Below are 72,089 nucleotides of genomic sequence, written 5' to 3'. Positions count from 1 at the left end.
ATCTATATCAGCAGCAGCAGCAGCAGCAGCAGCAGCAGCAGCATAAGCAGCAGCAGCAGCATCATTATCATCTTCATCATCATCTATATCAGCAGCAGCAGACGCAGCAGCACCACCACCATCACCACCACCACCACCATCTTCATCAGCACCAGTGCAGAAGCATTCTTCTTGTTTTTTATCCTCATCTCCATCCGTATCCTCACCCGCTTCCTCATCATCATTCTCCGAATGCAAGACAATAATCCCCATCCATTTTATATTTAACCCTTGAACTCTCACTAACTGTACGCATTTTACTCATCACTATTATCATTATCATTTTTACCAATATACATATATGAATAAGGTTTCAATACCTATTCTTACCTCATCCAGTCCCGCTATGAGCCATCGCCTCATTGGTGTGTTGTCATCAGTAGCCAACTTCACTGCAAGGGACATCTCTTCGGGTGGATGGTTGGACCCTTCCGGTACAGTGGACGCTGAAACATTTGAATAGAAGCAGCACCACATGTTCCCATATAAAGTCTATATATAATTAAATCAAGTACAATTATAATAATACAAACAACAAATATTAAACAAATGAATAAAAGTGCTTATAAACTAGAATTATCCAAAAGAATAAAAAAAAATCAGGTTTTCTTAAGCCTTTCCATGTGATGAATATATCATTAATAACATTCAATCTAAAAAAAACGAAGACTCATCCAATATACAATACTATACTTATTGAAATACACGGAAACTAAATAAACATTTTCTACTACACGGGTTCGGTTTAAGAGATCTTGGGAACAATGCTGGTGCCTTTTAACATGTTCACTGTAAGATTTCAAAAACCAACAGAAAATGCCTATTCATTTATGTGTATTTCTTTAAAAAAGATCATTTGACTTATTGATTGAAACAGATTTTCGGACTTTTAACAAATTCTAAAAAAGCGAGCAAAATGAAACATAACTTTGTTGATGGTGTTGTCCACAGCAGCAGTGGAAGCGAGCTCCAGTGCCACTAAAGCCGCATCCCGCCAACCTGAGTAAATTAGATTAATTAACTTTGAATGGGCAAAACTTGAAAAGTATGAACGAATCGATTCATCAACCTGTTTTGAAATGTGAATATCTTGAATGCCAAAGTTAGCAATAATCTTCTTCTTCTTCTTCTTCTTCTTCTTCTTCTTCTTCTTCTTCTTCTTCTTCTTCTTCTTCCCTTTATCTGTCAATATTTCCATCTGTCATAATCATCTTCTGTCATAATCATCCTCATCATCATCCTCATCATCATCATCATCAGCAGCAGCAGCAGCAGCAGCAGCAGCAGCAGCAGCAGCAGCAGCATAAGCAGCAGCAGCAGCATCATTATCATCTTCATCATCATCTATATCAGCAGCAGCAGACGCAGCAGCACCACCACCATCACCACCACCACCACCATCTTCATCAGCACCAGTGCAGAAGCATTCTTCTTGTTTTTTATCCTCATCTCCATCCGTATCCTCACCCGCTTCCTCATCATCATTCTCCGAATGCAAGACAATAATCCCCATCCATTTTATATTTAACCCTTGAACTCTCACTAACTGTACGCATTTTACTCATCACTATTATCATTATCATTTTTACCAATATACATATATGAATAAGGTTTCAATACCTATTCTTACCTCATCCAGTCCCGCTATGAGCCATCGCCTCATTGGTGTGTTGTCATCAGTAGCCAACTTCACTGCAAGGGACATCTCTTCGGGTGGATGGTTGGACCCTTCCGGTACAGTGGACGCTGAAACATTTGAATAGAAGCAGCACCACATGTTCCCATATAAAGTCTATATATAATTAAATCAAGTACAATTATAATAATACAAACAACAAATATTAAACAAATGAATAAAAGTGCTTAAAAACTAGAATTATCCAAAAGAATAAAAAAAATCATGTTTTCTTAAGCCTTTCCATATCATTAATAACATTCAATCTAAAAAAAAAACGAAGACCCATCCAATATACAATACTATACTTATTGAAATACACGGAAACTAAATAAACATTTTCTACTAAACGGGTTCGGTTTAAGAGATCTTGGGAACAATGCTGGTGCCTTTTAACATGTTCACTGTAAGATTTCAAAAACCAACAGAAAATGCCTATTCATTTATGTGTATTTCTTTAAAAAAGATCATTTGACTTATTGATTGAAACAGATTTTCGGACTTTTAACAAATTCTAAAAAAGCGAGCAAAATGAAACATAACTTTGTTGATGGTGTTGTCCACAGCAGCAGAGGAAGCGAGCTCCAGTGCCACTAAAGCCGCATCCCGCCAACCTGAGTAAATTAGATTAATTAACTTTGAATGGGCAAAACTTGAAAAGTATGAACGAATCGATTCATCAACCTGTTTTGAAATGTGAATATCTTGAATGCCAAAGTTAGCAATAATCTTCTTCTTCTTCTTCTTCTTCTTCTTCTTCTTCTTCTTCTTCTTCTTCTTCTTCTTCTTCTTCCCTTTATCTGTCAATATTTCCATCTGTCATAATCATCTTCTGTCATAATCATCCTCATCATCATCCTCATCATCATCATCATCATCATCAGCAGCAGCAGCAGCAGCAGCAGCAGCAGCAGCAGCAGCATCATTATCATCTTCATCATCATCTTCATCAGCAGCAGCAGAAGCAGCAGCACCACCACCATCACCACCACCACCACCATCTTCATCAGCACCAGCAGTACCAGTGCAGAAGCATTCTTGTTTTTTATCCTCATCTCCATCCGTATCCTCACCCGCTTCCTCATCATCATTCTCCGAATGCAAGACAATAATCCCCATCCATTTTATATTTAACCCTTGAACTCTCACTAACTGTACGCATTTCACTCATCACTATTATCATTATCATTTTTACCAATATACATATATGAATAAGGTTTCAATACCTATTCTTACCTCATCCAGTCCCGCTATGAGCCATCGCCTCATTGGTGTGTTGTCATCAGTAGCCAACTTCACTGCAAGGGACATCTCTTCGGGTGGATGGTTGGACCCTTCCGGTACAGTGGACGCTGAAACATTTGAATAGAAGCAGCACCACATGTTCCCATATAAAGTCTATATATAATTAAATCAAGTACAATTATAATAATACAAACAACAAATATTAAACAAATGAATAAAAGTGCTTAAAAACTAGAATTATCCAAAAGAATAAAAAAAATCAGGTTTTTATAAGCCTTTCCATGTGATGAATATATCATTAATAACATTCGATCTAAAAAAAAAAACGAAGACCCATCCAATATACAATACTATACTTATTGAAATACACGGAAACTAAATAAACATTTTCTACTACACGGGTTCGGTTTAAGAGATCTTGGGAACAATGCTGGTGCCTTTTAACATGTTCACTGTAAGATTTCAAAAACCAACAGAAAATGCCTATTCATTTATGTGTATTTCTTTAAAAAAGATCATTTGACTTATTGATTGAAACAGATTTTCGGACTTTTAACAAATTCTAAAAAAGCGAGCAAAATGAAACATAACTTTGTTGATGGTGTTGTCCACAGCAGCAGAGGAAGCGAGCTCCAGTGCCACTAAAGCCGCATCCCGCCAACCTGAGTAAATTAGATTAATTAACTTTGAATGGGCAAAACTTGAAAAGTATGAACGAATCGATTCATCAACCTGTTTTGAAATGTGAATATCTTGAATGCCAAAGTTAGCAATAATCTTCTTCTTCTTCTTCTTCTTCTTCTTCTTCTTCTTCTTCTTCTTCTTCTTCTTCTTCTTCTTCTTCCCTTTATCTGTCACTATTTCCATCTGTCATAATCATCCTCATCATCATCCTCCTCAGCATCATCATCAGCAGCAGCAGCAGCAGCAGCAGCAGCAGCAGCAGCAGCAGCAGCAGCAGCAGCAGCAGCAGCAGCAGCAGCATAGGCAGCAGCAGCAGCAGCAGCATTATCATCTTCATCATCATCTTCATCAGCAGCAGCAGACGCAGCAGCACCACCACCATCACCACCACCACCACCATCTTCATCAGCACCAGTGCAGAAGCATTCTTCTTGTTTTTTATCCTCATCTCCATCCGTATCCTCACCCGCCTACTCATCATCATTCTCCGAATGCAAGACAATAATCCCCATCCATTTTATATTTAACCCTTGAACTCTCACTAACTGTACGCATTTTACTCATCACTATTATCATTATCATTTTTACCAATATACATATATGAATAAGGTTTCAATACCTATTCTTACATCATCCAGTCCCGCTATGAGCCATCGCCTCATTGGTGTGTTGTCATCAGTAGCCAACTCCACTGCAAGGGGCATCTCTTCGGGTGGATGGTTGGACCCTTCCGGTACAGTGGACGCTGAAACATTTGAATAGAAGCAGCACCACATGTTCCCATATAAAGTCTATATATAATTAAATCAAGTACAATTATAATAATACAAACAACAAATATTAAACAAATGAATAAAAGTGCTTATAAACTAGAATTATTCAAAAGAATAAAAAAAATCATGTTTTCTTAAGCCTTTCCATGTGATGAATATATCATTAATAACATTCAATCTAAAAAAAAACGAAGACCCATCCAATATACAATACTATACTTATTGAAATACACGGAAACTAAATAAACATTTTCTACTACACGGGTTCGGTTTAAGAGATCTTGGGAACAATGCTGGTGCCTTTTAACATGTTCACTGTAAGATTTCAAAAACCAACAGAAAATGCCTATTCATTTATGTGTATTTCTTTAAAAAAGATCATTTGACTTATTGATTGAAACAGATTTTCGGACTTTTAACAAATTCTAAAAAAAGCGAGCAAAATGAAACATAACTTTGTTGATGGTGTTGTCCACAGCAGCAGAGGAAGCGAGCTCCAGTGCCACTAAAGCCGCATCCCGCCAACCTGAGTAAATTAGCTTAATTAACTTTGAATGGGCAAAACTTGAAAAGTATGAACGAATCGATTCATCAACCTGTTTTGAAATGTGAATATCTTGAATGCCAAAGTTAGCAATAATCTTCTTCTTCTTCTTTTTCTTCTTCTTCCTTCTTCTTCTTCTTCTTTTTCCATCTGTCATAATCATCTTCTGTCATAATCATCCTCATCATCATCCTCCTCCTCCTCATCATCATCATCATCATCAGCAGCAGCAGCAGCAGCATAAGCAGCAGCAGCATCAGTATCATCTTCATCATCATCTTCATCATCATCAGCAGCAGCAGCAGCAGCACCACCATCACCACCACCACCACCATCTTCATCAGCACCAGCAGCACCAGTGCAGAAGCATTCTTCTTGTTTTTTTATCCTCATCTCCATCCGTATCCTCACCCGCTTCCTCATCATCATTCTCCGAATGCAAGACAATAATCCCCATCCATTTTATATTTAACCCTTGAACTCTCACTAACTGTACGCATTTTACTCATCACTATTATCATGATCATGTTTACCAATATACATATATGAATAAGGTTTCAATACCTATTCTTACCTCATCCAGTCCCGCTATGAGCCATCGCCTCATTGGTGTGTTGTCATCAGTAGCCAACTTCACTGCAAGGGACATCTCTTCGGGTGGATGGTTGGACCCTTCCGGTACAGTGGACGCTGAAACATTTGAATAGAAGCAGCACCACATATTCCCATATAAAGTCTATATATAATTAAATCAAGTACAATTATAATAATACAAACAACAAATATTAAACAAATGAATAAAAGTGCTTAAAAACTAGAATTATCCAAAAGAATAAAAAAAATCATGTTTTCTTAAGCCTTTCCATGTGATGAATATATCATTAATAACATTCAATCTAAAAAAAAAACGAAGACCCATCCAATATACAATACTATACTTATTGAAATACACGGAAACTAAATAAACATTTTCTACTACACGGGTTCGGTTTAAGAGATCTTGGGAACAATGCTAGTGCCTTTTAACATGTTCACTGTAAGATTTCAAAAACCAACAGAAAATGCCTATTCATTTATGTGTATTTCTTTAAAAAAGATCATTTGACTTATTGATTGAAACAGATTTTCGGACTTTTAACAAATTCTAAAAAAGCGAGCAAAATGAAACATAACTTTGTTGATGGTGTTGTCCACAGCAGCAGAGGAAGCGAGCTCCAGTGCCACTAAAGCCGCATCCCGCCAACCTGAGTAAATTAGATTAATTAACTTTGAATGGGCAAAACTTGAAAAGTATGAACGAATCGATTCATCAACCTGTTTTGAAATGTGAATATCTTGAATGCCAAAGTTAGCAATAATCTTCTTCTTCTTCTTCTTCTTCTTCTTCTTCTTCTTCTTCTTCTTCTTCTTCTTCTTCTGTCAATATTTCCATCTGTCATAATCATCTTCTGTCATAATCATCCTCATCATCATCCTCATCCTCATCATCATCATCATCATCAGCAGCAGCAGCAGCAGCATAAGCAGCAGCAGCAGCATTATCATCTTCATCATCATCTTCATCATCAGCAGCAGCAGAAGCAGCAGCAGCACCACCATCACCACCACCACCACTATCTTCATCAGCACCAGCAGCACCAGTGCAGAAGCATTCTTCTTGTTTTTTATCCTCATCTCCATCCGTATCCTCACCCGCTTCCTCATCATCATTCTCCGAATGCAAGACAATAATCCCCATCCATTTTATATTTAACCCTTGAACTCTCACTAACTGTACGCATTTTACTCATCACTATTATCATTATCATTTTTACCAATATACATATATGAATAAGGTTTCAATACCTATTCTTACCTCATCCAGTCCCGCTATGAGCCATCGCCTCATTGGTGTGTTGTCATCAGTAGCCAACTTCACTGCAAGGGACATCTCTTCGGGTGGATGGTTGGACCCTTCCGGTACAGTGGACGCTGAAACATTTGAATAGAAGCAGCACCACATGTTCCCATATAAAGTCTATATATAATTAAATCAAGTACAATTATAATAATACAAACAACAAATATTAAACAAATGAATAAAAGTGCTTAAAAACTAGAATTATCCAAAAGAATAAAAAAAATCATGTTTTCTTAAGCCTTTCCATATCATTAATAACATTCAATCTAAAAAAAAACGAAGACCCATCCAATATACAATACTATACTTATTGAAATACACGGAAACTAAATAAACATTTTCTACTACACGGGTTCGGTTTAAGAGATCTTGGGAACAATGCTGGTGCCTTTTAACATGTTCACTGTAAGATTTCAAAAACCAACAGAAAATGCCTATTCATTTATGTGTATTTCTTTAAAAAAGATCATTTGACTTATTGATTGAAACAGATTTTCGGACTTTTAACAAATTCTAAAAAAGCGAGCAAAATGAAACATAACTTTGTTGATGGTGTTGTCCACAGCAGCAGAGGAAGCGAGCTCCAGTGCCACTAAAGCCGCATCCCGCCAACCTGAGTAAATTAGATTAATTAACTTTGAATGGGCAAAACTTGAAAAGTATGAACGAATCGATTCATCAACCTGTTTTGAAATGTGAATATCTTGAATGCCAAAGTTAGCAATAATCTTCTTCTTCTTCTTCTTCTTCTTCTTCTTCTTCTTCTTCTTCTTCTTCTTCTTCTTCTTCTTCTTCTTCTTCTTCCCTTTATCTGTCAATATTTCCATCTGTCATAATCATCTTCTGTCATAATCATCCTCATCATCATCCTCCTCAGCATCATCATCATCAGCAGCAGCAGCAGCAGCAGCAGCAGCAGCATAGGCAGCAGCAGCAGCAGCAGCATTATCAACTTCATCATCATCTTCATCAGCAGCAGCAGACGCAGCAGCACCACCACCATCACCACCACCACCACCATCTTCATCAGCACCAGTGCAGAAGCATTCTTCTTGTTTTTTATCCTCATCTCCATCCGTATCCTCACCCGCCTACTCATCATCATTCTCCGAATGCAAGACAATAATCCCCATCCATTTTATATTTAACCCTTGAACTCTCACTAACTGTACGCATTTTACTCATCACTATTATCATTATCATTTTTACCAATATACATATATGAATAAGGTTTCAATACCTATTCTTACCTCATCCAGTCCCGCTATGAGCCATCGCCTCATTGGTGTGTTGTCATCAGTAGCCAACTCCACTGCAAGGGGCATCTCTTCGGGTGGATGGTTGGACCCTTCCGGTACAGTGGACGCTGAAACATTTGAATAGAAGCAGCACCACATGTTCCCATATAAAGTCTATATATAATTAAATCAAGTACAATTATAATAATACAAACAACAAATATTAAACAAATGAATAAAAGTGCTTATAAACTAGAATTATTCAAAAGAATAAAAAAAATCATGTTTTCTTAAGCCTTTCCATGTGATGAATATATCATTAATAACATTCAATCTAAAAAAAAACGAAGACCCATCCAATATACAATACTATACTTATTGAAATACACGGAAACTAAATAAACATTTTCTACTACACGGGTTCGGTTTAAGAGATCTTGGGAACAATGCTGGTGCCTTTTAACATGTTCACTGTAAGATTTCAAAAACCAACAGAAAATGCCTATTCATTTATGTGTATTTCTTTAAAAAAGATCATTTGACTTATTGATTGAAACAGATTTTCGGACTTTTAACAAATTCTAAAAAAGCGAGCAAAATGAAACATAACTTTGTTGATGGTGTTGTCCACAGCAGCAGAGGAAGCGAGCTCCAGTGCCACTAAAGCCGCATCCCGCCAACCTGAGTAAATTAGATTAATTAACTTTGAATGGGCAAAACTTGAAAAGTATGAACGAATCGATTCATCAACCTGTTTTGAAATGTGAATATCTTGAATGCCAAAGTTAGCAATAATCTTCTTCTTCTTCTTCTCTGTCATAATCATCTTCTGTCATAATCATCTTCATCATCATCCTCATCATCATCATCATCATCAGCAGCAGCAGCAGCAGCAGCATAAGCAGCAGCAGCAGCATTATCATCTTCATCATCATCTTCATCAGCAGCAGCAGAAGCAGCAGCACCACCACCATCACCACCACCACCACCATCTTCATCAGCACCAGTGCAGAAGCATTCTTCTTGTTTTTTATCCTCATCTCCATCCGTATCCTCACCCGCCTACTCATCATCATTCTCCGAATGCAAGACAATAATCCCCATCCATTTTATATTTAACCCTTGAACTCTCACTAACTGTACGCATTTTACTCATCACTATTATCATTATCATTTTTACCAATATACATATATGAATAAGGTTTCAATACCTATTCTTACCTCATCCAGTCCCGCTATGAGCCATCGCCTCATTGGTGTGTTGTCATCAGTAGCCAACTCCACTGCAAGGGGCATCTCTTCGGGTGGATGGTTGGACCCTTCCGGTACAGTGGACGCTGAAACATTTGAATAGAAGCAGCACCACATGTTCCCATATAAAGTCTATATATAATTAAATCAAGTACAATTATAATAATATAAACAACAAATATTAAACAAATGAATAAAAGTGCTTATAAACTAGAATTATCCAAAAGAATAAAAAAAATCAGGTTTTCTTAAGCCTTTCCATGTGATGAATATATCATTAATAACATTCAATCTAAAAAAAACGAAGACCCATCCAATATACAATACTATACTTATTGAAATACACGGAAACTAAATAAACATTTTCTACTACACGGGTTCGGTTTAAGAGATCTTGGGAACAATGCTGGTGCCTTTTAACATGTTCACTGTAAGATTTCAAAAACCAACAGAAAATGCCTATTCATTTATGTGTATTTCTTTAAAAAAGATCATTTGACTTATTGATTGAAACAGATTTTCGGACTTTTAACAAATTCTAAAAAAGCGAGCAAAATGAAACATAACTTTGTTGATGGTGTTGTCCACAGCAGCAGAGGAAGCGAGCTCCAGTGCCACTAAAGCCGCATCCCGCCAACCTGAGTAAATTAGATTAATTAACTTTGAATGGGCAAAACTTGAAAAGTATGAACGAATCGATTCATCAACCTGTTTTGAAATGTGAATATCTTGAATGCCAAAGTTAGCAATAATCTTCTTCTTCTTCTTCTTCTTCTTCTTCTTCTTCTTCTTCTTCTTCTTCTTCTTCTTCTTCTTCTTCTTCTTCTTCCCTTTATCTGTCAATATTTCCATCTGTCATAATCATCTTCTGTCATAATCATCCTCATCATCATCCTCATCATCATCATCATCATCAGCAGCAGCAGCAGCAGCAGCAGCAGCAGCAGCAGCATAAGCAGCAGCAGCAGCATCATTATCATCTTCATCATCATCTTCATCAGCAGCAGCAGACGCAGCAGCACCACCACCATCACCACCACCACCACCATCTTCATCAGCACCAGTGCAGAAGCATTCTTCTTGTTTTTTATCCTCATCTCCATCCGTATCCTCACCCGCTTCCTCATCATCATTCTCCGAATGCAAGACAATAATCCCCATCCATTTTATATTTAACCCTTGAACTCTCACTAACTGTACGCATTTTACTCATCACTATTATCATTATCATTTTTACCAATATACATATATGAATAAGGTTTCAATACCTATTCTTACCTCATCCAGTCCCGCTATGAGCCATCGCCTCATTGGTGTGTTGTCATCAGTAGCCAACTTCACTGCAAGGGACATCTCTTCGGGTGGATGGTTGGACCCTTCCGGTACAGTGGACGCTGAAACATTTGAATAGAAGCAGCACCACATGTTCCCATATAAAGTCTATATATAATTAAATCAAGTACAATTATAATAATACAAACAACAAATATTAAACAAATGAATAAAAGTGCTTAAAAACTAGAATTATCCAAAAGAATAAAAAAAATCATGTTTTCTTAAGCCTTTCCATATCATTAATAACATTCAATCTAAAAAAAAAACGAAGACCCATCCAATATACAATACTATACTTATTGAAATACACGGAAACTAAATAAACATTTTCTACTAAACGGGTTCGGTTTAAGAGATCTTGGGAACAATGCTGGTGCCTTTTAACATGTTCACTGTAAGATTTCAAAAACCAACAGAAAATGCCTATTCATTTATGTGTATTTCTTTAAAAAAGATCATTTGACTTATTGATTGAAACAGATTTTCGGACTTTTAACAAATTCTAAAAAAGCGAGCAAAATGAAACATAACTTTGTTGATGGTGTTGTCCACAGCAGCAGAGGAAGCGAGCTCCAGTGCCACTAAAGCCGCATCCCGCCAACCTGAGTAAATTAGATTAATTAACTTTGAATGGGCAAAACTTGAAAAGTATGAACGAATCGATTCATCAACCTGTTTTGAAATGTGAATATCTTGAATGCCAAAGTTAGCAATAATCTTCTTCTTCTTCTTCTTCTTCTTCTTCTTCTTCTTCTTCTTCTTCTTCTTCTTCTTCTTCCCTTTATCTGTCAATATTTCCATCTGTCATAATCATCTTCTGTCATAATCATCCTCATCATCATCCTCATCATCATCATCATCATCAGCAGCAGCAGCAGCAGCAGCAGCAGCAGCATAAGCAGCAGCAGCATCATTATCATCTTCATCATCATCTTCATCAGCAGCAGCAAAAGCAGCAGCAGCACCACCATCACCACCACCACCACCATCTTCATCAGCACCAGCAGTACCAGTGCAGAAGCATTCTTGTTTTTTATCCTCATCTCCATCCGTATCCTCACCCGCTTCCTCATCATCATTCTCCGAATGCAAGACAATAATCCCCATCCATTTTATATTTAACCCTTGAACTCTCACTAACTGTACGCATTTCACTCATCACTATTATCATTATCATTTTTACCAATATACATATATGAATAAGGTTTCAATACCTATTCTTACCTCATCCAGTCCCGCTATGAGCCATCGCCTCATTGGTGTGTTGTCATCAGTAGCCAACTTCACTGCAAGGGACATCTCTTCGGGTGGATGGTTGGACCCTTCCGGTACAGTGGACGCTGAAACATTTGAATAGAAGCAGCACCACATGTTCCCATATAAAGTCTATATATAATTAAATCAAGTACAATTATAATAATACAAACAACAAATATTAAACAAATGAATAAAAGTGCTTAAAAACTAGAATTATCCAAAAGAATAAAAAAAATCAGGTTTTTATAAGCCTTTCCATGTGATGAATATATCATTAATAACATTCGATCTAAAAAAAAAACGAAGACCCATCCAATATACAATACTATACTTATTGAAATACACGGAAACTAAATAAACATTTTCTACTACACGGGTTCGGTTTAAGAGATCTTGGGAACAATGCTGGTGCCTTTTAACATGTTCACTGTAAGATTTCAAAAACCAACAGAAAATGCCTATTCATTTATGTGTATTTCTTTAAAAAAGATCATTTGACTTATTGATTGAAACAGATTTTCGGACTTTTAACAAATTCTAAAAAAGCGAGCAAAATGAAACATAACTTTGTTGATGGTGTTGTCCACAGCAGCAGAGGAAGCGAGCTCCAGTGCCACTAAAGCCGCATCCCGCCAACCTGAGTAAATTAGATTAATTAACTTTGAATGGGCAAAACTTGAAAAGTATGAACGAATCGATTCATCAACCTGTTTTGAAATGTGAATATCTTGAATGCCAAAGTTAGCAATAATCTTCTTCTTCTTCTTCTTCTTCTTCTTCTTCTTCTTCTTCTTCTTCTTCTTCTTCTTCTTCTTCTTCTTCTTCCCTTTATCTGTCACTATTTCCATCTGTCATAATCATCCTCATCATCATCCTCCTCAGCATCATCATCAGCAGCAGCAGCAGCAGCAGCAGCAGCAGCAGCAGCAGCAGCAGCAGCAGCATAGGCAGCAGCAGCAGCAGCAGCATTATCATCTTCATCATCATCTTCATCAGCAGCAGCAGACGCAGCAGCACCACCACCATCACCACCACCACCACCATCTTCATCAGCACCAGTGCAGAAGCATTCTTCTTGTTTTTTATCCTCATCTCCATCCGTATCCTCACCCGCCTACTCATCATCATTCTCCGAATGCAAGACAATAATCCCCATCCATTTTATATTTAACCCTTGAACTCTCACTAACTGTACGCATTTTACTCATCACTATTATCATTATCATTTTTACCAATATACATATATGAATAAGGTTTCAATACCTATTCTTACATCATCCAGTCCCGCTATGAGCCATCGCCTCATTGGTGTGTTGTCATCAGTAGCCAACTCCACTGCAAGGGGCATCTCTTCGGGTGGATGGTTGGACCCTTCCGGTACAGTGGACGCTGAAACATTTGAATAGAAGCAGCACCACATGTTCCCATATAAAGTCTATATATAATTAAATCAAGTACAATTATAATAATACAAACAACAAATATTAAACAAATGAATAAAAGTGCTTATAAACTAGAATTATTCAAAAGAATAAAAAAAATCATGTTTTCTTAAGCCTTTCCATGTGATGAATATATCATTAATAACATTCAATCTAAAAAAAAAACGAAGACCCATCCAATATACAATACTATACTTATTGAAATACACGGAAACTAAATAAACATTTTCTACTACACGGGTTCGGTTTAAGAGATCTTGGGAACAATGCTGGTGCCTTTTAACATGTTCACTGTAAGATTTCAAAAACCAACAGAAAATGCCTATTCATTTATGTGTATTTCTTTAAAAAAGATCATTTGACTTATTGATTGAAACAGATTTTCGGACTTTTAACAAATTCTAAAAAAAGCGAGCAAAATGAAACATAACTTTGTTGATGGTGTTGTCCACAGCAGCAGAGGAAGCGAGCTCCAGTGCCACTAAAGCCGCATCCCGCCAACCTGAGTAAATTAGCTTAATTAACTTTGAATGGGCAAAACTTGAAAAGTATGAACGAATCGATTCATCAACCTGTTTTGAAATGTGAATATCTTGAATGCCAAAGTTAGCAATAATCTTCTTCTTCTTCTTTTTCTTCTTCTTCCTTCTTCTTCTTCTTCTTTTTCCATCTGTCATAATCATCTTCTGTCATAATCATCCTCATCATCATCCTCCTCCTCCTCATCATCATCATCATCATCAGCAGCAGCAGCAGCAGCATAAGCAGCAGCAGCATCAGTATCATCTTCATCATCATCTTCATCATCATCAGCAGCAGCAGCAGCAGCACCACCATCACCACCACCACCACCATCTTCATCAGCACCAGCAGCACCAGTGCAGAAGCATTCTTCTTGTTTTTTTATCCTCATCTCCATCCGTATCCTCACCCGCTTCCTCATCATCATTCTCCGAATGCAAGACAATAATCCCCATCCATTTTATATTTAACCCTTGAACTCTCACTAACTGTACGCATTTTACTCATCACTATTATCATGATCATGTTTACCAATATACATATATGAATAAGGTTTCAATACCTATTCTTACCTCATCCAGTCCCGCTATGAGCCATCGCCTCATTGGTGTGTTGTCATCAGTAGCCAACTTCACTGCAAGGGACATCTCTTCGGGTGGATGGTTGGACCCTTCCGGTACAGTGGACGCTGAAACATTTGAATAGAAGCAGCACCACATATTCCCATATAAAGTCTATATATAATTAAATCAAGTACAATTATAATAATACAAACAACAAATATTAAACAAATGAATAAAAGTGCTTAAAAACTAGAATTATCCAAAAGAATAAAAAAAATCATGTTTTCTTAAGCCTTTCCATGTGATGAATATATCATTAATAACATTCAATCTAAAAAAAAAACGAAGACCCATCCAATATACAATACTATACTTATTGAAATACACGGAAACTAAATAAACATTTTCTACTACACGGGTTCGGTTTAAGAGATCTTGGGAACAATGCTAGTGCCTTTTAACATGTTCACTGTAAGATTTCAAAAACCAACAGAAAATGCCTATTCATTTATGTGTATTTCTTTAAAAAAGATCATTTGACTTATTGATTGAAACAGATTTTCGGACTTTTAACAAATTCTAAAAAAGCGAGCAAAATGAAACATAACTTTGTTGATGGTGTTGTCCACAGCAGCAGAGGAAGCGAGCTCCAGTGCCACTAAAGCCGCATCCCGCCAACCTGAGTAAATTAGATTAATTAACTTTGAATGGGCAAAACTTGAAAAGTATGAACGAATCGATTCATCAACCTGTTTTGAAATGTGAATATCTTGAATGCCAAAGTTAGCAATAATCTTCTTCTTCTTCTTCTTCTTCTTCTTCTTCTTCTTCTTCTTCTTCTTCTTCTTCTTCTGTCAATATTTCCATCTGTCATAATCATCTTCTGTCATAATCATCCTCATCATCATCCTCATCCTCATCATCATCATCATCATCAGCAGCAGCAGCAGCAGCATAAGCAGCAGCAGCAGCATTATCATCTTCATCATCATCTTCATCATCAGCAGCAGCAGAAGCAGCAGCAGCACCACCATCACCACCACCACCACTATCTTCATCAGCACCAGCAGCACCAGTGCAGAAGCATTCTTCTTGTTTTTTATCCTCATCTCCATCCGTATCCTCACCCGCTTCCTCATCATCATTCTCCGAATGCAAGACAATAATCCCCATCCATTTTATATTTAACCCTTGAACTCTCACTAACTGTACGCATTTTACTCATCACTATTATCATTATCATTTTTACCAATATACATATATGAATAAGGTTTCAATACCTATTCTTACCTCATCCAGTCCCGCTATGAGCCATCGCCTCATTGGTGTGTTGTCATCAGTAGCCAACTTCACTGCAAGGGACATCTCTTCGGGTGGATGGTTGGACCCTTCCGGTACAGTGGACGCTGAAACATTTGAATAGAAGCAGCACCACATGTTCCCATATAAAGTCTATATATAATTAAATCAAGTACAATTATAATAATACAAACAACAAATATTAAACAAATGAATAAAAGTGCTTAAAAACTAGAATTATCCAAAAGAATAAAAAAAATCATGTTTTCTTAAGCCTTTCCATATCATTAATAACATTCAATCTAAAAAAAAACGAAGACCCATCCAATATACAATACTATACTTATTGAAATACACGGAAACTAAATAAACATTTTCTACTAAACGGGTTCGGTTTAAGAGATCTTGGGAACAATGCTGGTGCCTTTTAACATGTTCACTGTAAGATTTCAAAAACCAACAGAAAATGCCTATTCATTTATGTGTATTTCTTTAAAAAAGATCATTTGACTTATTGATTGAAACAGATTTTCGGACTTTTAACAAATTCTAAAAAAGCGAGCAAAATGAAACATAACTTTGTTGATGGTGTTGTCCACAGCAGCAGAGGAAGCGAGCTCCAGTGCCACTAAAGCCGCATCCCGCCAACCTGAGTAAATTAGATTAATTAACTTTGAATGGGCAAAACTTGAAAAGTATGAACGAATCGATTCATCAACCTGTTTTGAAATGTGAATATCTTGAATGCCAAAGTTAGCAATAATCTTCTTCTTCTTCTTCTTCTTCTTCTTCTTCTTCTTCTTCTTCTTCTTCTTCTTCTTCTTCTTCTTCTTCCCTTTATTTGTCAATATTTCCATCTGTCATAATCATCCTCATCATCATCCTAATCATCATCATCATCAGCAGCAGCTGCAGCATAAGCAGCAGCAGCAGCATCATTATCATATTCATCAGCAGCAGCAGCAGCAGAAGCAGCAGCAGCACCACCATCACCACCACCACCACCATCTTCATCAGCACCAGCAGCACCAGTGCAGAAGCATTCTTCTTGTTTTTTATCCTCATCTCCATCCGTATCCTCACCCGCTTCCTCACCACCATTCTCCGAATGCAAGACAATAATCCCCATCCATTTTATATTTAACCCTTGAACTCTCACTAACTGTACGCATTTTACTCATCACTATTATCATTATCATTTTTACCAATATACATATATGAATAAGGTTTCAATACCTATTCTTACCTCATCCAGTCCCGCTATGAGCCATCGCCTCATTGGTGTGTTGTCATCAGTAGCCAACTCCACTGCAAGGGGCATCTCTTCGGGTGGATGGTTGGACCCTTCCGGTACAGTGGACGCTGAAACATTTGAATAGAAGCAGCACCACATGTTCCCATATAAAGTCTATATATAATTAAATCAAGTACAATTATAATAATACAAACAACAAATATTAAACAAATGAATAAAAGTGCTTAAAAACTAGAATTATCCAAAAGAATAAAAAAAATCAGGTTTTCTTAAGCCTTTCCATGTGATGAATATATCATTAATAACATTCAATCTAAAAAAAAAACGAAGACCCATCCAATATACAATACTATACTTATTGAAATACACGGAAACTAAATAAACATTTTCTACTACACGGGTTCGGTTTAAGAGATCTTGGGAACAATGCTGGTGCCTTTTAACATGTTCACTGTAAGATTTCAAAAACCAACAGAAAATGCCTATTCATTTATGTGTATTTCTTTAAAAAAGATCATTTGACTTATTGATTGAAACAGATTTTCGGACTTTTAACAAATTCTAAAAAAGCGAGCAAAATGAAACATAACTTTGTTGATGGTGTTGTCCACAGCAGCAGAGGAAGCGAGCTCCAGTGCCACTAAAGCCGCATCCCGCCAACCTGAGTAAATTAGATTAATTAACTTTGAATGGGCAAAACTTGAAAAGTATGAACGAATCGATTCATCAACCTGTTTTGAAATGTGAATATCTTGAATGCCAAAGTTAGCAATAATCTTCTTCTTCTTCTTCTTCTTCTTCTTCTTCTTCTTCTTCTTCTTCTTCTTCTTCTTCTTCTTCCCTTTATCTGTCAATATTTCCATCTGTCATAATCATCTTCTGTCATAATCATCCTCATCATCATCCTCATCATCAGCAGCAGCAACAGCAGCAGCAGTAGCAGCAGCAGCATAAGCAGCAGCATCATCATTATCATCTTCATCATCATCTTCATCAGCAGCAGCAGAAGCAGCAGCAGCACCACCATCACCACCACCACCACCATCTTCATCAGCACCAGCAGCACCAGTGCAGAAGCATTCTTCTTGTTTTTTTTATCCTCATCTCCATCCGTATCCTCACCCGCTTCCTCATCATCATTCTCCGAATGCAAGACAATAATCCCCATCCATTTTATATTTAACCCTAAAACTCTCACTAACTGTACGCACTTTACTCATCACTATTATCATTATCATTTTTACTAATATATATATATATGAATAAGGTTTCAATACCTATTCTTACCTCACTGAACTAATGATTTGCAGGTGGTAATAAACTAATTTCTATTATTTACAATACAAACTCTCTTTTTTCAATACAGAGTCAAGTTATGTTCAGTTCTAAGCAAATAGAGCATCCGTTTCTTCGCTTTCATTCAACTTTAATAAACTATTGATATTTGAAAACAAGCACTCTTTTTTCTGTATGAACATCTGGATCTTGGTCAATGGAGGGGCGGAGAGATAACTGTGGTATTGAGCCATATAGAGTGTGCATCTTAGACCACATACGGGTACTTGACATTTTGTTATGACGTACCTTTACTGTATAACTTTTTATAACAATTATTTTCATTTTTTATTTCATTGAAACGAAGTCAACTTCGGAAAATGTATCCACCAATATGCAATATCATATTTAAGACAACATGTATATACGGAAATTAAATCAAATATTTTCTGACACTCGGGTTAGAGGTCCTTGGAAAGACGCTAAGATGTCTAAGACCAAAAGAAAATGCAGTTTATTTCTCGTGTATTTCTTAAATTCAAGCTCATGAAATATAAAATGGCCTAATTAGTGAAACATGCGTTTTGAATTATTTTTATCCTAATTGTGAAAAACGTTTTAATTGTAATACTTTCGCCGTGAATTGAAATGCAAAATGATTTGGCTTTCAACAAATTCTAATTGTAGTAAACCTGGAAACACTAGCACGACGGTCTGGTTCTTACCCACACTACATAATACTTAAAGGTGAGCAAAATTAGAATTACCTGTAAACCATTGTGACGTTATAAAGCAGTACAGTGCTTGGGTGCGGGGGTAGTTTTGTGCCAGCACGATCATGCGATGTTTTCTTACGATGGTGACGCAATGAACGTTCGTAAGTTCCACTTTGGATAACAATTCATTTATTTTCATTCCCACCAATCGTAATATCAGGAAGCAAAATGCATTTAAAATACACTCAAATACCTATGACAGCCATTACAAGGCATCCGTCTTGTATCGCTCCTGCCTTCACCTGACCAATATACATGCAATGCTGACCACATGACACTTCATTCACTCAAACCTAAATATGCACATGTCCAGGGGCTAGAAGTCATTGTTCAAGTACAATATAATATCATAACACGTTCTATTGTGTTGTTATAAAGAGTGTGCGCTGCAAAGGCACGGATTACTTGAGATATATACTGCTTTAGTAGGTAATGTCCTGGTGGGGCGTTGTTAAAATTTGATATATGATAGTATGCATATAAAAATATTGTATTTGTATTCTAGTGGATGCTGCCAGGTGGGGCGTTGTTAAAGTATGTATATATTATATTTGTATGCTAGTAGGTGCTAACTTGTTGGAGCGTTGTTAAAGTATGTATATATTATATTTGTATTCTACTAGGTGTTGTCCGTGTGGGGGGTTGTTAAAGTATGCATTTCTTGTTTTTGTATTTACTGGATGCTGTCCTGGTGCGGCGTTGTTAAAGTCTGTATAAATTATATTTGTATTCTAGTGAGTGCTGTCCTGGTGCGGCGTTGTTAAAGTCTGTATAAATTATATTTGTATTCTAGTGAGTGCTGTCCTGGTGCGGCGTTGTTAAAGTTTGTATACATTATATTTGTATTCAAGTGAGTGCTGTCCTGGTGGGGCGTAGTTAAAGTATGCATGCACCATTTTTGTATTTAAGAAGGTGCCGTCTTGTCGAGGCGTATTTAAATATGCATGCATTATATTTGTATTCAAGTTGGTACTGTACTGGTGGGACTAAGTTAAAGTATGCATACGTTATATTTGTATTCTAGTGGTTGCTGTCCTGGTGGGGGCGTAGTTCAAGTATGCATATATTAAATTTGTATTCTAGAGGGTGCTTATCTGGTAGGGCGTATTAAAGTATGAATACATTATATTTGTATTATAGTGGATGCTGTCCTGGTTGGGCGTAGTTCAAGTATGCATACATTATATTTGTATTATAGTGGATGCTGTCCTGGTTGGGCGTAGTTCAAGTATGCATACATTATATTTGTATTATAGTGGATGCTGTCCTGGTTGGGCGTAGGTAAAGTATGCATACATTATATGTGTAGTATAGTGGTTGCTGTCCTGGTGGGGCGTAGGTAAAGTATGCATACATTTTATTTGTATTCTAGTGGGTGCTGTCCTGGTAGAGCGTTGTTAACGTATGTATACATTATATTTGTATTTTAGTGGTTGCTGTCCTGGTGGGGCGTAGGTAAAGTATGCATACATTTTATTTGTATTCTAGTGGGTGCTGTCCTGGTAGAGCGTTGTTAACGTATACATGTATACATTATGTTTTGTTATAGTGGGTGCTGTCCTGGTGGGTGTAGGTAACGTATGCATACATTATATGTGTAGTATAGTGGCTGCTGTCCTGGTGGGTGTAGGTAAAGTATGCATACATCGTATGTGTAGTATAGTGGCTGCTGTCCTGGTGGGTGTAGGTAAAGTATGCATACATTGTATGTGTAGTATAGTGGCTGCTGTCCTGGTGGGTGTAGGTAAAGTATGCATACATTATATGTGTAGTATAGTAGGTGCTGTCCTGGTGGGGCGTAGGTAAAGTATGCATACATTGTATGTGTAGTATAGTGGCTGCTGTCCTGGTGGGTGTAGGTAACGTATGCATACATTATATTTGTAGTATAGTGGGTGCTGTCCTGGTGGGTGTAGGTAAAGTATGCATACATTGTATGTGTAGTATAGTGGCTGCTGTCCTGGTGGGTGTAGGTAAAGTATGCATACATTATATGTGTAGTATAGTGGCTGCTGTCCTGGTGGGGCGTAGGTAAAGTATGCATACATTATATGTGTAGTATAGTGGCTGCTGTCCTGGTGGGGCGTAGGTAAAGTATGCATACATTATATTTGTAGTATAGTGGGTGCTGTCCTGGTGGGTGTAGGTAACGTATGCATACATTATATGTGTAGTATAGTGGCTGCTGTCCTGGTGGGGCGTAGGTAAAGTATGCATACATTATATTTGTAGTATAGTGGGTGCTGTCCTGGTGGGTGTAGGTAACGTATGCATACATTATATGTGTAGTATAGTGGGTGCTGTCCTGGTGGGTGTAGGTAACGTATGCATACATTATATGTGTAGTATAGTGGCTGCTGTCCTGGTGGGGCGTAGGTAACGTATGCATACATTATATTTGTAGTATAGTGGGTGCTGTCCTGGTGGGTGTAGGTAACGTATGCATACATTATATGTGTAGTATAGTGGGTGCTGTCCTGGTGGGTGTAGGTAACGTATGCATACATTATATGTGTAGTATAGTGGCTGCTGTCCTGGTGGGTGTAGGTAACGTATGCATACATTATATGTGTAGTATAGTGGGTGCTGTCCTGGTGGGTGTAGGTAACGTATGCATACATTATATTTGTAGTATAGTGGGTGCTGTCCTGGTGGGTGTAGGTAAAGTATGCATACATTATATGTGTAGTATAGTGGCTGCTGTCCTGGTGGGTGTAGGTAACGTATGCATACATTATATTTGTAGTATAGTGGGTGCTGTCCTGGTGGGTGTAGGTAAAGTATGCATACATTATATGTGTAGTATAGTGGGTGCTGTCCTGGTGGGTGTTGGTAACGTATGCATACATTATATGTGTAGTATAGTGGCTGCTGTCCTGGTGGGTGTAGGTAACGTATGCATACATTATATTTGTATTATAGTGGCTGCTGTCCTGGTGGGTGTAGGTAACGTATGCATACATTATATGTGTAGTATAGTGGGTGCTGTCCTGGTGGGTGTAGGTAACGTATGCATACATTATATGTGTAGTATAGTGGCTGCTGTCCTGGTGGGTGTAGGTAAAGTATGCATACATTATATGTGTAGTATAGTGGGTGCTGTCCTGGTGGGTGTAGGTAACGTATGCATACATTATATTTGTAGTATAGTGGGTGCTGTCCTGGTGGGGCGTAGGTAAAGTATGCATACATTATATGTGTAGTATAGTGGCTGCTGTCCTGGTGGGGCGTAGGTAAAGTATGCATACATTATATGTGTAGTATAGTGGGTGCTGTCCTGGTGGGGCGTAGGTAAAGTATGCATACATTATATTTGTAGTATAGTGGGTGCTGTCCTGGTGGGGCGTAGGTAAAGTATGCATACATTATATTTGTATTATAGTTGGTGTTGTCGTGGGACGTAGTTAAAGTAGTTTAGACAGTGCTCCGTCAGACGGCCGTATTATGAAAAGGTTTGTCGAAATGTTTTAAGAAACTAAACTCTCAATCAAACTCTGGTAAACGACCGAAGGCGGGACTCCGTAAGAGGCGTAGACTGCGTTATATTTTATTCGAAACGGTGAAAAAATAGGAAAATTATTTTTGTTTAAAGTTTTCATTTGAAGCAAAATATTGCCTTCCGACATAGCAGTTACGACGCAATTTATCACGTGGTATACACACACTGTCGCTAATCATATAATATTTTTGCGTGTTTAGCTATTGTATAAACGGTTACAATATTGTTATCAGAATTAATATTTTCAATAAATGCATTATTTAGTAAGATGTTTTAAGTTTATCAGTCAAAATTTATGTTTGTTATACATGTGTATCTGTTGATTTTGAATAAGAGCGCAACTTTAAATGTACACTCGGACCGTGTTATAACATCTTTTTTCATAAAATAATTTAACACTTTTTTTTTTAATTCGCTCTCTGAGTCTGAGACCACTGCCAACATGAGCACTGGAGACATCAGTCTTGAGTCTGAGATCACTGCCAACATGGTCACTGGAGACATCAGTCTAGTATAGTAGTAGACGTTCTGAGAAAATTCAAAAATCTTAAGACGTCATTATATCTTTATTATTGTCTGCATAACCTTCAAGTACAATGATCTAAAATGATCTGATTATAGTGGAATAAAAATCATATTCCAGAAGCAAGCAAACACGAACACCACGTGTATTTCAATAGGCAGTGAATGTTTCATTCAAAAGAATCGATAAAGTACATGAACAAGTAGGTCATCGTGGACCACAATTAATACAATGCACCATTTTCTACAGTAACTACTAAACATATGCCACATATCTGTCCAGCAGACAACAATTTATAAACTAACGGCACCACCAGAGGATGCCAACTCTCGTCTGTTAAACTTGAGTCAATCAAGGGGCGAAACTCATCAGTAAATCAAGGGGCGTAACTCATCAGTCAATCAAGGGGCGTAACTCATCAGTCAATCAAGGGGCGTAACTCATCAGTAAATCAAGGGGCGTAACTCATCAGTAAATCAAGGGGCGTAACTCATCAGTCAATCAAAGGGCGTAACTCATCAGTCAATCAAGGGCGTAACTCATCAGTCAATCAAGGGGCGTAACTCATTAGTCAATCAAGGGGCGTAACTCATCAGTCAATCAAGGGGCGTATCGCATCAGGCAATCAAGGGGCGTATCGCATCAAGCAATCAATGGGTGTAACTCATCAGTCAATCAAGGGGCGTAACTCATCAGTCAATCAGGGGGCGTTAATTATTCTTGTTGGCACGATGTTGTGGGAGCGTGTGGATCTTATGTAGTAGGGAAACCGGAGAACCCGGAAAAACCCGTGAAGAAGATAACTTTAACACCAATCCTCTATGATGAAAATAATCTTCTTATATAAACCAAATAAAAAAATAGCCTACGTACCCTATCTATTTTTGAAAAGGATGTTACCCTAACCAAACTTTTTTTCAGGCCTAATTTGTATAAAAGTGCAGAAACACGTTATTTCCACCTTGTGAGGCGATGGATGATCCACCGGTGATTTAATGTAATTAATATGTTCCATATTAAAATGCGTAATTTAGCACGTAGTTAAAGGTTTATCAGTCAAAATCTATGTTTGTTATACATGTGTATGTGTTGATTTTAAATGCGAATGTCACTTTAAGATATAAATAAATTATTTGTGTTTACCAAATTAAAACATGGTTTATCATGAAATATGTAAAACAATTGATTATATGCACAAATACATTACCAGGTGAATATCTAAAAAAAATATAACTTTGAAATGGTTAAAGGTTGTAAGTATGTCCTAACATAAATAAACGGTTTGATGCGACACAGTCGTATAACCATTTAGTTTGTGTAAGTATATACTAACAATCTTTAAAAAATAAATAAAAGAAAATAGGTGTTTTTAGAACATTGTGTAAACTACCCATTAACACTTTATAATTATCTACCACTTCTTTGGATTATCAATAACTGACTGCTGATTCACTCAAATAAATGTATTGGCAAATGCCTTCTAATTGGACAAAATATTGCGTTGACCACTAACAAAGTTAGAGAAGATCACGGTGTTCAATTTGGTGTCATAAGATCAACAATCCCTCACTGTTACTAGATACATGTTTATTCATCACTGTCACTTGATGTGTTCACAACTGTCGCTATATGTATTCACTACTGTCACTAAATGTATTCACCACTGTCACTAAAAGTATTCGCCACTGTCACTAGGTCTATTCGCCACCGTCACTAGATGTATTCGCCACGGTCACTAGATGTATTCACCACCGTCACTTGATGTGTCCGCCACCGTCACTAGATGTTTTCACCACCGGCACAAGAAGTATTCACCACCGTCACTAGATGTGTTCGTCTCCGTCACTAGATATATTCACCACCGTCATTAGATGTATTCCCCACTGTCACTAGATGTGTTCGCCACCGACACCAGATGTATTCCCCACTGTCACTAGATGTATTCACCACTGTCACAAGATGTATTCACCACCGTCATTATATGTGTCCGCCACCGTCACTATATGTATTCACCACCGTCACTAAATGTATTCCCTACTGTCACTAGATATATTCACCACTGTCACTAGATGTATTCACCACTGTCACTAGATGTATTCACCACTGTCACTAGATATATTCACCACTGTCACTAGATGTATTCACCACTGTCACTAGATGTATTCGTCGCTGTCACTAGATGTATTTACCACCGTCACTAAAAGTATCTACCACTGCCACTAGATGTATTCACCACTGACACTATATGTATTCACCACCGACACCAGATGTATTCACCACTGTCACTAGATGTATTCACCACTGATACTAGATGTATCCTCCACTGTCACTAGATGTATTCACCACTGACACTAGAAGTATCCACCATTGTCACTAGAAATATTCAACACGGTCACTAGATGTACCCACCACTGTCACTAGATGTATTCACCACAGTCACTAGATGTATTCACCACTGTCACTAGATGTATCCACCACTGTCACTTGATATATTCACCAATGCCACTAGATGTATTCACCACCGACACCAGATGTTTTCACCACTGGCACTAGATGTATTCACCACATTCATTAGATGTATTCACCATCGTTACTAGATGTATTCACCACTGTCACTAGATGTATTCACCACTGTCACTAGATGTATTCACCACTGTCACTAGATGTATTCACCACTTTCACTAGATATATTCACCACCGACACCACATGTATTCACCACTGGCACTAGGTGTATTTGCCACTAATGTCACTAGATGTTTTCACCATCGTTACTAGATGTATCCAGCACTGTCACTTGATGTATTCACCGCTGTCGCGAGATATATTCACCACTGTCACAAGAAGTATTCCCCACTGTCACTAGAAGCATCCACCACTGTCACTAGATATATTCACCACTGTCACAAGAAGTATTCACCACTGTCACTAGATATATTCACCACTGTCACAAGAAGTATTCCCCACTGTCACTAGAAGTATCCACCACTGTCACTAGATATATTCACCACTGTCACAAGAAGTATTCACCACTGTCACTAGAAGTATTCACCATTGTCACTAGATGTATTCAACATTGTCACTAGATGTATTCAGAACTGTCACTAGATGTGTTCACCACTGTCACAAGAAGTTTTCACCAGTGTCACTATTTGTATTCACAACTTTCACTACATTTATTCACCACTGTCATTAGATGTATTCAGAAATGTCACTTGATGTATTCACCATTGTCACTTCATGTATTCACCAGTGTCACTAGATGTGTTCACCACTGTCACTAGATGTATTCTGCGCTGTCACTTGATGTATTCACCACTGTCATTAGATGTATTCACCACTTTCACTAGATATATTCACCACCGACACCACATGTATTCACCACTGGCACTAGGTGTATTTGCCACTAATGTCACTAGATGTTTTCACCATCGTTACTAGATGTATCCAGCACTGTCACTTGATGTATTCACCGCTGTCGCGAGATATATTCACCACTGTCACAAGAAGTATTCCCCACTGTCACTAGAAGCATTCACCACTGTCACTAGATATATTCACCACTGTCACAAGAAGTATTCACCACTGTCACTAGATATATTCACCACTGTCACAAGAAGTATTCCCCACTGTCACTAGAAGTATCCACCACTGTCACTAGATATATTCACCACTGTCACAAGAAGTATTCACCACTGTCACTAGAAGTATTCACCATTGTCACTAGATGTATTCAACATTGTCACTAGATGTATTCAGAACTGTCACTAGATGTGTTCACCACTGTCACAAGAAGTTTTCACCAGTGTCACTATTTGTATTCACAACTTTCACTACATTTATTCACCACTGTCATTAGATGTATTCAGAACTGTCACTTGATGTATTCACCATTGTCACTTCATGTATTCACCAGTGTCACTAGATGTGTTCACCACTGTCACTAGATGTATTCTGCGCTGTCACTAGATGTGTTCACCACTGTCACTAGATGTATTCTGCGCTGTCACTAGATGTATTCACCACTGTCACTAGATGTATTCACCATTGTCACTAGATGTATTCAGAACTGCCACTAGATGTTTTCTGCGTTTTCACTAGATGTGTTCACCACTGTCACTATATGTATTCACCATTGTCACTAGATGTATTCAGAACTGTCACTAGATGTATTCAGCGCTGTCACTAGATGTGTTCACCACTGTCACTAGATGTATTCTGCGCGGTCACTAGATGTGTTCACCACTGTCACTAGATGTTTTCTGCGCTGTCACTAGAAGTATTCACCACTGTCACTAGATGTATTCACCATTGTCACTATATGTATTCAGAACTGTCACTAGATGTGTTCACCACTGTCACAAGAAGTTTACACCAGTGTCACTACTTGTATTCACAATTTCACTACATTTATTCACCACTGTCACTAGATGTATTCAGAACTGTCACTTGATGTATTCACCATTGTCACTTGATGCATTCACCACTGTCACTAGATGTATTCACCACTGTCACTAGATGTATTCTGCGCTGTCACTAGATGTGTTCACAACTGTCACTAGATGTATTCTGCGCTGTCACTAGATGTGTTCACCACTGTCATTAGAGGTATTCTACGCTGTCACTAGATGTGTTCACCACTGTCACTAGATGTATTCTGCCCTGTCACTAGATGTATTCTGTGCTGTCACTAGATGTATTCTGCGCTGCCACTAGATGTATTCTGCGCTGTTACTAGATGTATTTTGCGCTGTCACTAAATGTATTCACCACTGTCACTAAATGTATTCAGAACTGTCACTTGATGTATTCACCATTGTCACTTGATGTATTCACCACTGTCACTAGATGTGTTCACCACTGTCACTAGATGCATTCTGCGCTGTCACTAGATGTGTTCACCACTGTCACTAAATGTATTCTGCGCTGTCACTAGATGTGTTCACCACTGTCACTAGATGTATTCTGCGCTGTCACTAGATGTGTTCACCACTGTCACTAAATGTATTCTGCGCTGTCACTAGAGGTGTTCACCACTGTCACTAGATGTATTCTGCGCTGTCACTAGATGTGTTCACCACTGTCATTAGAGGTATTCTACGCTGTCACTAGATGTGTTCACCACTGTCACTAGATGTATTCTGCCCTGTCACTATATGTATTCTGTGCTGTCCTAGATGTATTCTGTGCTGTCACTAGATGTATTCTGCGCTGTTACTAGATGTATTCTGCGCTGTCACTAAATGTTCCCCACACTGTCCCTAGTTATATTCACCACTGTCATATAACCCTCTCGTTCAGAGTTGGTGTTACATGGATTAGCCTTTGAAATCAAATACTATGTTCGCCTCAATGATCAACTGATGAAGTCGTTCCCGGTCCGTCTTGGATCCTTATTAAATTAATGTGATAATAAATTTAGATAAAAAATGTAGATATGCCAGCTAAGTATTTTAATTATTAACTTAAATGCGATACTCACCAAATATCCTAGGACGGACACGGTGACGAGGATATGCACTAAAAAGGAGGTGGAAGTAAACCATTCTTTAATTTTGTATATATATATGGGAAATCATGAAATTAAGTTTGCTAAAATAGCTTGCTTCTGTCACATGTGGTTTCATCTTGCACATACACGTGTTGACTCGACTTGCTGTCCAATAAATCAAATAAGTCATAATTATAAATCTAAAACAGACACCGTAATATATTAACGACGCCTTCAATAAGCAATAAATACCATGTCATGTGTTACCAGGATTTATCATCTGACAATATCACGGTATCAGCATCGGATACCGGGTACTGGGTTTTAGCACCACCATTAAATGTTGACTGCTCCAAGGATACTCTTCACAGAGGAGAACGCCGGCTGACGAACATTTCGATGTGGCAACTTTTCGGACACATTTATAACATTTTATAGAACAGCATCAAGCTTGAAAATGCCGGTATTATTTTATTGACTCAAAAAATATGGAAATGATTGTTGCATGGACACTCTTATCAAATTCGTGAAGTTACAATGTCCTTTAAAAAAATAATAAGGGGAGATCAAAGTTTAAGAATAAGATGTCAAAAATAATACTTTACATCCTTTCAGCAAATTGTTATTATTGTACATCTCAAATTTAAACATTTTAATATGGAGAGCTGCAATTATGACTGAATTATGACTTATAAACTCATTTATGCCCGTTTCATTGCAGCCCAAAGGAAAACAGGGGACCAAAGGTCAGAAGCAAATTGAAGTCGAAAACAAATCGACAATGCAGTTTTATATGTACATCATTCTTTGTGCCATAGTAAGTTTAAATGCAAATTATATTAAAGCTGCACTCTCACAGATATACTGTTTGTACAACTTTTAAAAATTGTCAATACGTTCAATCTGTGAGAGTGCAGCTTTAAAGGTACTAGACACCATATGGTTAAACAAATCAGCAAATACAGTATTTCCTCAAAACCAGCCTAGAATTGTCAATGCGAGCTAGTAGCAGGCTGATAATATGTCATTTTACATGATAAAAAAATAAATACAACAATCATGTTGCTGTCTTTTCTAAGTTTCCCTGTTTAAAAACAGCAAGTAATGGTTTCCAAGTTTAAATCACATCTGTTTTTAAGTACAGATAATTATATCAACTTTATTTTTAAACTTATTGAGATAAACGTGATAGACAACCCCAGTAAATTTAAAATTGAAAAATGCGCAAAATTGCGAAAGATGTATGTGTCATAAGCGATGTGGAACATCAGCAAGTAAGATTCAATGCAAACATAACAATGTCAATTTTATGTTAGCTTCGGTTGTGGCAATTTACTTTTTTTTCTTGCAATTGTATCATCTGGTGTCTAGTCCCTTTAATAAATTTATAAATGAATCAAATTTTACAAATCAAATTATAAGACTAGATAACTGTACTGTTGGGAGAAAATTTGTTTAATAGCTCAGTTTGGGCGGTTATTTACTGTTATTATTTTCTAATACTGTAATTTTTAGCTTTTCAATTTTTCAAAGAAAAAGTATTGCGATAACCTTTGTCATGTTTGAACTTTAACCTTAGCCATAACTGAAAATACATTTAACAAAAAGAATTAGACAAGCTTTTGGTGTTCACTCTGCAGCTTTCTTGTTTACTTTTTGCCATAATTTAGATATTTTAAGGAAAATAGGTTTTTGTAATTGAGAAATAAAATCATTGATTCAATGCAGTTACATGTATATTGATTGTTTTATTCGTTTTTTGAGACTTCTGAGATGTTCTTGTATTATATTTCTTCATTAGTGTAAATCTTTTCAGGCAATATTTTATGGAGCACAGATCATCCTCTTTAGCGACACATTCACAACATTTTACATTGTAAGTACCAAACATTTATGTCAAAGTTATTTCTAATGTACATCTACAATGTATTCCTATAAATGATTTTGTCAACATGCTTTAATTTTATATTGTACAATATTGGATGGCGTTTTCTTTATTTTCGTTCATTCATTACTTATATCAGAACAGTAACTAGTAGGAAGAGCTCTTACCATGCAATAAGTAGTGTGTGGATAAATAATGAAATTTCAATATACACATGCTACTTATTGAGCACTAACCTTGAAATATTGTCCAAAACAGTTACTATGGCTTTGCACTTGTTGTGTATAATTTTGGTATTTTTGGTAGTGGGTTCAGTAATTATTACTGATTGTGGAAAGCTTTGATGTCATTCACAAAGATAACGTCACCACTGTAATGTTCCACACTATAATGATGATACCTGTCATCAAATAAACAGTTGGCGTTTGCTTCCTGGTGCTCTTGTTTAAGCTATTTTACAGGAGCTGTTCATAGTTATAGTTTACGAAGCAAATTATTACAACATTATATTATTCTCTCGTTGGCATGATGTTAAGCTAGAGTTTTGTCTTGTTGTTGTTGGGGAAACTGTGTATCCCAGGGATAACCCTCTTGTCTGGCTTGAAGACCATAAAACAAACTCACAGGTGCCCTGACCAGGAAACAAACCTGGAACATTTTGGTTAGAAGCCTGTGTGCTTACCCCTGTGCTTACAGGTTAGTTTATAGGCATCTTCCTCATTGATATGTCTTTGAAAACCTACCATTTTTCCCCTACTTGGAAGCCTGGGAAACATGTAGAAGATCTTTCTTACAGGTTCTATCAATGCTGGTCTTGTGTGTGTATGGAGGTTGTTACAAGTTTATGAGCAGCATGGCTGGTGGGGGCATCGATCTCAACATGGAGGCGGGCATGGCAGAGTAAGTTAACAACAATTCTTTCATTCTAGTAGTTCATTTGTCTGGTTAGTTTGTCTAGTTTTTGATTGTTGTTCTTTCATAAAAGACTATGTTGACACTTGTAGCATTTTACCTTTTTTTCGTCTATACTAACTCCCGTATCGGAACAGTAATAAGTAGGCAGACCATTTACTAGATAACAAAGAGATACAACACTTTTCACTTATGCTGCATGCTAGTTATTGAGTGTTGTCCTTTACAACGTGGCACAATACAGTTAACATCACCAACTAGCATTGTGTATAATTCTTAAAAAAACTTGGTGCAGAAACCATTATTTTACATGTTTTTGTCCAAATGCAAAAGCTTAATTCTTATGTAAGTCTTATCTCAAAAGTCCATAAAGAAATTCTATGAATTAATGATGTCAATATTTGTAGTACAGTATGTCACAGTCAGTATCTCTAAAAATTCCAATTACTGTAACTAAATAATAGTGATCATAACTTATGCTTCTCGAGTAACTAAGAACAAAGTACGAGCAGACAAGAACCAACTCCACAAGTTTTGACATAAACTCATCTTTAGTAGTTTATTGACTGTTTGTTGACTATTACAAAACCCTGCGCTGTACCATACATTTTTATGCCCCCGATGGTGGGCATATTAAAATCGCACCGTCCGTCCGTCCGTCCGGCTCTGTAACTTTCCCTTGTATGGACAGATTTTAAAATAACTTGCCACATGTGTTCCACATACCAAGACGACGTGTGGCGTGCAAGACTCGTGTCCCTACCTTAAAGGTCAAGGTCACACTTAGTGTTTATTCACAATGGAGTGCTGCATATAAGAACATAGAGTATAGGTTGTCGTGTCCGGGCTGTAACTTTCTCTTGTATGGACAGATTTTAAAATAACTTGCCACATGTGTACCACATACCAAGACGACGTGTCGCGTGCGAGACCCGTGTCCCTACCTCAAAGGTCAAGGTCACACTTAGTGTTTATTCACAATGGAGTGCTGCATATAAGAACATAGAGTATAGGTTGTCGTGTCCGGGCTGTAACTTTCTCTTGTATGGACAGATTTTAAAATAACTTGCCACATGTGTACCACATACCAAGACGACGTGTCGCGTGCGAGACCCGTGTCCCTACCTCAAAGGTCAAGGTCACACTTAGTGTTTATTCACAATGGAGTGCTGCATATAAGGACATAGAGTATAGGTTGTCGTGTCCGGGCTGTAACTTTCCCTTGTATGGACAGATTTTAAAATAACTTGCCACATGTGTTCCACATACCAATACAACGTGTCGCGTGCAAGACCCATGTCCCTACCTCAAAGGTCAAGGTCACACTTAGTTTTCATTCACAATGGAGTGCTGCATATAAGGACATAGAGTATAGATTGTCGTGTCCGGGCTGTAACTTTCCCTTGTATGGACAGATTTTAACATAACTTGCCAGATGTGTTCCACATACCAAGATGACGTGTCGCGTGCAAAACCCGTGTCCCTACCTCAAAGGTCAAGGTCACACTTAGTGTTTATTCACAATGGAGTGCTGCATATAAGGACATAGAGTATAGGTTGTCGTGTCCGGGCTGTAACTTTCTCTTGTATGGACAGATTTTAAAATATCTTGCCACATGTGTACCACATACCAAGACGACGTGTCGCGTGCAAGACCCGTGTCCCTACCTCAAAGGTCAAGGTCACACTTAGTGTTTATTCACAATGGAGTGCTGCATATAAGGACATAGAGTATAGGTTGTCGTGTCCGGGCTGTAACTTTCCCTTGTATGGACAGATTTTAAAATAACTTGCCACATGTGTTCCACATACCAAGACGACGTGTCGCGTGCAAGACCCGTGTCCCTACCTCAAAGGTCAAGGTCACACTTAGTGTTCATTCACAATGAAGTGCTGCATATAAGGACATAGAGTATAGATTGTCGTGTCCGGGCTGTAACTTTCCCTTGTATGGACAGATTTTAAATGACTTGCCACATGTGTTCCACATACCAAAACGACGTGTCGGGTGCAAAACCCGTGTCCCTACCGCAAAGGTCAAGGTCACACTTAGTGTTTATTCACAATGGAGTGCTGCATATAAGGACATAGAGTATAGGCTGTTGTGTCCGGACTGTAACTTTCTCTTGTATGGACAGATTTTAAAATAACTTAACACATGTGTTCCACATACCAAGACGACGTGTCGCGTGCAAGACCCATGTCCCTACCTCTAAGGTGAAAGATACACTAAGTGTTTATTCACAAGGGAATTCTGAATATAAGGACACAACAGTGTAGGTTGTCAAGTATGGGTGGTATTTTTTTATGTTCAGAGGCAATTTAAAATAACTTGCCATATATGTATTTGACACGTAAAGGCAAGATCAACTTTTCATGTACTGACCTTGTTCGTAGGTCAATGTCACATTCGGGGGCATTCATCACATACTGTGACAGCTCTTGTTTCATTTACGTTTAAAACTTCAAGAATTTTTTAAAATGTTCAAATTTTTATGTGAATTATTTTGTTATTAAAGACATTTTATTCACATTACAACCATATTTTAAGTTTTCATAAAAGTTTTTGTAGTTGATTATTATCCGACTTAAGTGAAATGTGTAAAACACATTTAACTTCAATAAATTACATTAAATTGACATTGATTTATTTGTATATAAATAGTTATCTGTAATTTGTAACTAGAACAAATATTTGATTTTAGTAATAGCCCAGTACTGTTTGTGTCATATCTTCAGTCTGAATATAAATAAGATATAATGCTATTTAACAAATATAGTCAAGATCGTTTTTCTTACAGGCATGCCAAGGATGTGATTCTGTTGACAGCCATTGTCCAGATACTAGCCTTGATCTCCAACTACTTCTGGTTGTTATGGCTTGTGGTATGTTGTTGTTCTATTACTGCGTATTCCAGACTACTCATTAATGATTATTATCAAAACCTGACTCGAGTTCATTTATGTATTAAATACTTCTTTCATGCATATGTATGAAAAGTAGCTTTCTATTAGTAAATGTTAGGGATTCAAATTCTTACAAAACCATTATTGATTATTGGATATGATCAAAGGCCGATCATTGATTTTATAATCAAAACTGATTTCTGTAAAGTTTGAAGATTTAGTTAATTTGGTATTTCAACTTTAAAGCTGCCACTCTCACAGATTTACTGTTTTTACAACTTTTTTATTTTTTGTCTTGAAATGAGCACATTTTTCGTAAATATCTGCAAATCAGTGATAAAAGACTGCTGACAAAACATCAGATCACATATTTTCATATTTCCATTTGAAAACGTTTTATGGCTGAAAGAGTTACTAGCGGTTTAAGCAAAATGCATAAAACATCCAAAAAAAAATCAGCAGTCTTATATGTCTATTTTATATGCATTTTTGCATAAATTGGTTCTTTCCAAGACAAAGAATAAAAATGTTGTCAAAACGTTCAATGTGTAATATTATTAATCTGGCAATGCAGTTCAGTTAGCAACCAGGACTACAGTCCTATCTAATGTGTGGCATTATCTTTTTGTTACTCTGTTTAAGTTTTGTAATAGTTTAAATGTAGTTTCTTATGATAGAGAAAAGGAATTTGTTATTGAAAGTGATTATCAACCACTTACGACTCAAACAATCAATTTTCTACAATGCTCCATCATTGTTCAATGCCTAGTTCAATACAATATGTTATATTTTACACTTCAAAATGGATGTAAAATTATTACAATGTATCATAATGTAAAGAATGATATGAAAAATAAAATGATCGATAAAGTACATATTTATAAAGTAATTGCTTCTATTTGCTGTTTTCTACAAATTTCCAGGCACCAGGAAGAGCGTTTTATATATTGTGGGTAAATATTCTATCGCCATGGATATTTGCCGAAGCACCAGAAGTTGATGATAAAAAACAGAAAAAGATGGAAAGGAAAATGAAGAGACAGCAAAGATGAACTCTAGTCATGTAGATTTGTTGAACCAATAAAGCTTGTCTATTTTTAGAAGTCTTGGTTTTGTCATAGCTTGGTTTCGTCGGAGGGATTAAGAAATATAAGTATTGGCCAATTTTGCTGAAAGGCTGTTTAATTTATTCACAATAAAACTAGTACACATGTTTACAGTGATAATTTGCATATGTGTAGCATTTTTCATAATTCTGAATTCAATACGCAGTTATGCTCCTTGTTTGACAATTAAAAAACAGATGGGCATTGTCATCGGTGTGCGATGATCATATATTATATGCTAAATCAGGATGAGTGTTTGTGTAAATAGTACTGTACAGAGTTTAAATTATAAACAAGAGTATAACATGTATACTCATGTATACCAGCATTACGATTACAGCAAAGTCTAATCTTGAGTATTTCAATGAAACACGAAAATTCAATGCCCAGTTCAGAGTTGGCACAATAGCATTTGATGTTTTCCCTCTATTTATATGGCTAGCCAAAGATATAATTTTCATTTTATGTAATTTCTTTTATTCTAACACTGATGTTATATATGAAACATTGCCATTTTTTGTCATACTTTCTGTGTTAAAAAATCATTTAGAAAGAAATTTTACCTTCTGGATATAGATCAATGTTTATTTATTTTTATCTCAATGTTACTGCATCATGACAACTGTTAGTGTTTGGAAAGTATCATTTTATGGAAATGTTAAAATGTCCATTACTTTCAACTTCTTTTTAACTTAAGCTGCTAGTATTTAATACTTTAGTTAATTGTTTACAATTTATACATTTGCTCAATGTTATTATACAGTTTACAGCACTGAGAATCAAAGTCATAGAGCCACGGCAAGCAGAAGTAGGTATTAAAGTAATATAAGACTAGTGAAAATATGACACCAGTTTCCTGTGGCTAAAAATAGAATGACGGTGTCCATGGTGTGACATTTTTTAAGGTCCATGATGCATTTAAGGTAACACACACTCTTTTATGAATAACATGTTTGATATGATGCCCAAAACTGGTCATAAACTGGGCATTCCAATATTTAGTTGGTCATTATTAATATATCCAGTACTGCAGCCAATTGTATAAACCCTCAATAAGTTGTTCAATGGTTAAACATTTGGCTTCTTTGCACATTTCAATGATTTGATTGGTGAATAGGAACTTTTGGATAATTATTGATTGATCAATTAATATTTGTTTTACCGGTATACAATAACTGCAGGTGTGTATATAAAGTAATGGTAAAATAACTGAAAGGTATTGACTATATTCACTTTACAATATTTAATGTTTCAAATTTAATAATTCACTGAATAAAATTCTGAATTTATGTTTTCTTTCTGTGTGCAGCTTTTTGCAACATACAGGCAGAAGGAGGAGGCGTCCAGTATGTTGTCCCATCATTACTGTAACCCTTTGTCCAATCAGGTGAGCAATATAGGACCATCTTGGCCGTCTTTTTTCGTATTAAGATTAGCTTATAAAAAACTTGAATAATTTGACATGGGATTTACAGTTGCGAGTTGTGGGGTCACAGAGAAACATTAATTTGTCCAAATTATCAAACAATTTTCTCAAAATGCCCATTATTGTGGCTAGATCATAGACTTTGTGTCATTAAACCATGTCTGTCCACATACCATATGTTTGTCTCGATACTTAAAACTTCATAAACTGTATCTGCTTCATCCTATTTGAACCTCTGAAGGGATTTCGAAAAAAAAACGATCCATAAAAATGTTTGCTTAAATCTATATTGACAAATCATATAATATCATGCTTGTTGGTCTAAATGTAAACCATTTTACATTGCGTAATGTGCATCAATTGATACAAAAGTATCTAATATTCTTAGTGTCTAGAAATTCTAATAAAATTCATGGAATTACAGTCACAACACATAAAACATCACATTGGTACAATTATACACAGAGGTATAAGGTATTAAAAGCAAATTTAATTCAGAATAAACAGTAAACCGATGACACTGCCCAGACCAGAAGACGATGCGGCCCTTACTGATGAACCTTATGGCTAATATGGGATATATGGTCTTAGAATCTACTACATAACGTCCGCCAATAAGAGCTGTGTTGTCCGTCAATCTAGGCCAAATTCAGCGATGGGCCATATTCGATTGACCAAATGTTAATACAAACAAAATGTATCACAAACAAAACTAGAGATTGCTTTTTTGAAAAAGCGCTTGTCTCCCCTATTGTGTGGTCGTAGCTGAGAAAAAATAAATGATGGACATGAAATTTGTAACTTTGGACTGGAGACAAACCAACAGTGAAGTTTGGTTTATTCGATTATATTAAATAGTGAAGAGAAGAAAGTGTTGTTGATTAATCATGGAAAATGTAAACGAAGTTTGCATTGTATGAAGTTCCTGGGCGCAAGCGTTATTCAATTATTGATCGGAAACCATTTTTCAGCTCACAGTCATCGTGACCATGACCTTTTACCTACTGATCACAACATCAATAGGGATCATCTACATAACCAACTTGCATACCAAGTATTAAGTTCTTGGGTGCAAGTGTTCTTTAGTTACTGAGCGGTAACCATTTCTTCAACTCAAGGTCATGGCAACCTTGACCTTTGACCTACTGATCTCAAAATCAATAGGGGTCATCTACTAGTCATGACCGACTAGCGTACCAAGAATGAAGTTCCTGGGTACAAGCGTTCTTAAGTTATTGAGCAGAAACCATTTTTAAGCTTAAGGTCACCGCCAACGTATCATTTTTTACCTGAAGGTAACCTTGACCTTTGACCTTTTGATCTGAAAATCAATAGGGGTCATCTTCTAGTCATGAACAACTAGCTTACCAAGTATGAAGTTCCTGAAACCAAAGGATCTTTAGTTATTGAGCGGAAACTTTTTCTTCACTTCAAGGTCATGGCAACCTTGACCTTTGACCTAGTGATCTCAAAATCAATATGGGTCATCTTCTAGTCATGACCAACTAGCATACCAAGTATGAAATTCCTGGTTGCAAGCGTTCTCTAGTTATTGAGCGGAAACAGTTTCTTCACCTCAAGGTCACGGTGACCTTGACCATTGACCTACTGATCTCAAAATCAATAGGAGTCATCTACTAGTCATGAACAACTATGAAGTTCCTGGGTACAAGCTTTCTTTAGTTATTGAGCAGAAACCATTTTTAAGCTTAAGGTCACTGCCAACATAACATTTTTTACCTGAAGGTAACCTTGACCTTTGACCTTTTGATCTCAAAATCAATAGGAGTCATCTAATAGTCATGAACAACTAGCATACCAAGTATGAAGTTCCTGGACCCAAAGGATCTTTAGTTATTGAGTGGAAACCGTTTCTTCACCTCAAGGTCACGTTGACCCTGATCTTTGACCTAGTGACCCCAAATTCAATAGGGGTCATCTACTAGTTATGACCAACTAGCATACCAAGTATGAAGTTCCTGGGTCTAAGAGTTCTATAGTTATTGGGCGGAAACGAAGTGTGACGTACTGACTGACAGACTGATGGACTGACTGACGGACAGGGCAAAAACAATATGTCTCCCCATGAATGGGGGAGACATAAAGATATTACACGCAAATGATTTTTACATGGAAGGTCACCACGACCTTGACTATTGACCTTGTTACCCCAAAAACAATTGGGATCATCTAGACATCATGACCAACCTCACTTCAAAGTTTGGTGAACCTAGATCAAAGCATTCTCCTGATATTGCACGGAAATATTTTTTTACATTAGAGGTCACAGCGACGTTGACCTTGTGACCCCCCAAAATATAGGAGTTTTCTAAACCTCATGATCAACCTCCCTACCAAGTTTGGTGAACCTAGGTCAAACCATTCTCAAGATATTGAGCGGAAATGTTTTTTACATTGGGGGTCGCCGCGACCTTGACCTTTGACCTAGTGACCCCAAAAACAATAGGGATCTTCTACACCTCATGACCAACCTCCCTACCAAGTTTGGTGAACCTAGGTCAAACCGTTCTCTAGATTTTGAGCAGAAATGTTTTTTATATTGGGGGTCGCCGCGACCTTGACCTTTGACCTAGTGACCCCAAAAACAATAGGGATCCTCTACACCTCACGACCAACCTCCCTACCAAGTTTGGTGATCCTAGGTCATGCGGTTTTCCAGTTATCGATCGGAAACGAAGTGTGACGTACGGACGGACTGACGGACAGGGCAAAAACAATATGTCTCCCCCAGAGAGGGGGAGACATAATTAAGAAATCTTTTTGCAAACCAAAATGATACTCATTTTAAGTATTGAATAACAAGTACAAATTCAAACATTTTATTTTATTAAAGTCTTTGACTTGTCTACTTTGCATTATTGAATTGTACATATGGGCTACTGTTACGGCACGTGCATCAAATCAACATTTAACAAATGATGTTTGATAAACATTATCCCCCCTCCCCTCTGTGTGCCATGTTGTCAGGATGATTTAGACAATTGAATGAAATATGCATGGACCGAAATGAAAGCTGATTTGTCATTAACATTGCATGCCTTTGAGGCAGTTTTAAGATTATGACCATTCAACGTGTGAGGACAGTAGGTACAGTTTTTAATCATGTTCAGTTGATGACTGATATTTGCAGATAAAAGTGTATCCTCTTAGCAGCAGGGAATAAGTAAATATGACGAAATTTGAATGATTTATATCTGTTATGACTCTGACCTTTGACTCTTTCACCTCAAAATCCATAGGGGTCATCAACTGGTCATCCTCAACCTAAATGTCAAGGGTCATGGGGGCAGGCATTGTCATTACACAGACAAGCTCTTTGTGTTCAAGGCCACTGTGACCTTGACCTTTGACCTGATGACCCCTAAAATCAATTGGAGTTATCTACTAGTCAGGCCCAACCCCAAAGTCAAGTTTGAGGGCCATGGGTGCAGGAATTGTCAAGTTAATACTCGGACAACCTTTTATTATTCAAGGTCACTGTTACCTTGACCTTTGGCCCGATGACCCCCAAAATCAATAGAGGTCATCTACTGGTCAAGCCCAACCTCCAAGTCTAGTTTAATGGCCATTGGTGCAGGCATTGTCGATTTATCACTTGAACAACTAAAACTGCTTTGTACATAGAAAGATTTTGAATGGTTAAACCTAATACAATATGTATAGTAACTGTGATTGTGTCCATAGGATACGGATGCTCCAACTTCTCACACGGCACACAGGAATGTTCTCACTAGTTCTAAATTTGTTTCAACCAGAATATGAAGGTCTATCAATTGAAAATTATTCAGTTACTCATATTTGCAAACAAAATAGTTTGAAATGCCTTTTTTTGTTCTAGAAGGGTCATCAACCTCCACCTAACTATGTGCAGCTGCAAACAAGACCCCAGGTGCGCAACTTCATCATCTCAACAACATTCCCCATGGTTTCAAGACTCTAGGTCAAATAGTTTTGCAGGTTTGAATGACACACAACTACGCATTATACTTGCCGATGGACCAGGGTCAATCATTTCACGTCTGTTTCCAGGGTAGAAACTAGCACTTGTGTCCTTTCTGGAAGGCCAATAGAACGTGCCCCTGGTGGAGATCCAACTAATGACCTCTTGGGTAAGAGATGGACACCTTAATCACTCGACCACTCTTACCCTCACAACTATTAGCCTATAAGTTGGCTATAACAGAACTAAAAAAACATTTGAAGACAAGTTAATACCTTAACATATAAACAATGAGATACTTTGAAAACGCAAAAATTCAAAAATTATTTTTTAAGATAAAATATTATTCTTCCCAATTATTTTGTTCAGGATTACATGTCACTATAACATTGACATAACAGTCCACAAGGAATTTACTGGATTAAACTAAAACAACTTTTTTTTATAAAATAATTGTTGATGTATTGAGTTTTAAAAGTCTCTCAGTACAGTCAGTAGAGAAATAAATGTATATCAGTCAAAATAAAAGTTGGAAAAAGTAACATATTTAATCAGTATAAGCACATGGATCCTGAGACACATATCAAAACTTCTGAGGACATTTATCAGAACTACATGTATACAATAACAACATCACATTTCAATGCTAAAGCTCAAAACTGTTAACTCTTTTGAAAGAGCTTTAAAGTTCATGATTCTAAAAAGGAGCATGAATAGTGCTTGGTATAAAAAAAAATATATTTCATGTCCTCATAGAAGCTAGTTGCCATCTTCAGATTTATTAGTTCTTGAGCGCTTCAAAGGTGGTTTCTTCCTTTCTGGCAGTGTAGGAACTTCATTTGAGGCTAAATACAGTAAATTGATGTTTAATGTCAGAAATTATCAGGAAAATAAATTACAACAAGAGCTGTCACAGAGACAGCGAGCTCGACATTTCCACCGCTTTTCAGATTGCATAATTCTGTCAAAATGATTGATAGAGTTACCTCCTCCAGTGTACAGGTTGGGGCCATGATGGTGAACAAGTGTGCAAAGCTTCAAAGCCATATGTCAATGGACTTTGAAAATATTTGAGGTGGTACACAAACTTTAACATAAGTGGTAAAGCCCACCCTTGGGTGACTAGGATATAGCTCTCCTTATTCTTCAAATAGTCGAGCTAAAAATGCTTACTTGTATCATGATTCAAGAGCTGATAAAATATTCAATAAGCCAAAACTTCATATAATTACAATTTAAATAGGTTAAATGGTTTCTACACTTATTAGAGTGCTTATGAATTTCTTTCAATACTTATTCAACTAAAACACACAATTTCTTTCAGCTGCAATATTCACAATTTTACTTGGATGCAACTCATCACACTTCCTATGTCCTATATCTTCTTTTAAATAAACATTTTTTTTTAATAAACTTTAGTAGGACAGAGATTTGTTTCCTTTATATCTCAAACTCTTCAATATCAAAGTATTCAACATAGAAAATCCTTGATATATTATCCCATACTTACTTTCAAACACGTTATCTTCAAGAGACACTGATTTCTCTATGTGCATCCTCTGAATCCGTGCCGACATACTCCCACTGCCTGACGAGAATGAGTCGCCCAAATCTGAGCTGCTGTGACCGTGCCCAGAATCGTGTCTGGATGGCATCCCGCCAAATCCCTCCACAAAGTTGTCCCTCTGCTCTTCTGTGAGATTTTCTAGTCCCTGGTAAAAACAATCAAACCAATAATTATTGGAACACCTAGAGATGTTGATCTGCATCCAAAACTCCTCATGACCTCTGCCTCCTTTCCACCTCCTTAACTGAAGAGCTTCACTACTATCTACTAATAAATCATTCAGTATGTTTATTTCCCAGTTGAGCTAAAATAGGAATATACTTGGTGTTCATCTGCCACCCCCATATTTTCACTACCTCATCTATCTTCTCTACCTCCTTTACTGAAGAGCTTCATAACCTTATCCTATCTACATGTAATTAATTCACATATAAGTTTATAATTCCCATGGAATACCTGGAGTTGTTGATCTGCTGCCCCAAACTCTTCACTACCTCCACTGCCTTCCCTACCTCCTTTACTGAATAACTTCATCAACATCTCCATGGGTGTCCACATCATCTCCCTAACAGCCTTCACTCGTGACTTTGCTACAGAGTCATATGCACCATTCTCTAGATCCTGAAAAATAACAGGGCTGAAGACTGAATTTGATTAGTGGTGTATGAGTGTACCTCAAACGGTTCTCATTCTACAGCCTCCAAGTTAATGATTACATGGTAAAGAAACCAAGCTTTAACGGGACTTCAGCTTTTTACAAAATATTGATAATATAAACATCCTTCGCTATACTGTATCAAAGTACAATATCTGTAACCTTGTGGTCAAACTGTTCAACTACTAAAGCAATGACTTTCAAAACTATTATAACAAACCTTATAGAATTTCTGAATCTTCCTTATCCTATCATTTTCCCCGGCAAGCTGGACAGTGGTCAGGTGGTCAGTCTTGATCTGCTTATAGAGTGGGTGGGACAGGGGTACACTTCCATCCCGCAGGTGGTGGTCAGTCAGTTCCAAAAAAGTATCACTTGCTGCAATCCAGTGTTCACTTGCATTAACTGGCAACAAAGAATGTCTTCGTTAAGAATATCTTATGCCAGAGGATGGTATGCTGCAAGTCTGGGGATCAAAGTACACATGAAGGATGAAGTCAGGTGCTCTACCAACTGAGCTAACCGGCCAGGATAACGCTAGTCAAAAACTGAACTATACGACCTATTTCTGCCTATAAGGGTTCAATTAACATTAAACCATAAGCTAGTTATATATATATATCCCTTTCAATCTAATAATTGAAATAATATAGAGAGGTTATGAGAAAGTAACTGGGGTGGGAATAGAACCAGCAATCCTTAATAAGAGACCCAGAAATCTATACAACTAGACCACCTTTCACTCTCTTGGAAAGTAAATAGTTTTGAAACAAAATCATCAAAAAAACCCTGGTAACAATGATCTTAACTTTTGACCACAGAGGTACCTACTGACTATGATAAATTTACAAATGTACAAACAAAGTTTGAAGGCTTTACACCAAGTCATTCAAAAGATTATAATTATTGATCGAAAATGAGAATAATCCCTTGTCTGCCATGCTTCAAAGGTGACACAAAAATTGTGAATCTGCAAGAAGTGCTCAATAATTGTAAAGATTGCGCAGGAAATAAATGTTTGACCAAGAAAACTAGAAGCAGACAACCACCTGCCCCATTAATTTTCAAAATCTGGATGAGAATCTAAAGTTAATTTTCTAACCTAACTTACATTTCTCCCCCTTTTCATTGAATCTGTTGCCTAGCAACATCCATATCCTGGCAACCTGGTATACACTCTCCGTGTATTTGAAGTGTGGAGGTTGCAGAATGCCCCTTCGTCGGTCAAGGACAAACTCTGCGTTCTTTTTCGCTTCATCAAGCAGACCTTTCTCGATAAGGATGTCAGCCAGAAGCTTGACTTTGGAGTAGTAGTTGTCGAGATAATCCAACTTAAGTTTCTCATCCAGGGATCTGCCTATCATATAATACAAAACTATCAATGTTTTTGAATACCTACAACACTTGTTTTATACTTTACATAACTGATAAGCATCTAAAAATCTTGTTGTTTTTATTAATGCAATATTAGGGTAAAGGTCATATTTATATACACTCTCAAAGTGGAACATTGCACCTTTTCTTCAGGTTGCTCTTTTTTAATCTATCAGACATCAGGAAACTAATAAATAAATATCTGGAATGTTTTCTTATATTAAACAAGATTATTTTAAAACCTTTTGACAGCAACTTTTATTGGGAGCTAATCAAATTTCCTTTTTTGGTTGAGTATACATTCCATGCGAAATTTTAAAAAAATGATATAACTATGCACTATACATACACATACATAAACTCAAAATAAGTTTTAATTATAAGCATATATTAAAAACAATTCCAGAATGATATTAAAATTAATAGCTGTTGAATTTTTGTTAAACAATGAATGCCATCACACCTGCTTACCCGTAATGTTGCTACTTACTTGTTGCTGAAAATATAGTGCCAACACTGATCTGATATTTTTATTGCACTCAACAAATACATCACATCAGAGTCAAAATAATAGATGCACTACCATCTTTCATCGTCTATTAAACACTTAACATTAATTCTGAGTTCTGTTGCGTAGATATTGCCAGTGCAGTGGTTAGCACACTTTCTCCTCACCAAGGCGACGCAGGTATGATTACAGGCCTTGGGTCATGTGAGTTTTAATATGGTCATCAAATCTGACTTAAGGATTTCCTCTGCGAACTTTAATTTCACAATAAAAGACGCTCACTGAATATCATGCCAACAAGAGTGATAAATAAAGCGTTGTAACAAAAGATGTATGTAAAACATGTATGCCCGCACTAATGGCAGCCAATTAGACATTTTACATCAAATGTCTGAGGGATAATTATAATAATGATCAACAATCCTTCCGAGTTTGAAGATCTTATTAACCAGTTCTAAACGTTGTTATGGGGCTTGATAAGTTATAAATGTCAGTAAAATGTACAAGTCCTCCTGACAGCAGTGATATAGTTGAATGGATCAAAATGATGCAAGCTTTACAGATAAAAAGATAGCAAAGTGTAACCAATATATGTTTACAATAGCATGACACTGGTCAATTTCTAGCAACTTTCAAGCAAAACATTTAAGTTATAAATCTTTGTATTTTTCTTTAAATACCTGTTTTCAAAGATAGCTATAACTGTGTTTAATCTGGTGACCTTAACCTTTGACCTAAAAATTAATACCGACTACAATAGGGATCTATAAGGGTCATGACCAAACTCCCGATGAAGATCAAATTGATTTGATTATATTGAGAGGACAAATTTTTGTGTCCAAGGTCACTGATGCCATGACCTTTGACCTGATTTCACAATCAATAGAGATAATCTCTGGTCCATAGGCCCAAGCATACTCTAGTTATCAATCATTCAAGGTTTTTCTGGTCAAGGCCACTGTGACCTTTGGCTTACTGAACTCAATAGATCTTAGTGTTCTCTGATTATAATAGATCTTAGTGTTCTCTGGTTATCAATCGGACAAGATTTGGTTTTTAGACTGACCAACATTTGCAAAGCAATAAACCCTTGCTTCATTGAAGGGATGCAAAATAAAAAAAATGATCTAGGAATTTGACCATGAGATTTACCTCTATGCAATTCTTTTGTTGCCTTCTCAAACAGCTGTGCCCGGACATCAGGATCACTGGTACTCTTGGCCTTGGCTATGTGGATCTCTGCCCAGTGTAGGTAGTAGGATGGGATATCCCAGTGTAACTCGGTGGCTAGGTCATCATGGCAAGACTGACTTGGGGGTTCAATCATTGCCTTTATCTTATTCAAACCTGTATTTTTGAAAATAACTGAAATTTTATGCCAATTAATAAAAAAAAAAAAACATCATGCGAGTGCTCATCCAGTAAATTTCAGTTTTAGTTTATACTCTTTTTTTTTAGATCGATTGTGACAAAAGCTATTAGCTTATAGAACCACACTCATTTCTGTGTTCTGGGTAGGAACCATTACTGGTGTCAATTTTGAGATGCCATGAAGGTTTTCTTTGAGGAATCTGAACTCACTACCTCTTTATTGATAGGTGAAAAACTGTACCACTAGACAACGCTCACTCAAAAATTTATTTTTACCTCTTTTACAATAATCAGATATCTAAAATATAGCAAAATTGGGCAAAATTACATTATTATATCACTTGATAGAATTCTATTATCGAGCAAGTTTTATTGATCAATAGACTCACCCTCATGAAGACACTGATCAGCCACGTCTAGGTTTCCTATGTCAATGTTGACCTGGGCAATGTAGCTCTTCACCTGGCAGACGAGCATGTTATATTCTGTCCCAAAGTCACGGTAATGCTCATAGAATGACAGGGAGAGGTTCAGGTGATTAAGGCCCTCATCAAATTTCAGCTGCTTCCATCGTACCAGGCCCTTCACTTTGTGAAACAAGGCGTGCACAATCGGCTCATAGAACGGGTCGCCATGTAGACCTCGCAGAGCTTAGTGTATAAATATAAGACCCAAGTTAAAAAATCTTTTAATGATTTTGTTTCAAAGCACACAGATTTGAGGCCAAAACCAAAATGATAAATACTGTTTACATAATCAATTCAATGCCGTTTATCAATAATCATGGTGTGGCCATGATTGGTAACCGCCTTTGAACCTTCAGAAAAAAAAGTTCACAGGGTCCAACTCTTGATGAGTTTTCCCTTGATGCCAATGGCATAAAGCAGGTAATAATTAGGTGGCTATGCCAAAATATTACTTTAATTCTTCCAAAAAAATAAGCAAGCGACACTGACAACAAATGTTATGACAATACCACATGTACATAACACTGTTATTTCTGTTTTAACAATAAACAAGGTAAATGTTACTAGCATCATACATGGATATTTCCCATTTGTAATCCCATCGAGTATTTTCCCTGCAAGATCCGGTTGATCATGAAGCATCACAAACAAGTCAGCCTCTTCGACCATCCAGAATATGTAGGCAGCATTATTACCAACTTTCAATGCTCGTTTTGCTTCACTCTAGAAAAAAGTCAACTTTGTCTTCCATTTATCAATATAAAAATGTTTATTCAACAAAAACCAACAGCTATACAATGTACAAAACGTTGCATTGTTCACTACCTTTCTGCCAAAGAAAATAAAAAGGTCAAAATGAAGATCAAGGGATGAAAGCCAAAACGTGAAATAAAACACCCCAAATACTTTGTTGGCAAAGGTATGAACAACCATAAGTCTGATGATAGCCTTGAAGGGTCAGTTTATGTTTTCTTATATAGGATGAAAGAAAGATGACACTAAAAGACAAACCAAACTTTTTTAGCACAACTCATGTCATCAAGTCAAAAAGTTTCAAAAGGAAGTAGCCTCATTATGGCGAATCCTTATTTTATATCACTTTTTAAATATAAGAGAGAAAATAATCAGAAAAAATAACAATCAAGATTCACCTCAAACATCCGTCTCTTCATTACATCTGATAACAGAATGTCAGCAAGATCGGAAACAAATTTCTTCTCCAGGAATGTTTTCCTTTTGAAGGACTTTGAATGGGTTTTTAAGTAGTGCGCCTCATCTGCCATTATTTTGTAAAACTGAGTAATATGAATCTTGTGTTTTTCCAGGATTTTCCTTCCTTTCCAATACGAAGAGTGCATCTTTTTCACAAGCTTACTTATGACACCTTCGTAATAATCAACAAATCTTTGTATGGCACATTTATGATGGTTTTGCAAGTCTCTTGTCATTTTCCACTCGGTCAGGTATTGATGAACCAAAGGATGGAGAGAATACAGATATTTCTCGGCCCTATTTTCTGTCCGTCCCTTCCCTGAAGGTTCAACCTCAACTTCCAGAAGATGAGATTCATGTAAAGCCTGTAAAAGACTTGTGCATTCCCGGCTGTTCTTTAGACCAATCACTTTCTGTGCAGATTTCATGTCAAAAGGTGATGACTGGAAGACAGTCAGACAAATCAGGGCCACTCTCGGAGGCTCCTTAAGGCAGTTTACTGCTTCTTGTATAATTTTATGTATGCCAACTCCTTTCGTTACATTTTTGTCAATGTTGAGATGAACAGCTAGCCTTTCAGGGGAGTATATACCGTTTTTCAGGAGTTCTGAGACAATGGTGATCGCCAGTGGAGAACATGCACATTTTCTTACTATCTCCGTGGCAATGTCATATTCTATGTCCTGGAAATAAATTTAAAAGAAACATGTGCTTGCAATTCTATAACAGGTCCACATGTTTTGATCCTTTGTGTATGTTGACAATTGAAAAGAAATATACATTGAACAATTCTAATATCATTCCATTGTAATAACAAATAGCCCCCTACCAAATAATCGATTAACTTTAATCATCATAAATTGTGAATGAACAAAAGAACATGTACCATGGTCGAGCATGTGTTGAGCAGCTTGATCCCGTCCTCCTCATCCAACGGTTTGAGAACACGTTCTTCTAGACTCTCATTGAGATGATCGCCGCTCTGTAGTAGCTTGTCACGAGTTGTCATCAACAGTCGCACCTACATGTAAATAATGAAAGTGTTAAACAAGGTCACAATAACCTTGACAATTGATAGCGGCCATTTGCTGATCATGACCAACCTGCCTACCAAGATTGAAGCTTGATCCTTAGCCTAAAGGATCCCCAGTTAGTGGTCAGAAAACCATGTGGATGGACAGATATTCCCTACAATTACTGTATAACATCCTTTGGGGCCATATGAATCACAAGAAATATACAATGATTTTTTGTTGTGCCTTTTCTTATTGAGCAGTACAAAAAAAACTCCTTTTGTTTTAAAGATAATCAAAGTTGTAATTTGATTGTGTCATTCAGATATTCATATTTTCAGTTTCGTTTTAATGACCAAAGCTGAACACTCTAGTGACCTAGTAAACCAGGCTTGTACATCAATTCCACCCCTCTCAGGCATAGTAGCATGTCTACAGGGTAAGAAATAACAGTGAACAGAGTTTTATCTCACCTTTGTCCTCCCAATTTCTTTAAAAAACTTGTGCAGGTCAGTTAGTGTGTCCATGAATGCATGTTTTTCATGCTGACTACCTAGGGTGGGGTCACAGTCAACCATGCATAGTAGCATGTCTGCAGGGTCGGAAATCATAAATGTACAAAGTTTTATCTTACCGTTGACTGTCTGTCTATCTGTAGAAACTGGAGTAGGTCTGAAACTGTATTAAGGAATGTGTGTTTCTCAGACTGGCTCCCTAGGTTGTGGCCAAAGTAAAGCCTACAGAGTTGGAACAAATACAACTTACCTTTGTCCTTTTGTGTTCTTTAAAAAACTTGAGCAGTTCCCCGAGTGTGTTCATGAATGCGTGTTTCTCATAATGATTCCCCAGGGTGTGGTCACAGTCATCAAGGCACAACAGCATTTCTACAGGGTTGAAAACAGAATATCGGCATTGTATTATACGCATCACTCGGACAAATTAGTTCATAATTTTTAAAGTTTTCGATATTGTACAATAGATTTTACATAGTATGATTCTGCATTAAAATAATAAACAATCATGTGTTCTGTGAAGTGCCATCATTGTGCATTGTCTTTGTATGAAGGTGTTACATACCAACAATACAAATTGTTTAGATGGCAGTTTGATTGATAACGTTTACGTACTATATTTGTCTCTTCCTGACAGCAAATGCAATACAACAAGTAGTTGCTAAGATATCTACCTATGTGTTAGACCAGAATGAAGTAAAATAATAAAGGCCCATAATTTGCATTATATTCCAATAAGTTTTATCTTACTTAATGAATAAAGTAGGTTGGATAGTTGGATAGTTTGGAACTCATATCGAAAATTTTAATGCAATACATGATGTATTTCCTAAGATAAAACTTAAACATCATGCAAAACCTTAATCAATGTGTGATGCTGAAGCCGACACTAGGGTGAGTAGTATAGCTCTCCTTATTTTTGGAATAGGTGAGGGCTATTCCAGTTAAACATATGTCCCACCCCAGGACGGCAAAATAAAGAAATTCTGTAGGGGGTAGGTCTTTTTCTTAATTTGCTACTGTAGGGGGTGGTGATAAGTCCAATTTCGCTTCTATAGGGGGGCGTCATTTTCTTTTTTGCTTCTGACCGTATCTGCTCATTTATATTCACTGCCCGATGGTGAAATACCGGGGTTTTTTTTATCCATATAACATATTTTACCGAACCTCGTGTACAGAATTGGTTTGGATACAAATTTTCGCGATATTACGAGTCGGTTCCGCGGTACCGGAAATCAGAAGAAGTTGCGTCCCTTGACAACAAGATGGCGGAGGCGCCAGAATTTGTAAAGTCGTGGTCGAAGACCAACCTACAAAATTGGCTAGAAACCAATAGTTGCGCCGCATGTGTGGATACGTTTCGTGGTAAGTATACCAAATTGCAGTGTTCGACACTAACGGGGTCCCGGGATCCCGAGGACACCAGTTTTTCAGGAGGGACACCTGAACTTCGAAGTCCGTATTCCGTTGGGACACTTTACATTTCTGACTGATAAACGCTAAATATCAATAAATAAGTAGCATTTAATTAAATTAATTTATTACCTAAATTCGGACTCCCTAAATTTCTTGACAGCAGCACATGTCAAAACAATATTATTAATTATCATTGTCGGACTCATCAAAGCGAAAGTATAGCTGACTATTTGACTATAGTTACGTCATGAATCTATAAATAAACAGGTCATTTCACAGGCGCATTCAGGTTAACGCTTCCGTTTTGTTGTTTACATTTTAAACAAGGTCAGAGCTGACAGAGATTTATTATCGGTTAAATACTTATGTGGAATTGTTTTGCTTATGTGTCAGAACCGCCCCAAAAGATGCCAACTCTGATGATACCTTTTATATAATATGATGCGACCTTTGAGTATTTACAGTAACATTTACGACACAAAAGAACTGCATCCTACATTCAGCATTCTTTGTTAATTGGCATTCAACTTATCAATATTCTTTGTTAATTTTAAAGACATATATTTTATGCCTTGATAAAAAATAATAGAAATAAAATTTGCAGGGTTTTATTCATTAATTCAATAAATTTATAAAATTTTATGACTTTTTGGCGCGAAAATTAACATGTATACACAATTTTTGGTCGTCTGCTCTTCCAGTATGCACTACGACTGTTGGGCAGTCTGATTGATTTATCAACAGCTCTACTAAATATTGATTGGAGTTTTCACAAGCCAGATGTAATATTCCTACAGTTTCTTAATGAAAAGCACCGACATTTGACAAGACCCTGAACCATGATGTATTTTATGCGTATTTTCCAAAAATCTAAAAATAGTAACAACATCAAGTTTTTGTTTACATTGTATCCATCTCTGTTTTTGACTGAAAACAAAAGGGACTTAGACATTCTCCCGCTTTTGAACCCAATCTACCAACTTAGAGACCAAAATATACCTCACTGCCATTCAGTGCTACTAACCTGTCATTACATGCTGCTGAAAACATGTATAATAATTATGGTGGTTTATACTTGCATTACAAATTGAAAAGTAAAAGGATGTTGAATTTAATATTAAAACAGGCTCAACAATGAAAAAATGTAAAAAGTGGAAGGGACTCCTAATTTCAGGAAGGGACACCTGATTTCAAATGTTGGTGTTCCTTCGGGATCCCTTGGAAAAATGGTTAGTGTCGACCCCTGAAATTGACAACAGTTGTCTAGAATTTTATTAGAAATCATAATTTGTACGTATTGCGTAAATGTTATAAATCCGAATGTTTCGTCCCCTTAACATTTCGACCACAAGTTATTTTAAGGTTGTATATAATTACATGGGTGAAAGTTTCAGCCTCATGTGGCTTAATATGCACTTATAGCAACATATGAAGAAACAAGAGAACCGTGGTGTGTAGGTTATAGTCCATATAATGGAAAATAACCAAATTTATTAATGGAAAATAACAAAATTTATTACAAGCGAAGCCCAGTAATAAGTTTTGTTATTTTCCATTACATGAGCTGTAACCGACTTATAGTTCACCCTAGTTTCTAAGCCAATCATCGAACAAGGCCGTATACAGCGTGCCCATTGGCTGCTCGAAGTTCATTTGGCGCGCGCCATGTCTGTTGACCTAGTTATAATAATTAACTTATTGGATGCAGATGTGATCTTATATGAAACCTATTCGAGCAAAGATTTGAAAATCTCTGGGTGATGATTGGCTTAGAAACTAGGGTGAGCTATAAGGTCCTATATAGCTCACCTGATCAAAGAGTTACAAAAGAGTAATTGCAAATAATCTTTGCATATAGACGTATAAAAAAATAAACTTCTCAAGGGGGTCCGAATTTGCTCAAAAAATATTCTAAAGGGGGTTCTTTTCTCATCAAATAAACTTCTGAAGGGGGATGGTCCATTTTGAAAGTGCCTTCCTGGGGTGGGACATATGTTTTACTGGAATAGCCCTGAGCTAAAAATCAAAGGCATTTGGCACAATCAAATAGCATTAATATACCCCTCCCATTAAATATTTGTGTATTCATATAAATCACTTGGTTTATTTACTGGTACATTATATGAAGTAAAGGTTTAAAATCTCAACAAAACTTCAGTGTTATGAAATGACTTACTGTCATCATTGTCATCATTTGTCTTTTCACAAATGAAGGTCTTTAAGAGATTCAATAGTTTAGGTAAGTTTGCTTCCTCTGGCGTATGAGCTCCGACTTTACTCAGCACTGACTTCCACACATCTTCTGTCCTCTTCTTATTCCTGCACAAAAAAAAATAAACAGTCATCATTATTGGCTTAATTCAGAGGTTTTGAAGAAAGAATATTTTTTTTGGGGGGGGGGGGGGGGGGGGGGGGGGAGAAAGAAAAATATGCATATTTGAGTTTAAAATGACATACCCTTTAAATGATATACTAGTATAACATAAATACCTACTCTTAACCAAACTTGCTTTTTTTAAATTGTTAATTAAGTCATCTCTGGTCCCAAAATCACAAACATACTAAAGTCAAATCTCATTCTAAATCTTAACCCATTATACCACATAAAAGCATAGTATGATGCAAAATCTTGCATGTTCTTATACTATTTGAAAATGTATTTTCTCATAGAATGTGTTGATAAAAAGATTTTGTCAATATTTTAAAGAAACTAATTTTAGGTCAAAATATACTTAAGTATTTTGTAAGGATACAGAATTGTACTCAAATACGTTTTTTTGCTGTAGAATATTTTTCCCTTGGAATTCGACCAAAGGCTTTTATCAGCATCTATATTCTATGATAGAAATTATAATTGCTTATAAAGGTGAAAAAACATATATGATTTTTAATAGATTTTGATGCTATGATAAAATGAGCTGAGCATGAGTTTGAGATTTGACTTAATTAAATGTTTTTGTGATATTGGAATCCTGGTAAGATGAAGTCTTATTCTTTAATATATTCATGATTTCCTTTCCTGATTATACAGTATATAGAAAGTGCTGAACATCTATATGTATATTGAAATCAAAAGGTTATATCACATTTTGCTCTTAGGAATTAGAAAGAAATAATCTATATTGAAATAAATCTTTATCACAAAAATAAACCTGGGAAAGAAATGTGTAACTTGGTGAAAATTTCCAATTAAGCAATTATTTTTTCCCATTAACTTGTTTCAAACATGCTCAGTGATATATTCACTATGACCAATAGAAATTGAGAAATGTTATATTACACATTTGTTTAATAGAAAAATATGTGATGGTTATATAAACAGTAAACAAGGTACAGTATGTGATAAAGATATGTATAAAAAAGAAAATGAAATCATAGATGTATTTACATAACATGGGACAACTTTAATAGTATTTACATGTTTAGTTGTGCCAGTATTAACATGTATCAACCAGGGATGTCTCCTATTTTTAGTGAATGGGGCTGGGCCCCTGCAGAGGGGAATTCCATAAGAGAAATGAAACTATGAATAAACCTAATATATTCTCAAATAATATCAAATAAAGGGGATTGTTGTGTCATAACAGAGAATGATTTATCATGACATAGAAACATAATATTGCAGGGAAAAATGTCTCTGTCTTGGCTGTTTTTTGTCTGATATGGTTTTGTAAACGAGCTAACATGAAGTGAAATTTTGATTATATATTTGCACTGGGGCTGAATTTGGCCAAAACAAACATGAGAAAAAACTGCCTGTGCTTCGCACGGTATTGATTACCTTAGATCTACCTTGACCACAGACCAGTTGTGTTCTTCATGAAGAGTCCAGCAGATCTGGGTTGCCAGGCAACTCTTCCCTTGTCCACCCAGCCCACAAATACAAACACCTGTCGGAAAATGAATGTTATAAAAGGAGTCGAAAAATGAGTGTAAATATATCAAGATTATATCAACTTCACTGAAAGACTGATGCTGAATGCACTTCAAAGTATGTGTTGTTGCTGTACTTTACTAACAATTTTACCATTTCTTTGAGAATAATCATAATATAAGGAGCTCCATGGCATTTCACTGTTTTATCAGTTGATATCAAATATTTTGTATCAATATGCAAAATCAACAACATAAAGTCATATTATAATATTTGTCCAGTGCAATTGTGTTGTTTGTGAACCATCATATCGTAAAAATTATTAAATCAGATATGGGCTTACATTCATTTAAATAATTACAACCAAATCGCAAGAACACTCATATCAAGGGGTGTAATTATCAATAATGATGATGATGATGATGATGATGATGATGATGATGATGATGATGATGGTGATAATGACGATGATGGTGATAATGATGATGATGATGATGATGATGATGATGATGGTGATCATGACGATGATGATGATGACGATGATGACGATGATGATAACAAAGTAATATATTGACCTGTACTGCTGGAAGTCTCTGATATGAACACATCAAGAATGCTTTCAAGGTCTACTTGGCGCCCAACAAACACCTTGTTTGGAATTACCTCATAGCTCCTACAGTAGTTTTGTAAATCAATAATGTACTTCTGAACTCTAGCTGCCCATTCAATGCTTCCGCTGTCTCCGTGAAGATTTAGACTTTTGAGACAGGCACACAAGACACTTGCAGAGTCAAGATCATTATGTGTTGCTGAAACACAAAAGGTTTTGAAAATTGTTAAATTAATTAGGTAAATAATATTATAAAGAAATATCAACAAGAAGGCCATAATGGCCCTAAATGGCTCACCTGAGTAAAAGCTCTTAATCTTCAGTTATTGTCAAATGTTGAAATGGTGAAGGTCATTCCAGCACATCATTGTTATTTGTTTTCAAAACTGTACACATAATCCTTATTTTATAGCTGTAGCTTCAAAATTAAGAAAGTAGTTTAAAAGCTCATCCGAGGACAACATTAATATTTGTTTTCAAAACTGTACACATTGTCCAAATGTTATTGCTTAAAATTCAAAAACTAGAAAATAAGTTAAAAAATTCAGAGTTAAGGTCATCCTAGGACAACATTGATAAAAAAAGCAAAACTGAACACATGGTGAAATTTCTTTGCTGTAGCTTCCAAAAATAAGAAAGTAGGTCAAAAGGGGTTGGACCAGCTATGGTGCCAGGGGCATACTTTGAACAAACTTGGTAGAGGGCCATCAAATGATGCTATCATACAGTCTGCACAGCATACAGAATTTTCGTGATAAAATGGACACATACATCAGAGGCCTCTAGTCCTTGGGCCAATCCCAAAAGTCCTATGGTGACTCGTTTGTTCCCATCATCGGAGACAAATTTTCGAACGAGGTAAGACAAAAGATGACCCATGTCCATTGCAACTTACTGTAGACATCCCGAGTCAGTGAATTGAATGTGACAAGGATCCAAAGTTGTCAACATGCACCATGTATGACATGGAAATTGATAATCTGAATTCAAATAGAGCTTGTCTATCACTGGTGAAACAATTGAAACTTGTTTGTTGTCAGACTGTTTCAAAAAATACCAAAATCCCATACTTGATTCTCAAGAAACACCCTTTACATGTTTGATTGTGGGAGATGTGCGTAAGAGAATGCTTCATGCTGGTATAAAATCAACTGTTACTTTCTTGCGCCGGAAGTATTGGATATGGCAATGCAGCCTTCTGTACAGTCCATGTTACAGACCTGCATTGTGTGCTGGAAGGTTACCTAATGGGAACTCCTTTCAAGCGCCAGATCCACCACCATTACCTAAAGTGCAAGTTGATGGCGTCAATCTATTCACAGTGACCAGAGTAGACTTTTCTGGTACACTTCATGTATGTGGGAAAGAAGGGCATGAAAAGAAAGCGTACATTTGTAGAAGATATTCACCTTTGCAGCAACACAAGCTGTGCATTTGGAACATATCCCAGATCTATCAACAGGGACATTCCTGCAAGCATTCCACCAATTCTGTAGCTGGAAGTTCCTTTCAGAGAATGATATGTCACGTATTTTAGAGCAGCAAAACCAGCTATGTGAACTAGTACAGTTGAGTGCAGTAAAAAACAACAACAAGGGGACAGAATGGCATTTTATTGTAAAACGTGCACAATGGTACCAAGGATGGTGGGAACCTCTGATTGGTTTGACCAAGACTGCAATCAAGAAGGTACTTGGTCAATCAAACATCAGCTACCTTTGTCAGAGGTAGAGGCCGTAATGAATGACTGTTCACTAACTTACATCACTTCAGGAGAGGTAGAAACAGAGCCATCGACGCCATTATAATTGCTGTATGGAAGACGACTGACGAAGTTGCCTTATTCAGAAAACATTGAAATACCGGGACACAGCTGAAATAACTGGGAAAACATAAAAGAGGTGGGCGAGGATCAAGAAGGTTAATAGACAATTTCCGCATACAATGGAAGAATGAGTATTTACAATAACTGCATAAAGGGAGCATCACCTTGCTCCTGGCAAAAACCAGCAGACGATCAAAGTTAGCGACATGGTCCGGATCCATGACAAGACACCGAGGTCCTCACGGAAACTATCAGACGCTGAGGAGACCATAACCTGGATTCATCACAAAATTGACATTTAACAACCCACCTTATCATACAGCAGTATCCAATAGAAGTGCTGTGTGACACTGACAGTCTAAGCAACTAATATCATTCCATGCCCTGGAGTGTCATGCATTACATTTTGTGTTAAATTAACGTGCACTTACATTACGTGATGTTGCTGCTTTTGGACTTTACATCAACGTCACTGCAGTTGTAATATATATATGTGAGTTAAGTAAAAGGACCTAACATGACACTACGTGTTAGTTCTAACAAAGACTTATTAATTGTTTCGTGAAGGATGCGCACGTTCGAAGTTGCATCCAGGTGCCAAATCCTTGATATTCCCCTACTGTGCATGTGATAAACATATTGCAAAACATGAAACATCTAGGCATGTTAGGCATTACAAAACAAAGGTTTGTATCCTGCTTTCTAACCTACTCATTTTTTGCATCAGACTCTAATTTGGTTATTCATTATTACCAGCAGACAATTCTTGTTCTGATGATTTTGGTTGAAGAAATGATACTCAGGCACAATTTTACAAAAAAAAAAGAAAAATATCCTGACCTACCTACCATATATTTTTTGGCACCGAAGTGAAATCGGAAAGAAAAAAATTGATTTTGTTTGGCCATATCTTATCTATCATAAGAGAGAGGTTTTGTGTAGATCATAAATATACTGTTTCATTGATTCATTACTTTTGTGTTCTATCTAGAATCTAGTTTTTCATTACCGATTCTATTTCTGAAAACAGAATCTGTATCAAAGTCATCTATGCCGTCCACAGATTCTCTATAGATCTGTACCAGATTTTGTCTGTCTTCATCAATTAGGTCATCCCAGATCTGTGTCACCAGGGAATCCCATGGATGCACTCGGTTGCCATGGAAGCCAACATGCTGGGCCATCACTGAAATGTATTCAAATATAATATACTATGATAGTGATACAGGCATCTTTGCATAAATTAAACTTTTAAAACATCCCGAAATTTATGCCTCAGGAATTGACTCATTGTTTAGCCTAAAATGATATATTAATCACAAACTGATTAAGCCCCAGAAATGTACCATTTCATAGATATTGTTAAACTTTTCTTGGGGGATTGGAGGAGTAACCCCCATCCCCAGTGCAAACATTTCAGTTCTGAGGTAGGGATGCATGTCAAAAGGTTGTGACCCAATGTTACACACACTCTGATGTCATTTCCTGGAATCGCCCCTGTTTATGTTATTATGACCAAATACACGTACGTACTGAGTGACAGTATATTTGAATATATAATACATGTAAGTAATGTCTTATTTAATACCTATATCTATGCATGCATCATTTACTTTTATACTTTTAAAAACAGTTAAACTAAATGATTTCTTATTGTAACTGATTCAACTTAATTCTGTTGGGAACGAGACAAATCTGCCCCTTACCAATTCGGCCTACTACCAAATCAGCCCCTGAGACAAAATTTAAAAGAAATTTACTGTCAAATAACAATTTTTATCTAAATTTGAATTACCCTACCCCCATTTCAGAATTATTGATAAAAACGACATCACCCTAGACAAGAAAAAAATCTTTATTTCATTTATTTTTCAACTTTTTGATAATAATTTGGTATCAGAGTAACAAAAAATATATTTGCTTTCGGAAATAATACATTATTGATTACAACATCTGTCATCATCAAACATAATCAAACTGTACTAAAATAGCCATATGGTATTACAATTTAAACACACTGTTTTGATGCATAAAAAATTGAACCTTGACATTTAAAAGCAAAATCAACAAGTTCTAGAAATACTCATGACCTGGTCCTTATTGATAATTAATCTTAACCTTTTTGGAACATTATGCCAAAAAATCAGAATGTTTTACCGTCTAGTTTAAAAAAATATGGGCTTGAAATTCCCAAACACCTATTTCAGCCGTGACTGCAGGTAAGAAAATCTTCAAAGAAGCTAATATATTTGTGTAAAAATTATATTAATTACTTTTCAATGAAAATAATGTAAAAACTGTGAAATATGTAAGCTAATGCAAAAAAAAATGAAAAAAAAATATTTGTGCTTCTAAATGAAAAAGATTTGTAGTCCTGTGCTTAACCACATAGGCTAAAGCATTAAAATTGAAGAATTTCAAGCGGAGGTTTTCATTAGGAATGTGCAACATTTATTAACATCAAATTTACTGTACCAACTGTCAACACTATATATCAACACCCATCTGCTGCATTAGATGGCACCCATATTCTTGAGGAATTGCTTATATTTGACCTTGTGTTGCCTAGAAGTAATCTCCTCTGGTGATGCCTATTAAAGTGACACTCTTATTCAATACATACACATGTATAACAAACATAAATTAAATCTTTAGCTTCTAACTAAATAATGCATTTATGGAAAATATTAAATTCTGATAACAAAATTGTAACCCTGTAATTAATAGCTGAAAAACGCACAAATATTAAATGATTGGTGAGTGCTAAAAGATTTAGAGCCATCTACTATCATCTTATAAGGTAGAAATACCATGTTTTCTGCACCTTTCTTTCAAATTAAACTTGGTATCCATCATAAGAATCATTGTTGTCTAAGAGTGCATCTTTAAGATGGTTATGAATAAATAAATAAAATAACAATTGATAGTGTATAAACCATATCACTTAAGTACCCTACCCTATTTGTCATTATAGAGAAAATTTTCGTGGCAAACAGTCTTATCTTTGGTGAATTGTCACATTCGAAATAAAGGTGTCTGGCGTTGGAATTTGTGGCCCTTTACACCTTTACAAGTTTATTCATCCACACTAAGGATACATGACAAAAAGAGCATGAGGACATCATATAACAGTTTTATTAGTTTGCCAAAATATCAACATTTAGTAAGTTTTGTATGACCTAGTTCACATTTTTTAATTGAAGGAACACAGTCAAACTTGAATCTCCTGCTGTGCATCTCCTGCTTATTGCACAGTAGGGGCCAATTTCATGATTATTTGTTATTTGTTTGCTCAGGGCCATTCAGGGTCCATTTCTATAATAAAACCTCCAAAACTGTTAAACTAGGCCTTTAAGAAAAAAAAGACACTAATTCATTCACACGTCTTTGAACATCTTGTTCACACCCACAACAAAAACCTTATTTTGTAAGGGGCCGAAATACCACTGTACAGAGGTAAAAATAAAATTAAAAATAAATTGTTAACATAAACTGGGACCAATAATAGTCCAAATAATTGGAACATGGACAGATTTTATACGATTTTTATATTATGGCAAAACTTTAATGGGTTATCCTGTGTTATATATTTGTCACATTGAATTAAATCTTTGTTAACACACGTATGTATCCAAAGCATTCTAATGATGTTGTGCTTTAGTATAGATATCATCACTAATACTTTGTTAATCAGTCTGTGTTATAACTTTATGAGATATTTGGTTTGTTACTATGACATATATATGCACGAATAAATATATCTATCTATCTATGGCAAAGAATCCCGTGTATTAGTATTAATACAAAAATAGGATTATAAATCCTACTGTACTGTACCCAAACATTGAACAGTTTTAAAAGTTCAGATAAGATATATATATATATTAAAGCAACATTTCGCATATCATATGCATAAAACCGTACTCAGGATAATTCCCCAAATCAATGGTCCAAAACAGTGGCTAAAACCAACACAAATCGGATTTCCAAGAAAACATTTTCTACTTTCGGTTTAATAAGCTTCCGCGTTGCATGAGTTGTCTTTTTTGTACGCGACAGATGGCAGCACGTGTTTTATGACCTTTACCTTGCACTTCCGGGTCAAACTTTGACATCATCAACAGAAAACACGAAAGTCTGCAACTATGTCTTACGCTTATTTATTTAAATATATTATCATTGGAGATACAGGTATGTGTGATTTGTAATGTTTTAACATGATTGTTTGTATACTATATTTATAACTGGCTTTAGACTTTCTATGATCGTTTATTTTCTGATTATTGATTTTTGTTTACACACAAAATGGCGACGCAATACGATGGAATGACAATTCTGTTCTAGTCTGCAACCATTGGATTGATCTATTTTGTTAGACACCATTACTCCTAATTTGCATCAACACATGTTTGTGAACATTTAAAATGTGATATACTCTAAACATGTTTCTTTTAAAATCTGCAAGAGCGATATGTGTGGGTGTGTGGACATGTGATTCTTACTCTGTATTTTTGTATATACATGGGGCCGTATACATGTGGCATATGTCATAATATTCTAAAGTATTTACAGAATACATATGAAACATCAAGATGCAAGATGTTTCAGCTTTAAAGATGTTAATATGGCAGATGCATGTATAATGTGTTTGGGGGTCTGACTAGTCTGAAATATTAGACGTGTTATACGGGATTCTTCCAATCCCTAAATTCTAAACGGGAATGTGCAAAAAACAGGGGTGTTTTAAAAATATTGAAATTGTTTTAAATGAAGTATTTTATGGTTGAAATTGATCATAAAGAGTTATATTCATATTTTACCATGTAAGTGAAATGCTATTTTGCACTAAACAAGCATTTAATGCATTAAAACAAGTTGTTTACCTTTCTAATAAAACGAAAATTGCTGACACAGAATACAATTATGCGAAGGGGAACAACTCGATACAATCGTAATAACTCGGCCTCCTCCGACAAAGCTTCGAGATAGACCTCGTTATACAATCGTAACAACTCGGCCATGGCTGAAATGTTCGGAGCGATTTAAAACTGTGCCCTGAAGCCTTGCAGGTGCCCTTCATGTATATATCGTTATGTTTTGACAGAATGAAATGAAGAAAAGCCGTCAAACTCATAATTATAAGTTGGATATTTATTTTTTGTGTACGGGACTAATATAAAATAACATTATCTGGTAATATTTTTTGTTTTTATGATATTTTATAGACGCTATATGCTTTAACCCGGAATCCAGATCGGAACAACTACCCACTTTTGATACTAAACAATTTGTACGTGAAGGATTTGCCATATCAAAAATCTAAAAAAAATCTGTCAACGTACAATTATTAGGACTAGGGGTCTGACATGATATTGTTGCATTAGGTTGGGCGGGTGGCAAATTGAAATAGAGGAGAAGTGTACCATGCATCTTAAATGCTATTATTTTTATTATTCTAGACAGAGATAAAATTTGAAACAATATGGAACAATATTTGATATGTGTACATACTATCTTGGTCAGTAGTGTTTAAGCAGTGACAAAGACCTACAGATTGGAACATATTGATTTATTGATGGCAGATGGTCACTGACACTCTTTGTCAGAGGACAATAATAATTCTTTGTCATGCAATATTATGTGTAACAAAGGTTACCACTATCCAAATTGTGTCACCTTTAAGTTTCATAGCAAGTATATTATTGAATTTTGTTATCATTGTTTCAGGTGTTGGCAAATCATGTTTGCTCCTCCAATTTACGGACAAAAGATTTCAGCCAGTTCATGATTTGACTATTGGTAACTTTTATAATATTTTTTCAATTATTCCAGAAACATAATTGAAATGATTTATTGCATGCAAATATATTGAAGATAGCTGTATTTAATAATAACTAGATTTTATGCATTTGTGATGCATTGTAGTCTCAAATTGAAACAATTGAACAGGCCTTTTAATTACCCTAGCAAAATGTATAAAAAAAAATCCCAATCTGGAGAAAAATATCCCAATCCAAAGTCATTTTATTTTTTTAATTCAAAATCGTAAGGGATTGTGTGATGTAAAGTTTTTCATCACATTCAAAGATCAGTGTGCATTATTAACTGTCATGATTTATTGCCATAGATATTTTGACCATTTCAGGTCTTATGAAAGGAAAAATAAACTAATATTTTTATAATTTCCTATTAGCAGGAGACAGAAAAGTTTGTTTTTTTCATTGAAAGTTTTCCCAATTTTTGATGTAAAGCACTGATTTTTTCTTAAAATGGCATATTTCGCTTCGCAAATTTTCCCAAAATGTCTAGGGTCAAAATGGGCAGAAAAAGGCCTGTTGAATACATTAATGATAAATTGAAATAATACATATTTATAAAAAAACACACCGTTATGATAAATTTTAAAAAAGAACAGTATTTGTATGTTGATTAATATAACACTCATTCAATTCTGAAGATTGATTAATAAGTTGTTTGCATAATTATTTAACATTTAATTTGAATGAATTCACATCATACACTTTTTTTCTATATTAGGGGTGGAGTTTGGTGCTCGTATGATCTCCATAGATGGCAAACAAATCAAACTTCAGATATGGGACACTGTAAGATATTTATCTAGAATAAATTGAAAGAAAATGACATCTTAAGCAAAGTAGTATAAAATGATCTCAAAATGTAGAATAGCCTATAAAGGTAAACCCAGAAACTTAGAATTTCAGTTTAATATTATTTAATGACTTTATCTACAGAAGTTATAATAACATAAAGAGCAAGCCATGTATAAGGTTTCATTAGTGTTACGGATAGATTTTTTTTTAAACTATGCATGCATATTGTTTTCTTTCACTTTGTCTAATTTAAAGAAATATTCATACTTTATCCAGGCTGGGCAGGAATCGTTTCGATCGATAACGCGATCCTACTACAGAGGTGCTGCGGGTGCCTTGTTGGTGTACGATATAACTAGGTGTGTATCATATTTAAGGGGGAAGGACAGAAGCCCCTGATGTGAAGCTTGTTAACCTTGCCTTTAGGTCGGACCCATTCACAATTTAAGCCATGTAACAGTTACTTAATGAGATGAAACTCTGAATTTCAATCCTCTATAACCTTGAACAGTTACTCATATGAAACAAATAATTTCACCTTGTGGTATAAAATCAGTAATTGCGATTAGAAACCATTGTATGTTAATTCTTGATGTCTCTTCACATTAGGGCTATTCCTTTTAAACATATAAACGAACCAGGGATGGCATTTATAAATTCTTTGAAATTTTCCCTTAGGAAGTTGTTTAAACTTGTAGCACTTGAACCAAGCCATATATATATATATATATATAAAATATTTTACCTGCCTAGGAGGGAAAATTTGTATGTTTTAAGGGAATTTTTTGTAGCACTTAAAAAAGCATTGACATGTTGTTTCCATTTTTGTTTTTGATTCTTTGATGGGTCCATGAGGCATCAATTTTGAAAGTTATTGTTGTTTGGGAACTGCTTCTTTAAGAAGTTGCTTGCACATTGTTTCACAACGTATTCAGTTCAGATATTATGTCATTTTCTCCAGGCGTGACACATTTAACCACCTGACCACATGGCTGGAGGATGCCAGACAACATTCCAACTCAAATATGGTCATTATGTTGATAGGAAACAAGAGGTTAGTATTGGTAGGGATAATACAATTCTCATTCTCTTCTTTTAATGTTTTTTTTTTCTTTTTTTTTATTAAAATGTTGTACATGTACTTTGAAATGGATATAAATAGCTTTTACAACAATTTCTGGAGCGGTCTAAGACTAAGCACCTCAACCCTGCTCTGGTTTTGAATCTCTCTGAGGCTCATTCTCAAACAAAATGTTTAAGGTTTTCATTGTGTCATTAGGATCGCTCCTTTAAGGTCTTGCAATAAATTCTGCTAAAACTGATCTTTAAATGATTTTAAAAAAGATAAATACTGTGATGATGTTCATGATTATATTCATTGAAATTGACAGCAACATTGTTCTCAAGCAAAAATGAGTTATCTTTACTTTAACCAAAATATATATATACAATTACAATAGCTTGCGGTTTGGGATCAAATGAGAATGCCTTATTGCTGGTTTATTTAATAATAATACCTTTCAATGGATTTTGTTTTAAATAAAAAGACTAATAAGTCTGAATTTGCATTGTTTAAAGACATGTCATCAATTTAAAAAGAATCATCAAATGGCTCTCCGAACAGATTTTATTGGCAACACTCTTTTAAAATGTTACCAAAATTAAGTTATTTTATGAAAAACACCAAAAAGCAACTGGCAGATACTCATTTGCACAGAACTTCAATCCAAGCCTAAAGTTTTGAATAGCATTACTTATGCTTTAAGGCAAAATAGAGCTTTTCCTGTCACATTTTTAATATGTTTTAACAATAGAGCTCTAATTTGATCTTTTGATGATGGTCAAAATGTATTGATTATAATTTTATCTATTTTCCTATTTTTCCAATCACCAGAAAAAAATCTTAATTCATTGATCTTTTTTTTAACATCATGAAAAGGGAGAATGAATATGTTGACTAGTATTTTAACAGAACTAACAAAGTTGTCATTTTTCTAGTTTTTTTGTTGAATTGAAGTGTTTTAACTTGGAATTTCTCAAATGTGAAACACTGTTATTTCCCCCCATTTAATGTAGGGTCTTTTCCCAAAATAGCTAGAAAATGCTTTATACTTATTATTTGATCTATTTTAAAAAGTGACCTTGAAGCTCGCCGAGATGTAAAGAAGGAAGAGGGTGAGGCTTTCGCACGGGAACATGGACTCATCTTCATGGAGACCTCGGCTAAAACTGCAGCAAATGTGGAAGAGGTCTGTTCTTTTCTTTCAATTGCCTTTCCAAAGGTACATTAGATTGTACATTGATTTAAATACATGTGATCAACGTTCACACAAGCCTTAAAAACCAAGTTAATTGTTGTTACGCTTGTAGAAATTTTAACCTTTTTATTATTTATGTGTTCATGCTTGAACTGTTTTGATATCATACTTTACATAAGAATATAAAAATTCAGACTTGTGCTGAAAATATGAATTTCTTAAATTGCATTTCTGTCATGTCGGATTTTCTGTTGTAAAATTGTGGCTTTATTACATGTAGATTGCACTTACAAAGAATTTCAGAAATAAAACTTTTAAGTCAGTTAAATAAAGTAATATACTTAGGGGTATTCCATGTAAACATATAACCCCTGGGGGGAAGGCACCTTAAAAATATACCACCCCCTACAGAAGCAAATTTACTCTTTCGGGGTCCAGATTAGCGAAAAAAGACACCCACCCATTTACTATTTAAATTATTGCCTTTCCCCCGTGGGTTATATGTTTTACTTGAATAGCCCTTAAAGAAAGATTATTGTTTTTATATTTTTTAAAGCAACAAGCTAAACTCATTTTAAGTATAAATGATTTTTAATTTGTCCTTGACAATATTGATAATTTGATATATGGTGATTGAAAACTTCATCCATTTAAGAATTTTATTTTATTTCATAGCTTTCTTTTATTTCAGGCATTTATAAACACTGCAAAAGAAATTTACCAAAAGATACAAGATGGAGTTTTTGATATTAATAATGAGGTAAGAACTTGTTTTGATATGTTAAATCCTGTGAAGTCAATGTATTTAAATGGTAACTAACTATAGTAAAGTTTAATTGGAGACAAAGATATTCAAGTCAGCATTTTTCAGAAACATATATCTGATAATGATTGATATGATTTAGCGTTTTATGTAACATGTGGTGTATATTACATCATCCCACAGTCTTAATGGTTTATTGATAGAATCTTGCATAATTAATCTATAAATTATAATATAACTCTAATATTTATATCAAACATTAATGAAAAAAATTAAAATTTACATTTCTTTAGAATATGACCTATATTTACAGCCAATGAAAATTCAGATAGGCATTCATTAAGTACTAGGCTTAATCATTAAGAATTTCACCTTTCGTGGGTGTTTAAATATAAGCCAACGGCCACTCATCCGATACATAATCCTTGCATAAGACTTTGCGTTGACAATGTGTCAGCCAATGAGGTGAATTCTATGTCAGTTAAATGACCTGAAAATATTAATGATAAAGAAGGGCTCATTTGCTAATCTCACTCTGCCCTTTCTTAATCATTAAGATTTGAATTCATGTCATTTAACTATTGTGTAGGCTCTTTTAAAAAGAAAAGCAATTTTCCTTCTTTTTAATTGCTTTTACTTTAAACATATTGAGGAAAATGAATTATGTATTTAAATGCTTCATTTTTTTGTTTAATATTAGTCTTATCTATTTGTTTTCTTACAGGCAAATGGGATCAAGATTGGACCCCAGCACTCAACAAGCAATCCCAGCATGCCTTCAGGGGGAGGAAATGCAGGGCCCAGTGGCAACTGCTGCTAGGCAACACATCCATTTGTGTTCCTTGGATATACAACCATCTTGTCATCATTTCACAAAGATTGGAGATAGAGAGAGACCATGCATGACATCTTTTACCTTGGAAAAGAAAATGAATTACTGTTTATGAATTTAGAATTTCATTTATTTATTCTTGAGGGCATGAGAACAATAAAACAAACTGAAACCAAACACAAAAAGGCCTACTAAATTCACTTAGAATCTGAGTTTGCAAGATAAGTGTTTTACTAGTGCAGGGCTTGCAGACTTGTGCTTATTTGGACCATTGTAAGTGACTGTATCTTTAACATCACTGGAACAAGAATGTACATGTAATTACTATATAGCCAAACTTGATACCCTGACCGTCTTGTGAGATTATAGTAACATTTAAGGAAGACTCCATTCACCTTGGAACGTCAATTATGCTTGTTTCTCATATTACACTGTACAGTAACATGTACGATATAGACATTTTGTGATATGTGTCTGCAAATTCCAGTCAGAATTCCAAGAAGGGAATAACATCCATGAAAATTGCAAACAAAATATGCCTCATTACATGTAACAATCTGATGTTGTTTCTGGTTCTGAATGATAAATATACATGTATACATTTTACATTAAGTTAAACGATTTCCTTAACTGTTTTATTCCTCTTGTAGAAAGAGTAATGTTTAGTGTATATTCTGCATTTAATATATGGAAACTGAACTTTTTATAAATTAATTTTTCTTTTTTTAATGATGAGCTTTTTCGAGAAATATGCTATTATAAATTCAAAAGTTGACTCAGTTCGCACTTTCTTTTAATGCTTTTTTATACAGCACTGTCACATAATGACTATTGTAAAGACAATTTATTGGTTACTTCTTTAATAAATAAATAAACATATATACATATGCTTACAGCAAATGATGATTTAACTTTTTTGCTCTAAACAGGCAGAATTCTAACTTTTTTGGAAAACTAAAAGGGCCTTATTTAAAATTTCTTGTAGACAAGATTTTGATTTTATAAAAAAAAATGCTACATTTTATTTAGCCTTCTTAAAGTGCACCCGAAATCTTGTGAATTTTGGAAAGGTGTGGATCTGATGTGAAGTTTGAGTAATGGGTATTTTGTTTGTTGTTTTCTTTACTTTATTTTCATGTATTTCAGTTGTATAAATTGTTAACATTCGCTGGTACATGAAAGATAGAAATGTTGTGCTTATTATCGTATAATATTTATATATATTTTCTGTTAGGGCTATTCTATTTAAATATACATGTAATAATCTGCCCCGGGAATGCGCTTTCAAATTAGACCATCCAACTTTTGAAATACTTAACATACAAGAAGCAATAAGCAAACTGGAACATTCCGGATATATTTATTTTAAATTCCAAGGGTGGTTTGTATGTAAAATAGAATTGCCCATAGTATGGAATTGAAGACTAAATCTTTGAAAAGCTACAAAAATAACTTCTGTGCTTGTGTAAGTTTATGTTGTAATTTTTGTTGTAAAATACAGAATGACGTGAAGAACAAATGAACTGTAAAAGTTTAGCCAGGCTCAGGCAGACTGTGTTAAGTTTGAAATGCTAAAGCAAAAATAGTGTCATGATTTAAATGTAAAAGACGATTTTGTAATGGTACTTTGTCATGTCAAAACAAAGCCATGGTAATGCTGTCCTGTTGAATCAATACTTTATCAACTTTGCTATGTTAACACAGGACAATGTAATGTTTAAGCAAGACTATGTTAACTTGTCATGTTTAAGCAAGACTTTGTTAACTCGTCATGTTAAAGCAAGCCTATGTTAAGACATCATGTCAAAGCAAGACTAAGTTGACTAATCATGTTAAAGCAAGACTAAGTTAACTTGTCATGTTTAAGCGAGACTGTGTTTTCTCCTTCATGTTACAGCAATACTATGTTGACATGATTATATTACTTTGTTGTTCTAAAGAAACTTTGCTATTTTACAGTAAGACTATGTTTACTTTTATGCTAGAGCAAGACTATGTTATAGATGAATTGTACTTTAATTGAATATCTTAGTTATAACGAACTGTAATCTTGTTAAACTAACTAAGTGAAGACAATATTATGAAGAAGTAACTTAAAAACTTTCTTTTAAAATAGTGTGAACTGTCTGTGTGCATGTGTTTTGTTAGAGATTATAATATGATATATTGTTGTACAAAGTTTATTTTATCTTTGTTTCTTTTGTTACAGTCTATGAAATGTAGATATAATTCAACCATGTGCAATGAACATAACTGATGCATTGTCAGTCATCGTGTTGGTGTTATGAGACTAGTTTGATTGTGACTGAATCTTAAACAATGTTTATGTTTAAATAGTTAATTTAATAGTTTTAGGCTCTTAACACATTACTAACTGGTGTTGTTAAATAGAATTTGATGACGTGTTAAAAATGACATCATAAGTTGAAAAGTTACGATATGTTTAAAACGTTCAACATTTCATTGAAAGGGTCACAAGCAGTTTACAACTGCACAATTAATTCAAATTTTATTATAGGCTTTAAGTTTTTCTGATATATTTTATTTGGCAAAAAGTAGTTTTATTGTTAGCTTAATTTTAGTTATATTATTATGCAAGGTGTCCTTTTTGCATTTACTTGAATAGACTGGTGTTAAGATTATTGAAAACAAAATACAGGCAAGATTGTGTTTCTTGCTTTTATTGGATTTAAAAAAAAAAATGTTACAATTATTATCCAATTTTTTATTTTACCTCTTAGTTTATGTCAATATATCAACATGTTTTGACTTCATAAAATGTTGGCTACTGCAGTGCCAAAGTGTAAAAAGCTTGTTAAAATGAGTGCACTCCATTTTTCATGCTCATTATATCTGTTTTTCTTTTGAAGCTTGCAAAAAGGCTTTTAAAATTGAACAAATACATTATTTGAAAGCACAAAATAAGTTATAATACAAAAAATAGCTAAACTTAAAGTAATAATATCATTTGGCAAAAATTAAAAGAAATAAGGTTGAAAACCCTTTCAGTTTAATGTCTGTCTTTAATAAACTAAATGTTTATATGTTACTAAATGCAATTCTATTTCCTGAATGGCCTTTTCTGTACAGAAAACATAAGTTTAGATTTTGATTTCTATCACAATATTAACTCATTGTTCATATTAGAAGCACCTTCATAGAATTTTGGTACTACACAAATATAATGTTGCCTCATGTCTGTATTGAATAAAAGGGATCAGTCATCAACTGTGTCTGCTTTCTTCCTAAAGCCCATATATCTCAGACAGTGGTAGAGCATTCCCTTCTGGGATGATTGGTTCCTGGTTTATATCTATCTCATCATACTGCTGCTTAGCTTTGAAGGTAGCACTTGGAAACTGAGTATTTTGTATGGTTAAATTTAGAAAAGTTGCAGCTCCGTGAATCCTTGCTTTACAACAGGCATGTCAATGGGTCTGTCTATTTGATACAAAAGCTAAGCAAATTTAGACACCTGAATCTTAAAATCAACATGCTCTCTCTTACACAACAACTAAAGGACCCCATTGGAAATGAGTGTCTTAATGCGCAAGCCTGTGCCTATATTCATCCTAGATGGCGATACATGGCTCATATTCATCCTAGATGGCAAGACAAAGGCCCATATTCATTCTAGATGGCGAGACATTGGGGCCATATTCATCCTAGTTGGGCAATATTCAACTAAGAAGGTGAATCATGGGCCCATATGCATCAAAGATGACAAGACATGGGCGCATATTGATCCTAGATGGCCTGCATGGGGCCATTTTCATCCTAGATGACGCGCATGGGGCCATATTCATCCTAGATGGCGTGCATGGGGCCATATTCATTTAGATGGCGCAACATGGGACTATATACATCCTTAATGGTGTGGCATGGGACATTATTCATCATAGATGGCGTGACATGGGCCTATATTCATCTTGATGGCGTGCATGGGGACCATATTCATCCTAGATGGCGTGCATGGGGCCATATTCATCCTAGATGGCGAGCATGGGGCCATATTCATGCTAGATGGCGAGAGATCGGCCCATATGCATTCAAGATGTCGACCATTGGGCCCATATGCATTCTAGATGGCGAAAATGGGCCCTTATGCATTCTAGATGACAAAAATGGTCCCAAATGCATTCAAGATGTCGACCATGGTCCCATATGCATTCTTGATGTCCACCATGGGCCCATATGCATTCAAGATGTCGACTATGTGCCTAATGCATTTAAGATGTCGACCATTTAGTTTCCGAAAATGTGCCCATATTCATTTTAGATGGCGAGCATGGGGCCATATTCATGCTAGATGGCGAGAAATGGGCCCATATGCATTCAAGATTTCGACCATAGGCCCATAAGCATTCGAGATGGCGAAAATGGGCCCATTTTCATTCATTTTAGATACCGAGCATGGGCCGATATGCATCCTAGAGAGCG

At 35.9% G+C, this 72,089-nt stretch overlaps 3 protein-coding genes across 4 annotated transcripts; 2 read left to right on the top strand and 1 right to left on the bottom strand.

Moving 5' to 3' along the window:
- Positions 1-28,937: 28,937 nt before the first annotated feature.
- Positions 28,938-36,697, top strand: LOC128243505 (transmembrane protein 208-like). The gene is made up of 6 exons (XM_052961305.1): positions 28,938-29,047; positions 29,306-29,401; positions 30,401-30,460; positions 31,266-31,369; positions 34,183-34,267; positions 35,212-36,697. Exons 1-6 carry the CDS (start codon positions 29,042-29,044, stop codon positions 35,338-35,340), a joined length of 480 nt encoding a protein of 159 aa, XP_052817265.1. The 5' UTR covers positions 28,938-29,041; the 3' UTR covers positions 35,341-36,697.
- A 2,950-nt stretch (positions 36,698-39,647) lies between these two features.
- Positions 39,648-61,233, bottom strand: LOC128244887 (uncharacterized). 2 transcript variants are annotated; one of them, XM_052962998.1, is made up of 16 exons: positions 61,110-61,233; positions 58,195-58,371; positions 55,326-55,559; positions 54,658-54,766; positions 53,053-53,195; positions 49,714-49,832; positions 48,822-48,956; positions 47,875-48,618; positions 47,299-47,446; positions 46,646-46,906; positions 46,038-46,232; positions 44,115-44,360; positions 43,224-43,408; positions 42,805-42,969; positions 42,292-42,493; positions 39,648-41,626 (listed from the first exon to the last, which is right to left on the bottom strand). In XM_052962998.1, coding segments are annotated over exons 1-16 (3,150 nt in total). In that variant the 5' UTR covers positions 61,111-61,233; the 3' UTR covers positions 39,648-41,540. The 2 variants fall into 2 exon arrangements, with proteins under 2 accessions (XP_052818958.1, XP_052818959.1); XM_052962999.1 differs by having other exon boundaries at positions 43,224-43,381.
- Positions 61,233-70,877, top strand: LOC128244888 (ras-related protein Rab-2). Its single transcript, XM_052963000.1, has 8 exons — positions 61,233-61,376; positions 62,913-62,984; positions 63,723-63,790; positions 64,073-64,155; positions 64,758-64,850; positions 65,934-66,045; positions 66,746-66,814; positions 67,542-70,877. The coding sequence occupies exons 1-8, from the start codon at positions 61,331-61,333 to the stop codon at positions 67,635-67,637; spliced, it is 639 nt and encodes a 212-aa protein (XP_052818960.1). The 5' UTR covers positions 61,233-61,330; the 3' UTR covers positions 67,638-70,877.
- The last annotated feature ends 1,212 nt before the right edge of the window (positions 70,878-72,089 follow it).

Source organism: Mya arenaria, chromosome 8, assembly GCF_026914265.1.
Source record: "Mya arenaria isolate MELC-2E11 chromosome 8, ASM2691426v1".
Taxonomy (NCBI): Eukaryota; Metazoa; Mollusca; class Bivalvia; order Myida; family Myidae; genus Mya; species Mya arenaria.
Note: the sequence above shows the minus strand (reverse complement) of the source record. Positions and strands in the feature narration are given on the sequence as shown.

Bases quoted from the DNA above. Each gene is read 5' to 3' on its own strand.
- LOC128243505 (XM_052961305.1), top strand. The intron at 29,402-30,400 runs GTAAGTTTAAAT...AAATCTTTTCAG, and splicing joins ACATCATTCTTTGTGCCATA to GCAATATTTTATGGAGCACA. The intron at 30,461-31,265 runs GTAAGTACCAAA...TCTTTCTTACAG, and splicing joins CATTCACAACATTTTACATT to GTTCTATCAATGCTGGTCTT.
- LOC128244888 (XM_052963000.1), top strand. From the start codon at position 61,331: ATGTCTTACGCTTATTTATTTAAATATATTATCATTGGAGATACAG. The intron at 61,377-62,912 runs GTATGTGTGATT...TCATTGTTTCAG, and splicing joins TATTATCATTGGAGATACAG to GTGTTGGCAAATCATGTTTG. The intron at 66,046-66,745 runs GTCTGTTCTTTT...CTTTTATTTCAG, and splicing joins CTGCAGCAAATGTGGAAGAG to GCATTTATAAACACTGCAAA.
- LOC128244887 (XM_052962998.1), bottom strand. The intron at 49,833-53,052 runs GTAAGTCATTTC...TCAACCCTGTAG, and splicing joins AAATGATGACAATGATGACA to AAATGCTGTTGTGCCTTGAT. The intron at 46,907-47,298 runs GTATGATGCTAG...TTATACACTAAG, and splicing joins TACAAATGGGAAATATCCAT to CTCTGCGAGGTCTACATGGC.